The 72,089-nt window shown below is 36.4% G+C and overlaps 1 pseudogene across 1 annotated transcript; it reads right to left on the bottom strand.

Annotated features, from left to right (window-relative positions):
• Positions 1-47,480: 47,480 nt before the first annotated feature.
• On the bottom strand, positions 47,481-48,128 carry LOC308258552 (H/ACA ribonucleoprotein complex subunit 1-like; annotated as a pseudogene). The gene has a single exon. The product of its transcript is annotated as an H/ACA ribonucleoprotein complex subunit 1-like (transcript).
• Between the last annotated feature and the right edge of the window lie 23,961 nt (positions 48,129-72,089).

Genomic DNA, 72,089 nt, shown 5'->3' with positions numbered 1-72,089 from the left:
TACTCTTTGGAACAAGCATCCCGTTTAATATTTGCTTTGTTGGGTTTTTGTCTTGCTTCAGTTCTATCTTTTATTTTTATTTTTTTCTATGTCCTGTTCCTCCATTTTGGAATGAGAATGTTTATTCTGTGGCATTCATTGGAAGTGCTGTATTCACTTTTAGCTGAGATATTGCCTTAACTTTCAGAGGAGACTGTGGAAGTAGACTTTAACCAATTGTAAAGCTGAAGTTGAGCCTCTTGGAGATGCACTTAAGGTATTTGGCATTATGAGGTGGACCGGATGTGAAAGGCTATTGTTTGGATCTGGAGCAAGGTTCCTGTGGTGAAGACCTGGTTCCTCATGCAGCTATGTTCAGAGGTGGGGACCAGAGAATGTGATGGGGTCCTGGTGGCTCTGTCCTTATTAATGGGCTAATCCATTGCAGGCAAATGCTGAAAAGTATAGGTGGTGGGACTTGGTTGGAGAAAGTAGGTCCCTGAGGGTGCTCTCTTGGAAGGGTATTTCTGGCCCCTTTTTCTCTCCCTCACTCCCCTCCCTCCCTCTGATTTCTGGTTGCCATGAGTGGAGGGGAGTTCTTCTGCCACACCCTTTCACCATGACGTTCCGCTCTCCCTCAGAAACAAAGCAATGGAGCCAGCAGATATGGCCTGAAACCTGGAGGAAGAATAAATATTTTCTCCTTTTTGTTGTTTCACTCAAGCATTTGTCACAGTGGCAAGAAGCTGACTAACACAGATACACTTATCAAAAAGAGAGAGCAAACAGTGGAATCCCAGTGCCACTTTCTGCAAAACCAAATCCAAATCTTGCTTTAGACATCCCTTCTGCATGGGATGATATTGTACACCTTGGTCCAGAAAACTCAAAAGAACACACTTTTCTGGCACTAATGAAAACCCAGTCTCTCATTATTCAAGAGATTAAAGTGCTTGAAACTAATTCTGCCACTTTTACTCTCTCTTTGGAAGACAAGGAATGGAAATCCAGAGAGGGTTCTTCTGCTCTTTCCTCCAGATTGTCAGGACTTTTGCCCAGGTGCTCTTCTAAGTCTTTCTGGTAGGATATATGGCTCCGATTCTGGGCTACCCCTCAAAAATACAAGCCATTTACTTTTCATTAAAATGTGTCAGAAATACTTTATTTATAATTTATAAATTTAATTATAATTTAATTATAATTATAAATTTATAATTTATTTATTTATTTACTTATTTATTTATTTTGGTGGTAGTACTGGGGGGTGAAACCCAGGGGCTTTCTACCTCAGGGCTATACTCCCAGACCTATTTTTATATTTTATTTGAACATAGGGCCTCACTAAGTAGCTGAGGCTGGCTTCAAACCTGTGTGATACTCCTGTCTCAGCCTCCCACACTTGGGGATTACAAGCGTGCACCACCATGACCGGTTGTGTTTATCTTTTTTTAATCAAAGATCACTCATCAATTTTGTTTCCAAAAAGAGATAATTGCAAAAATTTATAATAAATTGATGTCACCTACAATTTCCATGCTTTCAAATATACATAGGAGTGGTTCTTATATATTTAGAAATATAATATTGGAATTTAACCACTGCTGAAACCACATGTATATTATAAAATGAAATAATTTAAACTTGATGGAGGAAAAAAAGCCTTACACAAGATGGTTAGTCAATCAGAATAAGAAAAATAATTTTTGATTAAAAATATTTTTAAACCTCATTTTATCTTTAAAAATAGACAAAGACACTTCATGAGTGCAAATTGCACTTAAAAATTGTTTTTCGCCGGGCGTGGTGGCGCACGCTTGTAATTCCTGCGCTTGGGAGGCAGAGGCAGGAGGATCGAGGCCAACCGCTCTGGTTTAAGAGACCCTGTTTCAAAAATACAGAAAATAGGACTGGGAGTGTAGCCCAGAGGTAGAAGGGCTTCCAGGAACCCCAGTACCACCAAAAAAAAAAAAATTGTTTTTCATAAAAAATTAAGTTATCTGCTTTCTATAAGGTTGTCAATACCTATTATCTATCATTATGAACCTTTTAAAAAACTTTATAAACATGACCACACAGCTATTACTACATTCAATGTATTTTATCTCATTCTACTGAAAAGAAAACCTTCCTATATATTTAAGTAAATTTATTTTCACTTTAAACTCCAGAAAAAAAGTAAAATGAAAAGTTCCAAAATTTCACATTCAAAAACGTGTATGTGGTTGACTCTTAAGACAAATGTATGTCATAAACATTTAATTATCAAAATTTGCATTTCCATTTGTATTCCCTTAGGGTTCAAACAAGTGAGTATAACCTTTAGATTCCCTATGGATCCTGTAGTTAAAGGGGGGAAAACACTTTTGAGAAGTTTTATTTCCTTCTTGCTAAAAGAATGATGCCTCACTTTTATAATAAGTTCCTAAACAGAATCAGTAAGGAAAAAGGACCGTCAGGTTCGAGGACAGAAAGATATTCTTTACTGAGATCTTTACAGCAGATGTGAAGGACCTTCTAGTGCTAAAAAGAAAACATTTATATACACGTTGAATTCAGTAGCAAAGCCAAATACTGGAGTTTGTACCATACCGGTCTATGTAATAAGCCTTTCCCTCTAATGTTGGAAACTATGTTTTTATATGATGACAGTGACATTTTATATATTTAGCCCACAGTTTTAACAGCTCCTAAATATTCATAATGCTAATTTTAAGTCACAGCATGATTTGTTAATTCTTATAACTCTGCCAAACCTTGATAAATTGGGCTAAATTTGAACCAGATTTTCTAAGCCTTGCAGAAACATATTAATTCAATATTATTACTGTCAAGCATAAAATATGCTCAGAAGCTCCCAGCCTCACATCACACCACTGCACAGCTGAGCTGGCACTTCATTCCCCAAACCCAGTGACTTATCTGCTGTTGAAATAACCAATAATGTTATCTATTGTTCTAGCATTTAAGGGCATTCATTCTTTTAACCAAAACTGTAGCGCAGGGAAAGGAAATAAGGAGAACTCTTTTGAGAAAAAGAATAGCTTAGGTAGTTAATAAATATGAACTACCATCTTTCACAGAATTTAAAACTGTCAAAAATGAAAAAGATGCTAATTTTTGTTGGTCTACCAAATGCTAAATATGGTAAATGGCTCTAAATGAGCACAATATAGACAGGTCTGTTCTTTCCTTGGGGGCATTTTAAAGGAAATAAACATAGTTTATTGGCTTTATGTCGCTTACAGTGCATTAGAAATAGGCTATTATCTGCTCATATTATCCAAGAAAATCTTATTTTCTGGATATGAAGCCACACACTTGTGATACTGTCCCATGATAACAGCAAACCTGAGCTTGATTTTTATTTTTACTTTGACTTTGGAAAAGGAACAGCTATGCTGCTTATTTTATCTGATTCTGGGCAACCTCTAGTATCCATAGATTTTAAAAATATAACAAAATAGTCTTGTGTGTTAATCACTTAAAATACAAATGGCACTGCTACTCCTCCAGTCAAGTTTTCTCCTGTATTTATCACTGCCTGTTTACTACTCCCATAAAGGACGACTTTATCTCTCTATATAAACTTCTTTCTACAAACTGAGGCTCCCATGGCCATGCTTCTGGATCTGATCCTCCTTCATTTGATTCAAGGCCTTTTGCTTTGGAAATTGTATTTGATCTTTTGTACGTTTAATTTTCCCTCTCTTTCTAGTCTTGCTTTAAAAGATGTTATCTTCGAACAAAGAGAAGAAAAAGAAAAAAGTTTTTATTGACCCCACTTCTCCCGCTGTCACCCTTTTATTTTATGTTCCTCTTTAAAGCAAATTTTCTTGAGGGTGTCTATTGGTCTGTCTCCTTCCTGGAACCTCCCTTTTGGGAAGTAATATCATGTGCATCTATGTGTGGATCACTGAGAATGTATCATGCACAAAGAGAGAGGATAAGGGGATGAACACAGATCCAAAAATGATATGTGCATATATGAATGTATAACTATGATTCTTACTTACTACCAGGTACAAATGAAATGGATCAATAAAAATCATTACAAAAATATTTATTGTCCAACTACTCAAATTTCTAAACAATATATAACTTTTTCCCTCAAAATGCTATTTTTACAATTTGCTTATGTATTTTTAAAAAAAATATTACTTTTTACACTGGCTGTCTGCTTATAGCAGAATTGAAGAAAATGTACCAAACTCCCATATACTTCTTTCATAAAATCCAAGCTTTCCACACCATAGACACTTCCTCCAGAGTGGTACATCTGTTACAAACAATGAATGGATACATAATTCCTATCCAGTGCCTATATATTTAATTAGGGCTCCTTTTTCCGCATTATAAATTTTGTGTTTTGATCAGTATATAATGTCACATCTTCCCCATCATACTAATATGCAGATTTTCACTGTCCTAAAGATTATCTTTATTCTACCAATTGATCTCTCACTTCCCTGACCCCTGGAAACCACTGATTTTTTTTTTTTTTACAATCTCCATAGTTTTATGTTCAATGCATAGTGTTTACTCAATATAAGGATTATTTTTGTTTGTTTGTTTTTGGTGGTGCTGCTGGGATAAACCCAGATGGGTTCTTCCTATGAGTTACACTTCAAGTCTTTCTTTTGATTCTTTTTTTTTTAAACAAAGTCTCGCTATATTTAAACCTGTTATGGTATTATCTCAGTCTTTCAAGTAATGGGATTATAGGTGTGCAACACCATGCCTTGTTCAATATAAGAGCTTTGAAGCTGACTACTCCATAGTTATTCTTGTGAGAATCACTAATAATTGTGTTAAGTAGCCTACTGTCAATTTTAAAGCTCATTTTAGACCAATATTTCAATATTAATAAGTTAATCATTTCTACGTTCTTGAAAAACACACATATCTTAGCTTCATGATGTCATATGTTTCTGGTTTTATCTACTTACTCCTTGGGCATTTACATTCAGTTTCATTAATTGGCTTTTCCTCTTCTGTTCAGTGTTTTAAATGTTAGACAACCTTGAGCTTGCATTTAATCTTCTAACCCCATTCTAACTACATGAATTCTAATTTATCTTATTCAACTAGAGAAATTCAAATAGCATCTATTGTTAAAATCACCTGTAGCAATACACGGCTTCTATTCTGGGAATAAGACAAAGTATATATTACACAATAAATAATGAAAAAGTGACTGAAAAATGGAGAGAAAAAGGTAGATCTTTTAAGAACCTAGGGATTCATGAAGTTACATAATGTTGACTTCCCTGGGTTTTCTTCTGCCTAATGTATTCCATACTGGCTCTTAAAGAAGATCTAAACCTGGAAATATAGATTAGAACAAATATATAAGGAAATAAATAAATAGCCAGTGGACACTACTCTCCCAGAAAGGGGCATCCTAACAATACAGAAAACATATACATGATGAACAACTGAACCTACCCAAATGTCATGAACAAAATATAGCCCACATCAGCACTGTCCGCAAAGGCCAAATCGAATGCCTGAGCTTTCAACCCTAGCTTTCATAAGGTGCCTCCTTTCCTTCACTGGGGTAGTTACAAAGAAGACAAAGAGAAAGCTGGCGTTTTTCCATCACTATCTGGCAGTAAGAAGCTCTCCCACACACTAAAAGTATCATATGAAAGACCATGCTGAGAGTGGTAAAAAAGCATTCTTTAATAGTACCTAAGGCAGTCTCTGAAGAGGTATGTTGGGATATGAGCTACCATACCACCCAACAATAATGAGGCCATATTGTGTTTTATTGCTGAGATGGTATTGGGAAAAGACTGATAAACAATAGAGAAGATGGAGCTGAGATGGTGTCATATGGCAGTTATCCTAGTGCATGGGAGGCTAAGAAAGTAGGATCACAGGTTCAAAGCCAGCCACAGCAGCTTAGTAAGACCCTGTTTCAAAATAAAAATATAAAATGAATTATTAAGAATAAATTCTCTAACATTTTTGTACTCCATTAATATGTATGACTACAAGGCAAAAGTAAAAAATTAAAAAAAAGAATAAATTCTAGTGAGAATGTGGGGAACTATCAACTCTGTTATGCACTGTTGGTAGGATTGTAAATTAGTACATTCACTATGGAGATTAATATAAACATTCATCAGTGGACTAGAAATGGAGCTGCCATATGACCTAACTATATCATTCTCATTATCTTTTCAAAGAATTAAAGTCAGACTACTATAGTGACACATACATATTTATGCTTACTGCAGCACGATTCAATAGCCAAATCATGGAAACAACCTAGGTATCCTTTGACTGAATAAACAAGCAAAAACAATGCAGTATACATACATAATGGAACTTTACTTGGCCCTAGAGAATAACAAAAGTATGTAATTTGCATAAAAATGAATGGAACTAGACAATATCATGCTGAGATCAACCAGTCTCATCAAGTCAAGAACTGTGTATCTTCTCTCACATGTTGAAGCTGGAAAGCAAAGCAAAAACAAAAGGGGCTTCATATAAATGAAGAGAGAACCCAGGAGAAGAGTGAGCTGGAGGACGGAGAAAGGAGGAGAAAAGAAGTGGTGAAGGAAACAGTTAATAACGCTACATCGTATCTGAAGGTCTCACTACAATTTCACTGACATGCTGAGGGGGGAGTGGGGAAAGATGCAAATGACAACAAAATAAATATTGTGTACATATATGTTGGTATCACTTCAAACCGCAATATGATGTATAATTACAATGCACAATAAAAGTATTGAAATAAATAAATAAACAAAAATAAACTAATAAGAAGGGCTAGGAACGTAGCTCAAAGATAAGACGTACCGACCTTCAATTCCCAGGACAAATAAATAAATAAATAAGCCAGGCGTGGTGACACATGCCTATAATCCTGTACTTAGAAGGCTGAGCCAGCTTCAAGGCTAGGCTAAGCAACTTAATCTGCTAATATCACAGGTCCAAGGCGAGGCTAAGCAACTTTGCAAGACTCAGTTGCAAAATAAATAAATAAAAATGGGTAGGGTTATAGACCACAGGTGGAATGCCTTGAGTTCAATCCCATTTACACACTCAGTACATAAATTCATGAATAAATATGTCCTAAGATGCAATGGCTCATGACATTTATATCTTCAAATCTCCAGGATACATGTTAAACAACTTTATCATATAAAAATAAAGAAATATCTAGCGGGGCGTGGGCACGCTTGTAATCCCCGCGCTTGGGAGGTGGAGACAGGAGGATCGTGCAGGATCAAAGCCAGCCGCGCTGGCTTAGAAGACCCTGTTTCCAAATAAAAATATAAAGATAGGTCTGGGAGTGTAACGCAGAGGTAGAAGGTTTTCCAGGAACCCCAGTACCACCAAAAAAAAAAAAAAAAAGTAAAGAAATGAAGAAATATCTCAAAACAAATTTATTTTATTTATTTACTTTTTTACAGGCCTGGAGATGGAACCCAGGGAAATCGGCCTCCGAGCCTCACCCCAGCCCTACTTTTTATTCTTTGTTTAGAAACAGGGTCTCACTAAGTTGCAGAGGACCTCACTAAGTAGCTAAGGCTGGCCATGAACTGCAGTCCTGCTGTCTCAGCCTCCTGAATGCTGGGATTACAAGCCTGCGCCACCATGCCTGGCTTCAAAATAAATTTAAAAGGACAGTCAATAGATCCCAACACTGTGATGATACAGATGTTAGAATTATTTGACAAGAACTTTAACAAAGCTATCATAAAAATGATTCACTGAGCAATTACAAACATATTTGAAGAAAATAAAAGAAAAGCAAAAGCAAAAAAGTCACACCAAAGGAATAAAGTATCACACACACACATACACACATACACACACACACACCTAAAGAAGAAATAAAATGAAATGTTAGAACTAAAAATGTAGGAACTAAAATGGACATTTGCTATGGATAGGCCCAACACAAGAGTGAATATGGGAGGACATAGTTAACTGGAAGGCAGAAGATAAGAATTGCCCAATCTGAATGGCAGCAAAAAATTAGACTGAAGTCAAATAATCAGAGCCTTATAGAGATGTAGGACTAACCAAATATCTTTTACATTATTCTAGTTTCAGGAGGAGAGGATGAAGAAAGCATGGATAAATCACATTTCAACAATTACTGTGTAAAAAAATTCCAAATTTGGCAGAACCCAGAGTATACAGATCCAAGAGTCTATTCACACAAGGTAAACCCGAATAAACTCATGCCAAGACCCATCATACCAAATTCTGAAAACGGAAGGCAAAGAGAAAGATCTTGAAAGCAGAAGCATCACCTTACCTGGGAAGGCAAACGATATAAATAAATAAATAAATAAATAAATAAATAAATAAATAAATAAATTTATTTCTCACTAGAAACCAAGAAGCCAAAAGAAAGTGGCACTCTATTTCTCAACTGTTGAAGAAGAATTATTCCAGTAACCAAACAAAAATTGACTCATGAAATCATATTATTTATTTTTGTTTATTTATTTTTTATATATTCACTTTTTTGTTACTAGGGATTGAATCCAGGGATACCGATTTCAAGCCCTATTTTTTATTCTTTATTTTGAAACTGGGTCTCACTCAGTCTCACATGGCCTCACTAACTAGCTGAGTCTGGCCAAGAAGCTGGGATCCTCCTGTCTCAGCCTCCCAAGTACTGGAATTACAAGTTTGTGCCACCATGCCTGGCTGAAATTACAGTTTTTAAAATTTTATGGTCCCAATAACTCTCTAGTTTATGCATATTATAGAAAAAACATGACCCTTCACTTTCTGTGATTGACTAATCTCCTTTAATATAATGTTCTCCAGGTCCTTGCAGGAAAAACTTCAATGGAGTCGGGGAGGGAGAGTAGAGGAGGAAGAAGACAGGTTCATTAATGGTAATAATGTCATCAACTATGTGTATACACGTGAATATTCTAGTATCAGTCTGGGTTCTCTGCCTTGGGAGAGAAGAAAATGAAAAGGAAGGGCAGGTCACCAAGTGCTGTGTGGATGTATAACACTGTCAATATAATTTACATTATAATATGAGACTAAAATGTTCCAATAAAAGCATAAAATATAAACTTGATTGTCCTTGTTTGGATTATTTTGTGAATTACAGGCCCAGTCAGCAGGACAAGTCTTGTCCCAATCTTTTAGGTTGCAAAATATATTCATGTGCGCAGAACTACATATTCTAATATGTAGGACCCAGTCTATGTAACATTGTTATTGGGATACAAGGAAGTTCAGGGTAGATGACAAGGCATTATCTTAGGGAACAAAATGTTTGCTCTCAAATCCTTGCTCAACCTTGTATTAACTCTGTGAACAGGGAAAAGGCCTTTTATCTTCAAACTTTAGTTTCTGTACCTGTTCAATGGGGTGATGATATCTATTACATCTCTCACAATGAGGATGAATGAGGATAACACATACATTTCTTTTAGATCACATCTCTTTTCAAAATTATATGATTATATAAGATGTAGCTCATTTATCAAAATTTACTGGGCATAAATTTTTTAGGCATGGGAAGAACAAGGTCTGTCTGTTTCTAAGATAGGCAGCTAGTTGGAAAGACAGACCTATATACATTTTATAAAGGGCAAGGATAAAGACAAAGTATGTTTATTGATACATAAGTAAATGTGGTAGCAGCCAGGACCTTACGATAAAATATGTAGATGTAAGTTTTTTGTTAGTTTTTTTGTGGTATGGGGATCAAGCCCAGGGGCTTTCTACTTCCAGGCTATACTCCCAGATATATTTTGTATTTTATTTGGAAACAGGGTCTCACTAAGTTGCTGAGAGCCTAAGTAGCTGAGGCTGGCTTTGAACCTGTGATCCTCCTGTCTTAGCCGCCCAAGTACCAGAATTTCAAGCATGCGCCACCATGCCCGGCTAGATGTAAGTTCTAATTCTGCCACTTACTATCCATGTATCATTTGAACGAATTATTAATATCTCCAAAATTCAGCATCCTCCAAACTATCTCCAAAATAAAGATAGAAATAAATGCCTCCAATAGAAAGTTGTAAAGTTCAAGCAAAGACAATTTATGTGAAGCATTCAGCCACCAAGTACGTGATGGATATCATTTTTTAATTGATAGGATTATTATTATCCTATTATTAATCAGCCATAAGATTTTTATCAGAAGAAAATTTATGAGGCATGGTAACAACAAGGCTTTCTAAAGGTAATTATGTCATGAGTCACAAGTGTACCTAAGGCATTACCTAAAGCAAAGGGCTATGAATGTATTCAGAAAGTTTCAGGGTAAGCTCAGTATTCCAGCGGAGTAATAGTACAAATACAAATGGCAAGAAGAATACATTGCAAATGTTCTTTCTATCATGTTATTGATAATAATGAGCTACTAAGAGTGCAAGAGAACAGCCAGGCATGATAATCACTGCATTTCTTAATGGTGCTTCTGAGAACAAAGAAAATGGTATATATGAAAGTAGAGAGGTTGGAATCAAGAAAATCAATTATAAAGCTGTAGAATACTGCAGGTAGTGAATGATAAAAATCCAAACAGCAGAGAGGAAATGGGTAAAAATTATGATAGACATGAGAAGCAGGAATAGGAGATCTTCCAGTAACACAAGTGAATGGATTCATCGAAAAGAATCATACAGAGCAGTAATAGAAAACACAACAGGAAAAGGCTTTCTGAACTTGACATTTTGCCATTACAAAACTCTTACCTCAAAAAGCTTCAGAATCACATCCAAACCCAGCTCATGTATCTTAGAGATTCTTTTATTTCACCTTTGTGCCAAACAATCTGCTCCCTCTCAAGGACAAATGTAGCCTATCGACCGGTTGCGAAAGCAAATATCCTGACTGCCTAGTTGCCAAACAACAGACCGACATGTAAGACCTCCATCTTTTCTAATGACTCAGTGGGTGTGACAGTCAGTAATGGAAGTTCATAATTCGTGATTTGGATACACCAAGACCTTTCTCTGCAGCTGAAATTTTGTCTACTGATGTCATGGTCTGCAGGGATCCACTAGATATACTGCATGCAATTTCACCATTGTTTACTGCACATAATTGAATGATACCCTCAGCACTTGTTTTCCAATAAATATTACTCATGGTGACCTTCAGAATACCCTTCTCTTTCAGATGTTCTTTTCCTCTACCTGGTCATCAATCAAAAGAACTAACATAATAATATTGATGCTAATGAGAAAAGTAGCAAAAATAACACAAATAAGATATTTTGGCCAAGATTTTTTTTTCTGACACTGCTGATTGTAGTATATGAAACTTTTTACAGTAACTATAACCCCGTAAATTAACATCTGGATCTAAATGAAGACACATGTTTATACTCAATTATGTTATCTAATATTTATTGAGTGCTGCTAAGGGCTTGGTACTGTTTTTGTGTTTTACATGTGGTATATTATTTAAACCATAAAGGGCAGGTAATATTATTAGCCCCACTTGACACATGAATGAAACGGAGCTAAGAGAATTTAGTGGGACCACTCAAAGCCAGGAATGCATGGTGGGCCCTATGATTTGAATATCCCCTTGAAAATTCATGTTGACATTTAATTGTTATTGCAAAAATGCTGAGAAGTGGGACCTCTGGAGGCTCGCCCAACTGTGGGCATCACCATCTTCATAAAGTTTAGTCCTAGTGGGAGTGAGTTCCAGAAAGTTCAGCTACTCTCTTCCTTCTCTATCTCTTTGTCTCATGCACTCACAAAAGTCCATGCCAGATGATGGGACCATGTTTTGGATTTCCCAGGTTTCAGTATCATGAGCCTAATAAACTTCTATTGTTTATATATAATCAAATGTCAGGTAGTACGTTGCAGTAACAGCACAATGGACCAAAACAGTGATGAATTTAGTGAATCTGATGCAGATACAAAAATCCTATTCTAAGTCCCTATGCTAGGGAAGTGTGTATTTTAACATGTATATGTCTGTATTATTAAAAAAATACATGCAGAGACACATATTCACATGTACACTGGACTACATCTGCTGCGAACATGCATACAATGTACCTCAATCCAGATGTTAACAGGCATGTACCAAAGCCCTATTACAGAGAAATGCCTTGAAACAGGAAATCTACAACTAGAGATTTAATTTGTTACTTCTTTTCCTCTTGGTCCATCTGCTCATAAATCCAAATAAACTGCATGAAAAATTCTACAATTCTACTTTCATCAATAATTACTACCAACACCAATCATATTAAATTTTTAGAAACCTAATAATTTCTAAAAATAGTTGGATTTTAAATTATAGTTTTTCTTTAGCAACAACCTTACAAAATACTTGTAATTAGGGCAGTTCAAATTAACTCAGACAATTGTGAAAGTGTAATTTGCAGGTCACGTGAAATTAAAAAAAAGTATGAGTTACTCTGAACATGAGTCTGAGGTATGACTACACATTAGTAAGAGTGATTAAATAAGTAATTTTAAAAAATCAATCTTATTATTGTATAGCACAGGTCAAAAACTGGCAGGAAACAGGCCAGATTTTGCCCTGAGAAATGTTTTGTTTGGCTCACATAGTTATTGCTTATCCAGAGTTATAAATCTTTTAGAATAATTTCCAGCATTTGAAAATCGAGAAATACACAAAACCCTAGGTTTCTTCTTCTTTTATAAAGGTTAAGTTTTGGTTATCTGGGTGTCCATTCTCTCATGGCCCCTCTCATTTTTACCTGGTCCATCTCAGGCTTCCCATGCTTTTTTTCTTCTCCATCTTGCATTTTGGTTCACTTACAGTATTAGTGCAACTTTTGACATTTTTGAGTCCTGGTGTCCTGTTGGAAAATTATGACTACTATTACAGCTACGATGTGGGCATATCTTCTCAGATATCTAAATTCCACATTTCTCTAATTTGATGAGGTAAAATTTTTTAGGAGATATTTTTTAATTTTTTGGTGCCTTGCAATTATACAATTTGATGCAGTTCCAGTGTTAGAGGCATACACGCACACAGATCTCGGTGAGCACTCCCCCAGTTCCCACCCCATTTCCTTTCCCTCTCCATCCCCACCTTCCCACATTCAGAACTGATTAGATTTGATGAGTTTGTGTTTGTTCATCATGGCAGTTGATGTGTTTGCCTCTTCAAGTGCCCCCCCTTCTATCTCCCTCGATTATTTTTCTTTTCTTCACTCCTTTTTTTAGAGTCTCTCCTCTGTCCCAGTTTCTTCCTAGGTTCTGCATATGAGAAAGAACATTGGGAGTTAGAATTTTAAGATGTCATGCAGCCCCAAATGCAAGGCATCCAGTCGCTGGAGTATGCGCCCGTTTTTCTAGCTACTCACTCCAGCACTAAGCTAGCTGAGCATTGCTATCAAAGGATTTTGCAGATGTAATTATGGTGTCAAATCAGTTGACCTTAACATAGATAATAAAAGGAGGTCTGGTAGAATCATACGAGCTATTTTAAAGGGAGAACTTTCTTCAGCTGTTCCAAATGGACACTGTCAGAGAATGCATTCTAGTAAGTGTGGGAGAGAGCAAAGATTCCTGTTGTAAACTTCCCCAACTGACTCTCTTCCACTTAGGCAGGGAGCAGGACAGCTATAGGTGTGGAAAGAGGCCCCCAGAAGATAGATAGAAGGAGAACAGGAACCTCAATCCTACAACCACAAGAAAATGAGCTCTGCCCCAGATGAGAACAGCGTATTTTAGACCAGTGAGACCCTGAGCAACCCCACCCTGCAGTTGCCACACTACAAACCTACAGATGTTGCAAGAGAATACAGTTTGTTGCCTTAAGCCTCTAAGTGTATGGTAATTTTTAAGATGCCAATAAATCTAACAGTATCCAATCACTCTTCCAGTAATCCTGACGTAAAACCTTAATATCAACATTAACATCTCAGTTTCCAATTAGTTGTCAAGGTGTGCTGGTTCTACATACCCTGTGACTTCACTGACCTACTTTCAGCTCTTATCTTTCAGGGCCTGAAATGAAATTGGCCATTTGCCCAGTTACCACAGCCCTAGTTTTTCCCTTACCCAAATATATGATATGTAATATTTCTACTTTAAACTCCCAGGATCACTTTTCAACATCTTTACTGAATTCCCATTAATTCATTAAAAGGGTAAGACTGCTCTACCTGGCATTTCCAATATTTAATAGCATAAGTCCTGCCTAAATATGATGGTTCAGTGATACTAAATTTTTTTCAAAACTTCCCACATTCCAGCACCCTAAATTTAGGCAATCATCACATTTTATATATGTCTATTATTAGACAGTAAGCTCATTGGGGATGCAATGAGTATCAAAGTGATCATGGTTTGGGGGCATATAGGCCTGTTTCTGTTCATGAATCTTAGGTTTGTCTAGATTATTTAAATATTATGCTTTACATTCTCACTATATTTTACACTATGTTAAAAATAACAGAACTTAGGCCGGGCGTGGTGGCGCACGCTTGTAATCCCCGCGCTTGGGAGGCAGAGACAGGAGGATCGCGCAGGTTCGAAGCCAGCCGCGCTGGCATAAGAGACCCTGTTTCAGATATATAAAATAGGTCTGGGAGTGTAGCCCGGAGGTAGAAAGGCTTCCAGGAACCCCAGTACCACCACCAAAAAAAAATAATAATAATAATAACAGAACTTATATGTACAACCATTTAAAATAGAGGTTAATGATCAAATAGAGACAAAGTCAGTGTCTTTGTTTATGTTTGTATTTATGATCTCAGCATAAAGTTGTGCTACATGGAACTTCTTAAATAGTGACCTCAGGAACAAAGGAGGTTTTAGTATGGAAGTAATGTTTCATACTAAAATTAAAGGTCAACTAACGTCATAGTAAAATATAAATGAAAAATTCAATGCAGCTTAAACAAAAACCAAAGTAAAAAAGACACACACACACACACACACACACACACACACACACACAGAATAGGTTGACAAGTGACCCATTAATGCAAATTCACTATATTTATTTTATGATTAACAATTTAGCTTGGCAAAAACAAAGTGACACGGTATACAACTACATTAAATTTCTTGGTTGGATTTCACTGCCTTTGTCATTGGTTTTATATCTAATTCATAAATTTGCTTTGGATTTACGCTCATTTGTAGACTGGCAGTTTATATACAGTTGTATGTTTGTGAATGTTTTAATAATAGAATACACATAATTTAGGCTGAGGTAGAAATGGGAGCATATCTGTAAATACTCTTTCTATATAAAGAATTCATATGTTAATTAAAAATGAAAACAAGCTCATTTAGAGTTAGTAACAACAGATTTCAAATGTAAAAATGTAGTTGCAAGTGCTATATTTGCCACTTATAATATTTGAGAGGCTAAACATATCATAAGGCATATACATATATGTATGTATATATATATATATATACATATATATTTATATATATGTATATATATATTTATATATATGTATATATATATTTATATATATGTATATATATATGTATATATTCTGAATATATATACATACATTCAGAACAGGAAGTTTTCAATTATATCCTTTTAAGATATCTTTTCATTCCTAAACACTTTCATTCATCGTTTTTTAATTCTTAGTGGCAATAAGTCTAAAACCTGCCCAATTGTTAAAATTACTTTTGAGAATTTTATTTTATAGACTTTATATTTCAGAAAAATTAGATTTACCAAGTTCCTACATACCCCATACTCTGTTTCCCTTGTCATTATTTTACATGAGGTTGGTGGCTTTGCCACATTTAATGAACCCAGGTTGATACATGATTATGACTGAATTCAGTACTTAATTCATATTTCATAATTCTTGTTGTTTTCATTGCTGTTTTTTGTAGATCCCATCCATGATACCATATTATACTGAGACATTACATTATTTGACTGAATTAATAAATTATAGCTACTTCAAATTTATATTTGTGTTGTAAATAAATCATGCCATATTTTTCTGAGCAGAAGGAGCCAGACTTTTTAAAACAAACACATTATAGTATCATGCATCACTAATACTGATGAGGAAGAGAGTGTAGGTAAATTGATACTGGAGTATGAGATTAGGTAAAATTTGTGTCATGAAGATTTTTATAAGTTGACTGCGGCAGTAATTACATGTGTATATGCATTCATCAGAGCTTGCCAAAGTATACCTTGAGATGTAATCATTTGTTGTACTAAATTATACATGGTAAACTTTATTTTTTAAAATAAAGCAAAAATTCATTTTTCAAGGTTTTTTATTAGGCAACATAAAATACTTAAAACTGTGAGCAGAAAAAGAATAACTAGTGTTAAAAATTAAACAAAGTTTAAAAATTAAGGACTATGCCAGAAATTGGTAATTGGCCTTCAAAATCCACTTCCCTTTTATGCCATACAGTAGAGAAATGGTATGTAGCAAGTTGTCTGGCCATATATTTATACACACATTTTCAAGTCTCTGTGAGTGACTGTGTAGCATGTAATTAAGTCCTCAGCCAATGTCTCTGCACAGAACTGATGTGTATGGTTTCTACCTTACTTGCTTTAAAGAAAGTATCATGCATGATTTCCTCTTTATGACAACTACAAGTAGGATGCACCTGTACCTGAGCTTTGACTGTAGATATTAAGATGAAGAGTTCACGTTGGTGAGGTTGGTGCTTTAGAAACTGGAATCACAAACAGGCATGGTGGAGCCCAGCCTCTCAGCCAGGATCCTAGGGAAGGTGCATATCAGTGATGTGATATTCTTCCTTCTTCATTCCAACTCCATTCTCATCCTTTATGAAAGTGTTTGCTCTAAGTGAAACTAGATGTCCCAGAGCATTTCATGTTGAGGTCATAAAGTGAGTAAAGGCATAGACTTGACTGGCAGCGAGCACATCTGACTCACAGTACCAGGTAAAGGACTGGGGAAAAGGATCAGAGACCAGATTAATGGGGGTGACCTGACTGTTGAAGAAATTATACAGTTCAACCATATTTAAAACTATAATAGAAGAAATAAAGATAAATCAGATATATATTTTTTGCATAAAAATAAACTTCTGGGAAAATGAAACTGTAGTAATGATTTAGAAGTGTGCATATATGCCTCTGATCTTGTACTCCATTAAGATGTGTGACTACGATGCACCAATAAAAAAAAATAAATAAAGTTAAAAAAAGAAATAAAGTGACATGTACTAGGACTCAGGGAATTACAAAGGGTAGAATAAATGAAAAAAAATGTACCTTCAAGAAAGAATTGATAGAATGAGGTGGTCGATTCTAGAAAGAAATAAAAAAGAAACTCAAAGGAACAAAACTTCAGATGACACTGATAATTGTCTATAGTCATGAACAGTTCATCTTTTTGTTTCTTTTGTGAAATCAACTACTTGTTGCCATTTTCACAGGAGCTACATTGTGCTGAATTTCCCCCAAAAAATTTGGTAATTCAATCTTCTTAAATGAACTAATTGTCTGTATAAATTACTGTGTAATTATGTATCTGAATAATACTGGGGTGATTTTGGGGGGACATTAAATCAAGACTGCATTTGTTTCCTCTGCTTTCTTTTTCTAGGAAGCACAGAAGTGTATCTAATGGCATAGTGGAGTGGAAACAGGATGCTTTCCCTGAAAGCACAGCTCTGTCGTCTTAATTAATAAGTGAAAGTTGGCAACGGGCATGGAAAGAACGGTGCTATCTGCTGGTCCAAAGAGCTGTTAAATAGGAAAACAAATATGAAGAAACAGGACAAAATTAAGAGACTGCAAATGTTCTGGATAGCCACTACACGAAATGAGGATATTAGGGAAAGTAAACTGGAAAATAGCCCTTTTCTTCTGACCTTTAGGCTAATATCAAGTGTGGCTCCTCATGTATGGTGGCAGCTTCTCATCATCCCTTCCAATCTGTCCCAATCCTAGTCTGCTCTGTAGTGCAGGTTGGAATGAAATTATTCCCCTTCTCACCCCCCTAAGAGTGCCCACTGCCTCCAGCACATGGATGTCAAGGTTCTGGGAGACCAGACTCCGCATTATCATTCACTGCCTGCTTCATCATGCCAGAAGTTATACTCTGTCTCATGCATATAGTCTACTATTGCCTTTCCTCATAATTTTCCCTGAGTTCATTCTTTAGTTTTTGAAAATTCTACTTTTCTCTAAAGGTTCAAACTAAATAACACTTCTTTCTAGGTCTTCTTACAATAGGTTTAATTTTGTTCTACAGCTTCTCACTTTTTTCAGCTATTATATTTAGTTGTGCTTGGCATTTTTTTCTGTGAAGAACTAAGTTGTAGTGCTCTAGTCTGAAACTTTATAAAAGGTTTCTTTGTGTCCCTCCATATGCTTCCTCCCACCCTTTCAAATGAGGCACGCAGTCTTTGTGCTGAGGAAAGAAAATGACACGCACACTTTAACAAATAAGTTTTTATAATTGTTTCAACTCTCTCCATGATAAGCCAGAGATAAAAATAAAAATAACATACACATATTTACCAAATGACATTTCCTTTCTACTTTCTGCAGTAGACATGACAATTTTCTGACAACTTCAAATATCAATTTGTAGGTGGCGATGATAAAAAATGATTCTCTTGCTATTGTCTTGTCTGGCATACCCATAATATAGAGAATGCATATTGTCATTCCCTGAATAGAGTAAAAATTTAATGCAATATTAATAACAATTAATATAAAGAACACTGTGTAGACTTCTTCTAGAAGAAAGTGACAGAAACCACAACCCAACTTATTTAAGTAAAAAAAGAAAAAACAGAAAAGTATTTATAAGAGATGCTTGAGTCAGAACTTGAAAGTCCATCCTGAGATAAACCTCTTTTCAGGATTTATATGATATAAGTTGTCATGTCCTGCTCTTTTCTTCAGTTGGCTGTAATCTCATATGCCACACAGTGACTTCTAGTAATTAAATTCATCACATATCTTTTGAGTGTCTGTAATATGTGTCCTGATTTGGATTTAGAATGTCCCCCAGACCTCATGTGCTAGGCATGGCTGCCATGTTGGAAGCAGGACTTAAGTTTCTGGAGTCCCTGAAGCTATGGTGTTGGGGACTGTGTACATTTCTCATCCTCTCCCTTTGCTCTCTCTACTTCATTCCCTGAAGAAGTGCAGGTGTTGCAGAAGCCAGCCCCAAAATGGACTATAACCTCTGAACTTCTCTATATCTATGAGCAAACAACCTCCTCTAAGTTCTTGATGTGTCAGATCTCAACAGTAAGTTTGCTCAAAAGTCTCAAAAGTACACTAGATAATATTCTTGACACTGACATGGAGCAGAAAAAATAAATTAAATATTTATCCTCCTGGAGTTCACAAATTTACACTCGGGGATTAGAGAAAATATATATGTGTACAGTTGTGCCTGTAGGTACATAGGAATGTGTATGGTATGTATTCAGTGATAAGAAGAAAAATAGCTCATGGTAAAGTGTGAAAGGTAATGGACGTTGAGAAAGGCATTATTGATAGAGTTGCCAGGGAAACTAATTATGAGGAGAAGGTGTTTAAACTGAACCTTTGACCACAGTCAAGGAAGGAGCCGAGGGAAGCACTACCTGAAGAGTCCCCAGAGAGGGAAACCAAAGAAGCATTGTGCTGCTGGAGTGAGCCTGAGGCAGCTGAAGAGGCTGAGGGGTGACAGCTGACTGAACAAAGGGCAGAGTGACAAGAGAGACTCAGCCAGGTAGGTCAGAGGGTGACATCATCTAGAGCCACAGCGATCACAAGAGGAATTCTTGCTCTACTAGAAATGAGAAGTAAATCTGCTACAACTACAGGGTTTTGAGCAAATATGATACATAACTAAGAGATATTTTAAAAGAAACAAGTGTGTGTGTGTGTGTGTTACTGGGGAATTGAACTTAGAGAGGTATATTCTAACTCTGTGATACACCCTAATTCTATTTTTATTTTATTTTATTTTTTAATTTGGTAGCAGTTTCTTGTGATGTTGCCCAGAGTCTCACCGTTATGGTCAGATATACCATATCTCCCAAAGAGCTCAACGTTAATATGGTTAAATCATATGGGGTGTAATTTTGTTAGTAGATAATTCACAATGGCTTTATCTGGGTGGTAACCTAGAATGCTGGGTGTAGCTGGGAAAGGTGAATCTCTGGGGGTGTGGCCTTGGGAACTGTGCTTTTCTCTTTGACTTTTCTTACTTGCCTGACATCTACATCAAGCCTCCATGAAGCTTTGTGCTCTCTTTCTCTGTCTGTTTCCTGCTGTCATATCCTGAATTTCAGATCCCTGGCCTCAGATGGACTGAATCCAGAATCTCAAATAAAAAACAAAACTATGAACAAATCATCCTTCCTCAAAATTGTGTAATCAGTCCTTTTGGATTATATCAGTGAGAATGTTGACTAAGATATGCTCTACATTGCTAAGGCTGGCTTTGAATCTGCAATCCTCTAGTGTGAGCCTCCCAGGTACTGAGATTATAGATGTGTGCCAAAGTAGAAAATATCCTTATCCCAGAGAAGTCATAGGAAATTTCAGGAAGCTATGTTTATTGTCACCAACCATATGATGTACATGTTCTCTTTGATAAGCCAGCTGTTGGGGCAATAAAGTGATAAAAGTCTACTATGCTGATTGGCTTGACCTGGCCAATGGTTCTCCTTCATGTGCAGTCATGGAGACAGTATCACCTGAAATGCATAGAAAAATAACATATCACTAGATTGGCTAGTAAGTGGATGGAGATGACAGAGGAATCTATGAACTTAAAGCCAGATCAATGTAAATTGCCTAAATCAAAGAAGACAAAGATTGAATAAAAATAATCAGGATCTCAGAGACACTATTAGTAACATTAACAGATATGAACTCTGCAAAATTGCAATTCTGAAGCAGAGAAGACAAAAAGAGGTCAGACAAAAGGTCTTTGGAAACAGAATGGCTAAGAACTTTCATCACTGGGTGTCAGATAAAAATATGTAGACATGAGGAAATCACTGAAAACTAAACATAAATGTGAAGAAAACCACAGCTGAGCACAGCATAGCCAAGCTTACCAAATGCAGGAATGAAGAGTGTATCTTCAAAGGAGCCAAAGCAAAATGATGCCATAACTCAGGAGGATGATAATTTGAATGTCTGTGGAATTCTCAAGCTATTAACTTGAGAAAAGAGCAAATCTTTTCTAATGACCCAAAATGTAGTGTATCTGGATGAGAAAACAATGTGCACTTGAAAAGAATATTCTCTCTGCAACTGTTGATTTTAGTGTTCTATACATATCAATTAAGTTTATATTTTATTATTTTACTAGATATTTTATCAATTGATTAGAGAGGAGTTTTAAAATCTGTAATGATTGTGGAACTATAAATTCTACCCACTAACTTTATCAGTTTTTGTTTCACAAGTTCTTGGACTTTCTTTGTTAGTAGACAAAACTTAGTTACAAAGTTATATTTCCTATATGAGTTGAATGTTTTCTTATTATGTAAAACTCCTCTTTTAAATGCTGAAATGAAATGAACTATAACCTAGAATTCTGACCAGTGAAAAAATATTCCTCAAGAATGAAAGCAAGCCAGGAGTGATGACACATGTCTGTAATCTCAGGTTCAAGGAAAGCCTCAGAAATAGAGAAACTCTCAGTAACCTAGTGTGACTGTTTCAAAACAAAATAAAATGAAATACAAATGGCTTGAAGTATCACTCAGAGGTAGAATGCCCCCGAGTTCAATCTTCAGAAACTCCTCTCCCCTCCACACACATATGCTCACAGAATGAAAGCAAGCACTGAGAAATGCAAATAAAGGAAAATTAAGATCATTTTCTACCAGCAGGCTCACACTTTAAAATTGAAGGTGGTTGTTTAGGCTGACAGGAAGCCATCCAGAGGGAAATCTTCAGAAAGGAATGAAAAGTATCAGAAATGGTGAATAAATAGGCAAATCTAAAATACATTTTTCTATACTTGTAACTTTCTAAAGCAAAAATTACAACATTTTCAATGTGTCCTGGTATACTACTGAAGGACTAAATGATGGTGGAGTGGTCAATGCACTTTCATGTTTGCGCTCTGCTGAATACATCTACGAGTCAATACTGTGGAAGACAACCTTTTGTATAGTCTCGTCTCTAGCAGAATCGTTAAAAATATATAAAGCATATAGAAAAAAGTGAGGAGACAAGTGAAAATTCATTTCTAAAAGTTATTCGAATACTTCAAAAGAAGGCAATACAGAAAACACAGGACAAAATACAGAAAAAAACAAGCAGAAAATAACAAAGTAATAGATCTAAATGCAATGATTAGCACAATTATGTTAAATCTTAATGGACTAAATAATTACATTAAAAACAGCAAATATTACAGTTGATCATTTTGTAAGGTATACAACTATACAGTATCATGAGGTACATTTTGTTTTTATGGTACTGGGGTTCCTGGAAGCCCTTTTACCTCTGGGCTATACTCCCAGACGTATTTATTTTATATTTTTATTTGGAAACAGGGGCATTTTAAATACAATTTTAACAATCACTTAAAAGTAAATGGATGAGCGGGAGTGGTGGTGCACACCTGTAATACTAGTCACTGGGAGGCTGAGACAGGAGGATTGAGGTTTGTGACCATCCTCAGAAATATAGAGATGCCCTCTGCAATTTAGTAAGATCCTGTTTCAAATTTAAAGAAATAAAATAAAATAAAGCTGGGGGTGTGACTCAGAGGAATAAAGGCCCTAATTTCAATCCCTAGTACCACAAAAGAAAGTAAAAGTGATTTACAAACCAATAAATATAAGAAGTCTTGTGTTCTGGCCACAATATCAGATTAATTAAACATTAACACAAAAAGGTAATGACAACTGGTTTACAATCTTAGAAGACTTGATTCATCCTGAAAACAAAACAGCCATAAATGTAGATTTTTCTACCAAAAAAATCATTAAAATATGAACAAAATTAATAAAATTCGAGTCCCCAATCATATTAGAAAATAATAATAGCTCTATCAATAGATACAATATCTGAAAAATATAATTAAAATATTGATGGCCAAATAAATATTTATAGACTCTAGGAGTCTACAGAAAAAAATATTTTCAAGTGTACAGTGTTACAGTATGCAACATTTATATAAGGTCACTCTGGTCCAGATGTGTTTCTAAGAACTTTAAATGTATTAACTCATAAATAAGGAGTGTTTCATTATGTGTGATAAATAAAAAATTCTCTAGTTTTAATGCATTCAAAGCATTAAAGAAGCTAGTATATGAAATTTTCAGTAAAAATAATAATCTTGTAAGACTTGCATACCTACCATATTGTAGCACTGATATATAATAATGGGTGAAACACTATATTGCCCTTTTACAAATTTAAATTTGTGGGTGCAATGTCTTGACAATAATACATTAAAACATCCAGGGGTAATTAATTTTTATTTATTCAATAATCTACACACTGTTATCTGATAACTAAAGCTACTATAATGCTCATCATTCTATGAAACCTTTATCTCATACTCTGTATAATAATAGAATTTGGAATTTCCTTTCAAAGAATGTCAGCAGTCACAATTACTTAGAAATATATTCTTACATGGAACTGTTTAAAGATATAGATGTACATGTTGTGTGGTAAGTTTAAAAAGTTAAGCTGGACATTAAAGACTATTTCATGAGATTTTTTTTTTTTTTCGTGTCTGGGGATGGAACCCAGGGCATTTGACCTCCGAGCTACACCCCCTGCCCTATTTTTTTTTTTTAAATTCTTACTTTGAAACAGGGTCTCACTGAGTTGCAGAGGGCCTCACTAAGTAGCTGAGGCTGTCCACGAACCGCGATCCTCCAGGTCTCAGCCTCCTGAATGCTGGGATGACAACTGTGTGCCACCACACTCGGCTTTCATGAGACTTTAAACCAGGAATGAACTGTAGGTCTTAGCACATTGTCAAGAGAAACACACAGGGATGTCCTGAGCATCGGTGAATGTATCACTTTGAATATCCCTAGGTGGATTCTATAAAATTATATAAAAAGAATTGCTGTATTCTACATTATTATTTAAAACTTTAGAATGTTGTAAATAAGTGTCAAAAGTCTTATTTCTTTGAGCTTATTATACCTATTTGCAACTAATTCTGGAAGATTTGATGAATGAAGAGAAATTAGGATATTAAGAGTGTATGTTTGCAGTGCCACAAACAAACAAGTCTTAGGTTCTGTGCACTTTTCAAAGGAATAATTTAAGATAATAAATAAATTTGCTGTAGTGTATCCTGGAGAAAAAACCTTCCAGTGATCGTCTATTGCTTTTATTTCTCTACGGTCTCTTTTCTTCATCTTTAGTGTTTAAAAGACAATAACTTAGCCAGGCGTGGTGGCACATGCTTGTAATCCCCATGCTTGGGAGGCTGACAGGAGGATCACGTAGGTTCGAAGCCAGCCAAATAAAATATAAAATAGGTCTGGTAGTGTAGCCCGGAGTTAGAAGGCCCCTGGGTTCCATCCCCAGTACCATCAAAAAATAAAAATCAAGTAAGAGACAATAACTTTATTATATATGTATAATACATAAAATAATGATAATGAACTTTATTATTAGTTTTCCCATATTAAATTTTTTCACATGAGGTTGAACTAAGAATTATGCATATAGTACTTAAATATAAATTATAATACCTGTTCCTTTATTTATTATCAAGGTTTAGTTTAAATCAAGATGATCTTCATGAACCGTAGACACTTTAAGCATTAGGGAGGGTGGTGTTTTTTGTTTGTTCATTTCTTTGGTTGTTTTTGTTTATGTGTTTTTGTTAATGTATCCCATCTTTAATTATGATCCCATGTTTCTTGTTGAAGGAAAAGCAATGGTCTATAACTAGACTGAAGAAATTACTGTGGAGATCCGAGAAGGAAGAGTGATGTTGGGTCGATTTTACAACCTGGTTTGTGGAGCTGTCAGCAAACAGAGTCAAAAAAGTCAAGCACTGGGGTATACAGTTCAACAAGAAATTACTTACTGACTGCGATCAGAGGCCTGTGGTCAAATACATCTGCCACTGAGCCGGCTGGTGGATAGGATGATTTAGCACTGCCTGCAAATCAATGGCCTCTGTGTGGGTGCCCAGGCCGAGGAGGCCAGGAAGGAGAGGAATGCCAGACACCTAGTGTCCCTTCTTCATTTACATCACATTGGGATTCCAATGGTGGCTGAGAACCCGAAAAGTAAATTTATTGTTGCGAGCAAGTCAATAATTTACAATAACTCTAGGCAGTGATTTAAAAGGCCATTTTGTGCACGCCATTTACTTCTTCATACACACATGCATTGCTATTCATTGCCATGGATGCCGGGGAGCAGAGTGATTCCATGAGTTCACTGCATTTGATACAGCAGGTCTCTACAAAGCAAAGACTCATTAGGGGAAGCGGAGTTACTAGAAACAAAGTTCTCTGAATTTCAGAAGAGGCTACAAACATCATTTGTCCCATATTTTCTCAATGATGATTGCATTTTTTTAGTTAGAACACTGAGAGATTTATAAAGCCACGGAAATGTACAATTAAATATATACAAGTTTAAGTTTGTATACTTAAATTCATGATCACAGCGATCACATTTTTAATGAAATTACCCTATTGGTAATTTTCTTCCTTAAGGTGATGTGCTTATATACTGCCATGAAAACAATCACATAATGCAATGCAAACTCGACTTTCTAAAGTAATATATACCCTAACTGAGGGAGCAGTATATTCCTGTGTCTCAATAGAGCTAATCTTTCTGAACTTCTTTTTCCTTGACTACTTATAAAGAGATGCATAACTGATAGCAACATACTTTTTTATTGAACTAACATTAAATAAAATATATTAATATGTTTTTATATACCTGCCTCTTATGGTAAAGCATACATAAAAATAAACTAAATGATATGTTTTTCATAATTTTCTGAGACAAGTTTTCAATAATAAGATAAATGAATAGAAAAATGAGTTATCTTGATGCTGTAATTTACATTATAAAGTTACTTTCATTTTTTTCTTTTTTGTGGGACAGGAAAAAGATCAAAATGCACATTTACTGACATTTGCTTCATTTTTCTGTTTGTGCCAGAGTAGATTCTCCTTCTATTTATTTTTATCATTAACAAAAGCGACTTTGTTGAAACATGCTGTCAGCTCTGAGACTGACTCTAAAGAGAATGTTATCAAGGGGATTGGGGGCTTAATAGACTATTTTCCAATCTTTTCCATCATTGCAAAGTACATAAACATCCATAGTATATCCACATATGTACAGCACTGCCCATTGGGATTTGAGAAAGAATTTATAGTGGAGATTTTAAATATCTTTTCTGCTTTGCAGTTGAGAATGGCATTATGCAGTAAGTAAGAAAAAAAAGTAAGTTAATCTCACAATAGAAATTTAATTAGACCATTGGCAACAGCAGTAACGTTTTCCTAAATTTATTAAACTATGAGCTTCATGACCCAGAATTGTAGTGCATGAAGTCCTAATAAAGAACAATGAGGCTGAAATGGGATCTGAAGGGCTGCAACATGCAGCCCCAAGGAGTTTCATAGACCAAGTAAATAGCGCAACTTTTCTGTCTGCCAAAGAAATATGCCATTTACATTATTTGTTCAAAAAATTCTAGTATTCGTGTGTGAGAGCCAAGAATGGCACATGCATTGTGTGGTGATTTAGAAACTAAGACCTCTACCAGGAGCAGAAACATAGGTCCAGTCTGCAAAAATCCAGGAATGGATCCCTGACTGCCCAGACCTCAACAACTTCTGCCTTGTTATTTACATACATCTCCACCTGCTCCAGTTCTAGTTTTGTGTCTCTGGTGAATGAGCTTCTCCAAGATCTGTCACTTACTGTCTAGTCTATGACAGTCTACTTGCTTCCACCTGGCCACTCGGTCTGTTTTTATGCTTGTATTTATTTATTTATTTATTTATTTATTTATTTAGAAACAGAGTCTCACTAAGTTTTTGAGGTTCTAAATTGCTGAATCTGACCTTGAACTTTAAATATTCCTGTTAAATAGCCTTTCAAGTACTAGGATTACAGTCATGTGTGACAGCACCCAGCTTGGTACTTATTTTAAACACGATTTCTGGAAACGGACTTGTGTGGTTTAGCTTCCAGACACTCTTCTGAGAGCACCTGGAAAACTCATTCTGAATGGTGGAGGATCTTGTGGTTCAATCTCTTCTCTGGTTTGGACATAGATGAAATAATATGTTTTTTTCAATTCTGCCTGAAAGAAGAAACACTTTCTTCTGTTTGAAATTATTTTTCAGCTGCTCGTGAAATTTTTAAATTTATTACTCAAAAATTTAGCCCCGTGAGTATTTTGTGTTTGTGTAATCAACAATGAAGTAGAAGATGCTCAGCCTGATGAGCAATTTCTTAAAAGTTGACTTGCTGAAAATATAGATTGTTTTGAAATCTTTTATCTCTCTGAATCATCTTTTAATTTCACAAAAAAGCTTTTACTGATATTGAAGTACCAAAATAAATTCCCATAACTATAATTCATCTTTAAATAATGACAGTTTATTTATATTTAAATAATGTATTTATTTATTATATTTGCTGCTCATCATGTGGGAGCCTAGTTAAAAATTAGATTTAAGTTGGTTAAATTAAAACAAATTTTAAGTAGAGAAGTAAATACTTATAAAATTCTATACATTGTCACCATCAAATATGAATCTATTATTTAAAAGCTATCCCCTTTGAATCTGTGCCATTAGTGTCTGATTAAGTGGATAATAAGCAGGGCTTACATTGGGTTCATCTTTTTAATAAAAATTCATGCAGTCTGAAATCGGTTCATGACGAATGGCAGAAATTGGATGGAAAATTAATTTTCAGGTTCTTCTGGATAAAATTGCTAGAGCTTGTGTAAATGTGAATGTCAGTAATAATATTTGTTAAGCAAAATGGATAATACCGGGAAGTCTTAGAAAGGGAAAGCATGTGAGAGGTGATGCTCTCAGAGTTAATAGCACCAGGAGCTGTTAAGACAAACTAAGGACATAAAGTACCAGGACAGATTAGATAAATCCGTACATATTTTCATCCATCACCCCTTTGAGAGATGGAGCACATGTAAACAAGAGGAAAAATTGGTAATCACAGAAGCAAATTCTTGCACTGCTCTGCTCTGCTCATATCAAAGTGTGTTCATCTGTCGATCAACATGCTGCATCTATAAAAAAGGTTAAGTGACACACGTCTATGAGGTGAGCACTAGAAGCACAAATAAAAGTGGTTGAAAAATCTAAGGGCTTTAATTCGAATTGACAAGCTATGGTTTGTATAAAGAAATGAAAATGAGAAAAGTACAAAAACATGAAAAAGTACTATTGATACTGAAAATGCACTGCTGTACCCCATGAATGAGCCTCAGAGACACGATGCTAAGTGAAAAAAGATTAAAAAGTGCATGTTGCACACTTCTAATATATGATTAAAGTTGTATAATCTGTCAAAAAAATCAAAAGAGATGGAAACCAAATCAATACTCACACTGTTAGAAAACTTGACAACTGGTGGGTCATTTGCCAAAAATTCTTGAAACATATACTTAAGATATGTGGACTTGATTGGATGTAAATATGCCTTTATTAAAATATGCAAGGGACAATTCTTTACAACTCAATTGAAAACCTTTTAAACACCAAGGACTGAAGCATTTCTCTGAAATGTAAAAGTTAAAAATTAATCTAACAATATTTACCTCATAAGTGACAGAAACTATGTGGGCACTTATACTGCATCAATGACTTTATTCAAAACTGATCTCTGCTTACATTTCATCTAAAAGAGAAAAAATAAAAAGCATAATAAGTAACTTTTATAGTGTAGAGAAAGTGCCAAGTAAGACAAATAGAGAGCGCTAGTTAGGGAAGCAGAGAGACAAATTAAAATTTTAGTAAAAAATACATATAACATAATATCAAGGTGAAAATATTTTTGTTGTCTTCAAATAAAACCAAGAATGTATTAATTGTTGGAATGTAAATATAGTCATCTAAAATATAGGTGATTAAGCCAGGGGTGGTAGGACGCACATGTAATTCCAGCACTTGGGAGGCTGACAGGAGGATCACAGGTTCAAAGCCATCCTCGGCTACTTAGTGAGGCTCTCAGTAACTTAGTGAGACCCTGTTTACAAATAAAATATAAAAGTAAAACTAAAATAAATAACATATAAAAATAAAAATAGGTCTGGAGAGTAGCACTGAGGTAGAAAGCCCCTGGGTTTCATCCCCAGTACCACAAAAAATAATAATAATATAGGTATTACACTTATAATTTTTATAATTTTTATCAGAAAATTTCAAAATTATAAGATACAATGGATTACATGAAAGTGAAAATTCAGATCTGTCAGAAAGATGGTTCTGAAGAGACATGTATTGAAATAAACCAACTACCAATTTTTATCCTTTTTACTGCAGTAAGTCATAAACCAGTTTTCATAATTGTGGACAAGTCTTCATGAGTCATTTCTTCCCAACATTTTCTTCTGGTGATTCCCAGGAAGACACAGTTAGAGACCACATGAATGTTCTAAGTCAAAGGAGTTTCCATTCTCCATATCCAAGTTAATGAAGGAAAGAAATGAGCCTCACTAACAGATTATGATTCTAAGCACTTACCTACATAGCAAGAAGCCCTTATCTGGGGGTGCAGGCACCATTAGGCTCACACTGTGTGTTAGCATAGATGGGGATTCAAGACACAGAGCCCACACATATGCTCCATAAATATCTTTGTTTTTCTTGGAACTCAGTAATTTGAACACTTTGAAAGTAGAAATTCTGGGAGCACCTTGATGCAGGGACACCTTTGTCTGGAGATACCATGAGAATTACCATGACCATTAGAGGTTACATGTGTAATCTGAACCATGAACAGGAACAGGTATTGATGGTTCAGCCTCAGCCAGGCTCTGGATGAAAAGAGGATACTTTTGGGGTCCACTTTACTTTCTGGATTCTAAGTGTGATTTTACCAATAAGGATGCCAGAGGAGGGGGGAGGTTAAAAAATAAAGTGACTCATTAACTACTCTCTTCAAATTTGGACCCCATTAGGTGTTCTGTGATATCTCATCCAGTAAATTAAAAATGTAGTGGAAACATGGACCATCTGGTTTTTATTACCCATCCTGTCATGAGCACAATTAAATCTGTGAACCAAGTTTAGAATCAAAGGTAGAAAGGGGCATTGCTCAATGGCTGAACAAAATGGTATTGCGTCACCTCAGTTGTTGTTAGCCTCATGGAAACTAAGAATAGGCTCCCCCTTCAGAGCTAAAGTAGAGAACAGAGAAAGAGATTTATAAATGCTACTCATTCAGAGGCCAAACACTTTCTGAGAGTACATAGGGAATCAATGAAGGGTGTGACAGCCTAGGAAGGATTTGGGGGAGTTACACATGAGTCAAGTATATATATTTTTTAATTTTGAAGTTATTTATTTGTTTATTTTTAATTTTTTTGTTGGTACATTGTAATCATACATCTTAGTGACTACAAGATGGTATAGGCATACATGCACACATCACCCAGTCAGCCCTTACCCAATTTCCAGCCCATTTTTCTCCCCTTTCCCTCCCTCTCATGTTTGGCTTAGTGATTGACTTTAATATGTTTGTTAAGGTCAAGTGTATTTCATATGAAGAAAAGGTATGCTTGTAAGAGCAGAGGGGGAAATGCTAGAGCACACTTTGCGTGTGTGAATGCAGGTGATCACTCATACATGAGGAGATGACACCCCAATAATACCCCTATATTAGAAAACACCATAATTTGAGGATGCATTTAACACTTAACCTACCAAACATCCTAGCTTCGACCAGCCTACCTTAAAGCATGTGTGGTATACTTATAATAGGCTACGATTTGGCCAAATTACCTAACACAGTCTATTTTATGATGAGATATTGAATGTCTAATGAAATCTATTGAATATCTGTATCCAGGAAATGATGGCAGCACAGTTCACTGCAGTGTCAGGTGTTTTTCTTCATGACTCTGTGACTCACCAGGACCACCAGCTTCCTGCTTCTGCTCAACACTGAGAGACAGTATTGGCCACATGCAGTTACCCTGGGAAAGATCAAAATTCCAAGTATAAAGGATGGTTTCCACTGAATGAATATTGCTTTTTCAACATCAAGAAGTCAAATAAGACTGTTGGATGATCTTATATCTTCTGTGATGCAGTTTGGTTAAGAAATTCAGATCAGCTTGCAGAGAAGACTGGAGGGAGACACACCTAGAAATTCACAGGGAGCACCGAACTTCAAACTCCACTCTTGATTCATTCCTTTTTCAATTTGCAATAGATGCTTCTTGGAAAAGTTATAAAGAGAATAGTGACACAAGCATATTTGAGCCTTAAAAGGATTCAGCATGGGACAAAAGAGGAAATAATCTAAGAATATTTTGCAATCTACCAGGAGAAACATAACTCATATCAAGCTCAGAGGACTAGCAAAAGGATAAGGGAAGGAAGAGACACACAGAATGCATCCTGTATTTTGATGGATGATAAACACAGGGCATGTGGACCACAAGGATCTGGAGATGGCTTGAGGCTATAAAATTACAAGACAAGAAGCACTGTAACATCATTACCTAGCAGAAATAGGGAAATGAGAATTAGGGTAGTTGTCTGGAGAATATGATGAGACATTATATAATAACTCCCAGTGATAGTAAAAAGGATAAAGAAGGAGCTTTCTCTTTTTTATTGCTTTCCTAGGGATTGAACCTAGGGGCAGTCTACCTCTTAGCCATACCCCAAGAGCTATTTTTCATTCTTTATTTTGAAACAGGGGCTCAATAAACCACAGAGGGCCTTACAAAATAGCTGAGGCTGGCCTTGTACCTGTGATCCTTGAACCTGGGATCTTAGCCTCCAAGTACTGGGATTACAAACATGAGCCACCATGCCTGGCAAAAGGAGCTTTCTTAAATAGCACAATGGTTAAAGGGCCACTGGTTCCTTCTAGAGACAAACTGCCTGACTTCGAAGTGAGATCCAGGATTTCCCAGAAATATAACTCTAGGCATCTGAGTTGGCTTCTCTATGTCTCAACTGCCTCTTTAAGACAGAGGAAAGCAATAGTAACTGTCTTTGTGATTCTTTTTATTATTGCCTGATTTTGAGTCTTAATATATAATAAGTACTTTGAATAATATCCAGTTTAGAAAAGACCATCAATATGTGCCAGTTGTTATAGTCCTTATTTTATTAACTGGCATGTAATCATCTTTTTTCCTTTAACATACTCTATCTCATATCTAAATTAATTTTTTTCTTACTGCACCAGCACTAGATATCCTCATGAAAATCGAAAATAGTTGTTCATATTGCTCTGTAATGCAAACATGAATATAAATCAGCTTACTCCCTATCACTCCTGTGATATTTCCACCTTTTAATAACTGTAATTTTCTCCTCTTACACAAAACTAATCAATAGAATGTGTTTTTCTCTAAGCTATCCACATAACAACCGAATGCTTATCTTTCCAAAATATTATCTCAAAGCTATTGTAATAGACTTTATTATTTACCATAAATAAATAATGTCATTTCTATAAAAACCAACCTAAAGTCTGGTTAAACCTGAGATTTTTTTTCTAGAAACTGATGATTCAAAGTAGCCCAGCTGACTCAAACATACACCCTAATTGTATTAGAAAACAAGAACAGTGATTCATTTTCCACAGTCCTGAAGATGTCTGTGTGTCCCTGTGAAATTTATACTCTGGATACAATTTATACTCTGTTTTATGTATATATGGATCCCTTTTCTTAATCAATGAGATGTCACGTCTTGGTATCACAGAGTTAACCCAGCTCTAGTATTGCCTTTTTCCAATAAATTGGTCCCCTTCCCTCGCCACTCTTGATCCCCACACAGAAGGCCCATTGATGTTGCTAGAAGATGTGTGCATGAATCAAACCTACTAAATGGCACATAATAACTAAGAGACGGGAGTGCTCCAGGGAGTCGTAATAGGCCCCTGACCTACAGGTCAACAACTTGAAGCCACACTTGGTTAATAGTGGCTAAAAATTACTACAGTCTGCTGTGCAACTGACAGCCCGTGAGAGGGGACCTACCCTCTGCAAAATTCCAAGGTAACAGGTGTCCAAAGCACAAAATTGGGGTGGGGGAATAGAAAAGGCCAAGTTAAAAAATTAAATTGATATGGAAATCCAGCTTCCTTCTGAGGAGAGCAGGTCACCTCTGTCTGTCCTACTCACCAACATTCTGTCAATGTGAGATCTCTCTCTTCCCTCTCTCACACATGTAAGACTTTTAGTTTCTGTGACAGTGCCAGCAGCTCACCAAATCTTAGAAAATCAAATTGCATATGTGTCAAGAAGTGTTTGCCTCTGGCTTTATATAAATTTGATTTCAAAAACCACTCCTGTAAGAAGAATCCATTGTTATTATATGATTTATATTGATACACAAAAATAAAAGCTATTTCTTGACACATAAAACAAGAAAATTACCCAAAGATTCTTCAAAGATTAAAATGTTATGAATCCTAAGTCTGTTATTTAATGAGTAAATTCACTGTTTCTATGTTTTCCTATTGATAGTATTATTAGGGCTTCCTTCACTGGTGTGTCTTACCTTGTATCTCTTAAGAAATATCAGTGCTGCTGTTTCCAGAATATGATAATCATATGCACAAAGTTGTGGACTATTTGCTATGTCACATATAGAATGATTACTTTAAGTGTTCATTGATAGTTCTTCATAGCCAAGTGCTGATAGAGTACCATCAAATCAAATTTCTAGTAATAACCAAGAGAGATGAGCTGGTATCACTTATCTATGAAATTAAGGATATTTATACATTAAATATAGAAATCTTAGTGCGACCTTGACTTTTAATAAATGTGGATGCACTTTATAGAGATTTGGAGCAAATTCAAGGCAAGATTATGCATTGAAACAGTACTCAACTTCAATTGTAGAGTACTTTCAAACTGTTAGATTATAAAATGATAGTATGTATCATGAGATATCTAGGAACATTCCTTTTTTACTTTTTGTTTCTTGTACACGTCTATAATTAACTTTCAAGAGAGATTTGAAAATCTTTATACAATTTTCTAATTCTGCTTGGAACTGTAAATCTATAAGCTACTTTATTTGGCCTCTACCTTTTCCTCATAGAATGTTTTTCTTTAAAAAATGGTAGAAATTCCCATTTTAAAATGATCCATATATAAAGACAATATCCAACTAAAATTTCATCGTATATCTGAAAGTACTCTAAATGACCAGTGTTATGACAATATTTGGTCTGATGAAACATTTCTGCATCATGTGATAAAAGGACAAAATTTAGATATAAAGCATTTGAAAGTTTAAGTTCAGCAATATTTCTGATACTACCCTTTTGTTTACTTCTCTAATCACATTAAAAATGACCCACTTAATTTTTTCCTAGTGCTCTAAATCATCCTTTCATTGCTGACATAAAAACTCTTTGTTTCCACGACTCTTAATAAGATGGCTTATTTATAGAAAGACCAGTAGATAAGCACACAGATGCTATTGCCCTGTGTTCTCTAAGTGGTTTGCAAAAGGGCAGATGTCATTGACCTTTTAAATGACTGGCATAGCTGATCTCTCAAAGAGGCCACTTTACTCTTGCTGATTAAATCTGAGATTGCCTTTATCAACTAAAACAATACAAATGGATGGTTAATGTATCCAGTAACCTATTTAAAACTCACCAAATTTAAAATTTTTAGCTCTGGTATTATTTTTCTCTGGTCACTAGATGATACTTTCCACTAGAGATGAGTAGTTTGCAAATGCACATAAATTCTTTGCTTCTATTTTAAAGCATCTGGGTTCAATCGTAGTATCTGATGCTTAATTATTTTAACTTTCTATTTTATTCATTCTCTTTCTGTTGGCTTCTTTATTTAACCTATACTCTGCCTCATTTCAAAAAGGCCTTAAGGTGACTTTTATAAACACAGATGGAGTAAGACAAATAGCACAAATCCAAAACACAGATAAAAAATGACATCCAGATAGTGAAATAAAGCCAACAGGGGTGAGAAATTTACATGAGTGTCAAATTAAAAAGACTTTGTGTATATATTACATATACACACATATACATATATATATATATATATGCACTTATATATGTGTGTGCACACATTAATTCAAGTATGTCTATATATGTATATTCACATGTGCATGTGCATGCACACACACACCCATACTTGTGCACATGAGTATATACATGCACACCTATATGAACATATGTTCTAGATATACATATGCACACATACCACTGACTCAGGGGAGAAAAGGCCCTCCCAACTTTCAGCTCCAGGACACACTAATCCTCTGGGCTCATTCTAATGGGATAATAAGTAATGAAATTGGTGTCATTCACAACACTATCACAATACAGGAAAGTCAATAACAATATTAGAAAACCATTCTTCTCTATGTCCTTGAACTCAGGATTGAAGAATACTTAGCTTCGTTTGCTAAAAGCAATTTTGTGGGAGATGATAAGAATTAAGTCTCAGTTTATAAATTGTTGATGATCAGCTAGTCGAAAGGTTAAAACCTAGGCTGATTATTCTTCAGCTTCAATGTTCTTAGGAGTGAGCTGTAGAGGAGAGTGTGTATACACTGTTGGGACCCAGTGAAGAAGTTCTGGCTGTGAAAGTGGAGGAAGGATGAAACCTCCATGGGAAACAAGCACCTCTTAAGAAGCTGATGCGGTATTTTGAGGGTCATCTTTAAAAAACTGACTAGACTAAAGAGAGGGATTTTTGCAAAGCTGCTACCCAGTCTTCCAGAATATTGTTTCAAACAAATTACATCTGAGAAACAATAACAAAGAATTTTCAGTCTATAATCTGGGAAATGGTGGGTATACATTAGTGAAAGATAGGGCCATTCAGATCTTCATTAGATTCCTTATATAGGAGAATAATGATCCAAATGAAAGCTTTGATGGTCCCACTTTTTTCTGCTCAGCGACATCTGAAATACTAGTCCACTTTATGTCATGTTTATGGGGGACACTGGTAATTCATTCATCATGAATCACAAATACTGTCTGTCCACACAGGATGGTTTTGGCTTTGTTCTTAGTTCTGGAACTCACAGTGTGACTTTAGGGCAAACAAGAGGGATGAGTATGTGATGATTCTAGAGGCACATATGAAATTTTACATCTTTTGGTCAGAATCATGGCTCTGGGTTCTGTATAGTTGGATTCCAGCCAAAATGTCCTTACAATATGAAACACTTACCCTGCCTCAGTTTCCACATTACTATAAGGAGGACTTCTGTTATTACTGATCTCATTAGATTTATGTAGAGAAACATTATTTAATGTGTTTATAGCTCCAGGCTATATTTTAACATATTATTAGCATTCACTTAAACATATTACCTGTTAAACTTAAATAAAACCATCATTATATTAACAAATTTGTCAAGGTAAAATTATATGTGTACTTCATTTTAGGAACTATTCTAAAATGTTTAATACAAATTTTGCTTCCCAATTTAGAATAAAATTTAGAGAATATAATGCACCAATAATAAAATATATATTAACTGGCTGCCTCTCAGATTAAGGTACATAAATCAGTATACTTACATTTCATCTTTTTTCAGTATTTGCTACTTATCTGGCAATCTATTCTAGGAGTCATACCAATGAAGAAGGGAAATTTTCTGCTATCAATTAGATTTAGCTTATGACTTTGAAGATTAAATTGGAAAATAAATGGAAAGTGTTTCAGCAGTGTTATTTTTGCTATACTAAAAGGTACTACCCAAGATTAAAGAGAAAGAGTAACTTACAGAAGGGCTAGTCCAATGATGTTTAGAGGCTGGGGTTGGAGTGGGTTTGACCAGATTCAGTCATGTGAAAAAATAATCCAAATATAAAATCTAAGGAGTGATTAAAGGAGCCTCTTAAAAATTGAATCAAACCTTCCAAGTCAAAGAACAGATGAAGGAAGATCATGACACCACTGATAATAGCAAGATCAGTGTGTGAAAATCAAGGAACAAAGAAAAATGATGATAAATCTTCATACAAGAGCTTAAATCACATTAAGTATTTTTATTGGAGAGTTGAAGCCATTTATGTTTACTGTGATTATTGAGAGATGATTTTTAATTCCTAACATTAAGATTTTTACTTCTGTTTAAGGTAGTATTTGTTCTTTTTGCTTAGTTGTTTGCTTGATGGATATTCTTATTTCTCTGGTTCTGGCATATATTGCTTATTTCTTCTTTGCAGTTAATCTCTTTGAGTATTTTCTCTAGTGCTGGTTTGGAAGACAAAAATTCTTTTGGCTTCAGTTAGTCATGAATGATTTTTATTTCCCTATCTAATTTGAGAAATAGTTTTGCTGGGTAGAAATGTTTTGGTTGCAAGTTGTTTTCTTCAGAGTTTGGAATATGTTACTCCAGGTCCATCTGGCTGCCATAACTTGGTTTGGGAAGTCTGGAGTTATTCTGATTGGTTTACCTCTAAATATCACTTGCTCTTTTGTTTTTGGTGCCTTAAAGATTCTCTCCTTGGTTTCTACATCAGTCAGTTTGATTATGTGGTGTAGTGAATTTTTTTCTGACATTGTCTAAAGAAAATTCTATAAGTTTCCTATACCCGTGTTTGGAAATTTTTCTAACATTATTACTCTTTGAAAAGATTGTTGATTTCTTTGGTTTCACCTTCTATTCCAATTCTATGCCTATTATTCTTAGGTTAGTTTTTTTAAGATGGGCCAAAATCTCTTCAATGTCCAATTCATGCTGTCAGATTGTTTTTTCTAAATTATATACTATGCATTTATTTTTAGAATGATCATCTTCTAACAGCAAGATTCTATTCTCCATGTGATCTAATCTATTGTTTATAGTTTGAATTGATACCTTCACTTCAACAATTGCATCATTTATTTCTTTAAGACTCTAAATTCTTTTTGGAAATCCTATATAATTTTTACTTTTAAATTTCTGGTTCGTCATTCTCACAATCTCTGCAATTCTGTGTTGTCAGGTTGTTATTTTGGTGTTGTGGGAGCTCAATTCTTTCTTATTATTTCTCCTTCTTATGATTAGAGGACTAATATCTAGAATATACAGAGAACTCAAAAAACTTAGCACTAAAAAAAAAATAACCTAATCAAAAATGGGCAAGTGAACTAAATAGACACTCCATAAAAGAAGAAATTCAAATGGCTAAAAAATGTATGAAAAAATGGTCAACATCATTAGTAATTAGAGAGATGATAATCAAAACTACCCTGAGATTTTTACCTAACTCAAACTAGAATAACAATCATTCAAAACACAAACAACAACAAATGCTTATGAGGATGTGAAGAAGTGAGGACTCTAATACATCATTGGTGGGATTACTTATTAGTGCAACCACTTTGGAAAACAGTATAGAGGCTCCTCAGAAGAATAGGAACAAACTTACCATATGATCTGCAATACCACTTCTGAGTATCTACTCAAAGAATGGAAACTGAACTACCAAACAAATGAATGCACATTTATGTTTATAGCTGCACAATTCACCATTGCCAAATTACAGAACCAGCCAATATGTCCATCAAGAGATGAATGGACAACAAAACTATGGGATATGTATACAATAGAATTTTACTCAGAAATAAAGAAGAGCAAAATTATGTCATTTACAAGGAAATGAATGGAACTGGAGAACATTATGCTACATGAGATTAGTGAGTCACAAAAAAATAAGGAATCTGATGCTCCAATATGCAGAAGCTAGGAAGAAAATGGGTCATAGGAGGAAGGAACTCTAAATAAAGGAGAAACCATAGATGAGCAAATAAGGAAAACTGAGGGGGATGGGAGGGAAGAATAGAGAAATTCCCTCATGTACATGATGTACATTCACAAACATATAAAAGTCAATCACTAAGTCAAACATGAGAAGAAACAAGGGGGGAGGAATGAGGTGGAATTGGGTAAGGGATAACTGGGTGATGTGTGGATGTATGCTTCGACCACCTTATACTCCATGAGTAACTACAATGCATCAATAAAAATTTTTTAAAAAGAGCTCAAATAATGAAGTTTGGATATCTTTCAATAAAGTGTTTTGTTTTGTTTTTGCAGTACTGGTTATTTGGCTACATACCAGGACTATTTTTTTTTTATTCTTTGTTTTTAAAACAGGATTTTGCTAAGTTCTAGAGGACCTCAATAAGTAGCTGAAGCTGGCTAAGAACTGGCTAGTCTCCTGTGTCAGAGTCCCAAGTACTGAGATTACAAGTATTCTATAGCAGACAAGAATTAGACAATGTACTGTATGACCCAGAAAGTCCTGTAGTATACAAAATATGAAAGATTGTCAGTCATAACACCAAAACTAATTAGAAAATCAGTGGACATGAGTACTGAGATCAAATGTGACAATTTGATTCAGACTCTCTTATCTTTAATTTACATAATTTATTTAATTCATTAAAAATTGCTGCTTACTATATGTGAGGCACTGTGCTAGGTTCTGATGTGAGGAAATATTAAGAAGAAAGAGTAGGAGGAGATTGAGAAGCACAGAAAGGGAGGTTGGGCTAAGAGAAAATAAAGCCTCTGATTTTATGGATTTTCCAGTTAAATGGCAAGCACCATCATTAATTCACCAAAATATTACACTAGTTACCCTATCACAATGGACGTGTGTTCTCATAAATAGCAAAGGGATTAATCTAATCTCCCATGAAGATAGAACAATTAAGTAGAACTGAAGGATGACTAAAGGAAAGTTTATCCAGGGTAGCTCTGGCATGACTTTAAGTTAGGAGAGTAACTCAAAACAAATGCAATATTTCTTGATGAATCTGTAAACTTTATTATAAATAAATAGCTGTTCAATTTGTAACCTCCTTACCAATGCATAAAAACATAAAGAAACTATTCATGAAATGAATAACACACAAGAACACATATAAATATGTTCTCCTTACTTTCCATATCTGTTATCACATATATATTGTATACATGTATACATGTGTATATACATATATAGATATGTATATATATGAATATCTACATAAATAGTGTGTTAATATATAGATACACAATGTTTTAGAAGGTCTGGGGATGGAATCCAGGGGCATTTGACCTTCGAGCTACACCCCCTGCCCTATATTTTTTTATTATTCTTTATTTTGAAACAGGGTCTCACTAAGTTGCAGAGGGCCTAAGTAGCTGAGGCTGTTGGCAAACCACAATCCTCCGGTTTCAGCCTCCCGAATGCTGGGATTACAAGTGTGCACCACTATGCCCAGCTTAGATACACAGATTTTTATAATTCATGTTTACTTATTAAGGTTCCCTGCAAAAGGTCACACTAAGAATTTTGTGGACAGCTGTTCATTAGAGAGATAATTCCACAAAGCATACTGAAAAATGGAGAAGCCAGAGATTGCAGGAAGTAAACACGACTGGTTCCCTGAGCATCAGGCCATGGCTGGGGCATCCAACAATCATCCTATCAGCCACCCTGTAAGAGACTTCACAAACCATATTTTTTATATAAGCATAGCTAAGAGTTAAAAAAAAAAGTAGGAATAATTACCACCACCACCCCACACACACCTTCTGTAGCTGGCTGCTACTGGAAGCATTTCCCCTTAGTACTTTGGATTCAGCTAAGTGAAATTCTGTGTTAGAAAGCCCTTAGTCAGAGAGCCATAGTGCTGGAGAAAAGAGGCCAGAACCACATAATAGAAATGTCCAAAAAAGGTTCAAGACACCCAAAGTCCATCTTCTACAGTGTTCATTATCTTAAAAAAAAAAAGTCATGCTTTAAAATTGGTGGCGTATGCTTATAATCCCAGCGCTTGGGAGGCTGAGACAGGAGGGTTGCACGGGTTCACAACCAGCCTCACCTATTTAATGAGGCTCTCAGCAACTTAATAAGACCCTGTTTCCAAATAAAGTATAAAATAGGTCTGAGAGTATAGCCCAGAGGTATAAAAGCTCCTGGGTTCCACCCCCAGTAAATACTACCAAAAAAAAAAAAAAATTGCTAAAAGCGAAGGCAAAGGTCTTTAGTAAGATCAATGATGACCACTGTTACTAAATGTAAATGATAATTAAACTTCCAATCTAAGAGTTGAATTTAAAAATATTACTTTTTAAGATCACTCCATGTTAAGATTTATACATTATTATAACAAGCCTCTTTAATTAAAAAAAGAAAAAAAAGTGATAAGTTAATTTAAGAGACTTTGGTTTGGTTACTATAGTATACTTCTACACATTATACGTACAAAATCAAGTCTACTACTGAAAAAAGGGGGATATTAATTATGCTAGAGATAGAGACAGAGAGCTAGAGATGGAAATACGAAAACAAATGCATTGTTATCCACATAGCAAACATTTTTTAATATTTTTATTCAAAAAAAAAGAAATTAACTTGTTTCTCAGCTAAATATCCTACTAGATAATGATAATATCTATAAATCCAATATCTCATTCACACATAATAGAACATAATTACAAGTCTTCAAGGGGAAAATAACCCATCCTAAGGCCATAAAATGAACTGAAGTTCTCTTAAAATAACTCAGATTCTATTCTTGGAGATTTCCCCCAATTTCTTAATTTGGGATCATTTTCAAATTACCCTACACAGAACTATAACAACAATTCCCAATAACCCTTCATCTAGCACTCTTGTTTGTTAGTATTTCACATAGTTATAATACCATTATAACAACTAACAAAAATAACCTAGGTAAAAATACAAATAAAGTATACATCTCCTTTAGAACACACCAGTTTTTCTTCTAATGTGCTTTTTTTTTTCCTTTTTCAGGATTTAATTGAAACTCTCACATTACATTTACTTTCATGGTTTCTTAGCTCCAATTTGTAACTATCCTTCAAGATTTCATTATCTTCATGACCCAGTTTTACAAAGTATTTCATTATTTGAGTTTGATGTTTCCCCATGATTCGATGAAGCATGTACACTTTGGCTATCATAGCGGTCTCCATCAACATTGTCACCGCTTAATCCTAAAAGCATGATCACACACATCTGATAGGAAAGAAGATTTATTTGCTCACAGTTTTTTGGAGACATCTGCAAATCTCAGAGCATTGCAATGGGAAGTAGAGAGAAGGGAGAGTGAATGGGATCTGCTCCTTACCTCACAGAGGCCAGAAGCAGAGAGAGAGAGAGTAAGAGAGAGGGAAAAGAAAGAAGAGAAACCATATAATTCCCTAACCACAAAATTCCTCTTTAGCAACCAAGCTCTGATTCCAACATTGCTACCTTGTTTCCATGAGAGGTAGGGGAACATTTTAAACCCAAATCATTACAATAGTGCTTCATATCATACCTTGAACACTTGCTTAAGCTTGTTAGTGTCTGATAGTATTATTCTATTAATTACAATTTTTTGCCTTTATAATTACAAAAAATTTAGTATAAGCAAATGTTCTTCTTTTATATTTTCCTGTACTACCTTTCTATATACCTTATTCTTTCTATATTTGTATTATTTGTGTTTCTTCTCTATGAAAATTCTGCCATTTCTCTGTGTTTTCTTAATTAGTTCTATATGTGTATTAGTATGAACTCATGGGTTTGTGTGTGTGTTATAATCCAACAATCCACTATTTATATTTTTGCTAAATTATTACAGGATTGGTTATTGACATCCCCTTTAGATCAGTTCCTGTGAAATCTTCTTGCATTCTTATTGATGTTCTTTTGTATTTCTTTACAATATTTTTGTTTTTTTTGTGTGGGTTCTAAGCCAGCATTTTTACTACTATGATCTTAAACAATTGACCATACATCTTATAAAAAGGAAAATTTATTTGCTCATGGTTTCCTCAGAAATTCTGGGTTCAGTCTATGTCTGGATTTCAGGACATGGCAACAGGAAGTAGAGGGGGTAGAGCTCAATCCTTTGCTCTCACATCATAGAGGCTGAAAACAGAGAGAGTAACAGGTGGAAAAGGAACATTTATAATCCTCTAGACTGCACAACCAGGGACCACCTCTCATGGCCCCACTCAATAGGCCCTAGGCACTATCCAGATGTGTCCAATGCAATGGATGTATCCACTGATGATATTAAAACCCTTATGTCTTAACTGTATCAACCCTGACATCTTTAAGGATCACTCCGTATCTGACCATAAGAGTCATATAAAGAAAATATGCTTCTATTCCTAGTATGAGACATTATTATTATTATTATTATTATTATCATCATCATCATCATGAATAAATGCTAAACTTTGATAAATTCTTTTTATAATCTCCTAACATAATTGTGTGATTTTCTTGGTGAGCTACAATGATTGCTTTCCTCATGTTGAACAAGATTTATTTAACCAGGATAAGACTACATTGTTATAGCAAAATATCCTTTTTCTGTATTTGGGTTCCATTTGTTAATATTTTGCTAAGTATTTTTGCATTTGTGTTCACAGGATATTGTATGAAATGTTTCATACTTGTAGTTCCATCCTCTAATTATGATATCAAAATAATGATAGTAATAAAATGATTTGAAAATGTTTCCTTTGTATTACTTGGTGAGGATTGTGTAGTATTTGTATTTTTTTCCTTAAATGTTTGATAAAATTTACTGGTTGAATCATTTTTGAGTAAGGTGTTTAAATACTACAAATATTTTAAATACAAAATCAATTGCTGTAGTAAATATTGGTCTGTTCTGGTCATTTAATATGTTTTGGTAGGTCATGTCTTTTAAGAAATTGTTCCATTTCAACAAACTGGCCTTTGGTTTTTAGAACTTCAATCACTTTTTATGTTTCAACTATAATTAATTTCTTCTCATGATTATTTCTTTTTTCATAATGCTTTGGAATTAATTGATTATTCTTTTCTTTTTATCTTAGAATTGATTGTGAAGTTGTTGATTTGATACTTTTTTTATTGGTGCATTGTAGTCATACATCTTAGTGGAGTTCGAGATGGTGGAGGCATACGTGCACACATCACTCATTTAGCCCTTCCCCAATTCCCATACCATAACTTTCTTATTTTCTAACAGAGATGAAGACTACTCTCAGTTTTCCTCACTGTACTAATTTTTCTCTCATCACTCTTGGTGGCATCCTGAAAATGCTGGTAAAGTTTTACTTCACTTAATTCAAGAATTAATTTAAGATTTCTTCTTTAGTCCATGGTTGTTTATAGATGTTTTATGTTAACTTCAAAATATTTTCTTATTGATTTCTAATTGAATTCAATAAACAGTTTTTCATGTATTTTTTGATGGTGCAGTACATTTATTTGCTTTTCATGTGTTCAAAAGAAATTGCATATTTGAGAACCTATTTCATATAACACTTCCTATTTAATTTACTGAGTTTTTTATGACTCAATGTGGTGAATCTTAGTAAATATTTAGTTTGTATATGAAAGTATGTGTATTTTGCTATTGTTGAGTGAATATAATCATAAATATAAAATCTGTCTAATTGTTTTTTGTATTTGTTTGGGTTACCTGAACCTTAAAGTCTTTCTGTGTATATTAGGAATAAATTACTGAAGATTGTGGAGGACTCCAACAATATTACAAATTTGTGTGTATTTTGCTTAAAATCCATTATTTTTGCATCATATAATTTCCTTCTTATTAGCTATACACTACTTAATGTTTTCAAGAGATTTAAATGTTATCATTTATCCTTAATTATCACTTATGTTTTGGTTCTGAAGCTTGCTTTATCTGATATTAAAAAGGCATTCAAACTCTCTTTTAGCTAATGTAACTTTTAATTTTAATCCTTGCATGTGTTTATATTTGCAGTAGGTTTTATATGGAAGAATATAACAGAGTCTTGCATATTTAAAATATGATAATTTTTTTCCTGGAAGGTCCATTGTCATCATGTATGAGTAATAATATGATTAGAATTAGAACTATAATTTACCATTTGAAGATAATTTTTGAATTGCATTTCACATAATATCCTCAAAGTTTGTTCATGATGTATAATTTGCCAAATTGTTCTTTCTTTTTAAGTCTAAATAACTGTAATCCTGGTACTTAGTAGGCTGAGACAAAAGGATCAAGGGCAGAGTCAGTACCATACTGAGATTCTTCACAACCTGCATGACTCTGCTTCTCACCAAAATGAAATAAATTAAAATTAAATAAATAAATAAATAAATAGGGTCTCTTTGAGGCCCTGACTGCTTTTAATTATTTTAGCATATACCAAAAATAAAATAGTTGAATTATATAGTAATTCTGTTTAAATTTTCTGGAACCAACATACCATTTTTTTTTTTTTGGTGGTACTGGGGTTCTTGGAAACCTTCCTACCACCAGGCTATACTCCAAGACCTATTTTTCTATTTTTATTTGGAAACAAGGTCTTTTAAGCCAGTGAGGCTGGCTTCGAACCTGTGCGATCCTCCTGTCTCCACCTCCCAAGCCAGGGATTACAAGCATGTGCCACCACACTGGCCAACATACCATTTTTATAAAAGTTGCATGATTTTTCATTCCCATCAAAGGTGTACAAGACTTGCATACTTGTCAATAATTGTTGTTTTCTGGGCATTTTAGTTGATTTTGGTATTGCTTTTTAAAAATAGTACTTATTATAGTGGCTACAAGGTAATACTTTGTTGTGATTTTGATTTATATTTGGGGCTTGGGATAGGATTACATTGTATCTTCTTAACTTATAATTTCTACCATTTTAATATCATTTTTACCATTTTCACTATCATTTCTACCATTTTCACTAGGTTTTAAAATAGTTATGTTTAATTAATCAACATTTCCATATCATTTTATGTATAATGTAAGATCTTTCTGAAAGCATAGTGTATTTCTAACATCCAAACTATGTGGTATTGTTGATGGTTATTTAAGTTTTACATATAATATAAATACAGTCTACATTTTGGCCATGAAACAAAATAAGGGCAAAGGACTTAATTTTTTCCTTTATGTATTATGTTTCTTTTGAGTTCTCTTCCTTATCATCCAATTTGTTTTGATAATTATTTTTCTGCCTACATGTTCCATGTATGTCAGAACAAATGCTAAGCATTGATCTGAGAAGAAATTATTTCTTCTTTTATTTCCTTTTACTTTTAAAAGATATTTTCACTGATTATGAAAATTAGCAGTGGAAATTTTCTAAAGTTTTTAGCACTTTATAGATACTTTTCCATTGTCTTCTGACTTTCTTGGTTTTAGTGAAAAGTCTGCATATTTCCCCATTTCCTTATCTCTATGCAGTGTTTTCTCTTGTTGTCTTCAAGATTTTCTCTCTGTGATTTATGTTCATAGCTGCACAATTCACCATTGCCAAACTATGGAACCAGCCAAGATGTCCATCAACAGATGAATGGATTACAAACTGGGGTATGTACACAATGGAATTTTATCCAGCCATAAAGAAAAACACAATTATATCATTTGTAGGGAAATGGAGGGAACTGGAGGATATTATGCTAATTGAGTTTAGTCAGTCACAAAAAAATATACAAAAGTTAGGGAGAAATGGATAACAAAAGGAACTCTTGATAAAGAAAGAAATTATATAGAGGAGAAAATAAGGAGACCTAACTAAGGGATGGGGGGGGGGAGGGAAACTCTCAAAAGCACATGATATACTTAAACAAATCAAAGTCAATCACTAAGCCGAGCATGGGTAGGAGGGAGGGGGAGGGAATTAAGTGGGAATTGGGTAAAGGCTAATTGGGAGTTGTGTGCATGTATGTCTCCACCATCGTTTATCCCATTTAGATGTATGACCACAATGCACCAATAGACAATTAAAAATAAAATAAAAAATTATGTTAGGAGTTAGAATATGGTATGGTATACCTGCATGCATGTGTATGTAATGTATATTGCTGCTTGTCTCTGGATTGTTGGACATCTTGTTTCCTTTCTGTTACTCATTTATAAAAGTTAGGATTTATTCAAATACATATTTTGAAATATATTTCTTCTATTTTTCTGTATTTTCATTCTTACATCTCACTTATGTCTATGTTAAAATATTTGACATTATCTTACACATCTTAGATGACGTTTTTGTAGCTTTTATTTTTTTCTTTTCTAATCTGGGAAATTTCCTTATGACCTATCTTCAAGTACACAGCTTCTTTTCTCAGCCATATTAATTTATTTTATAGGAATAAAACATTTTATTTAAAACATTCAAATATGCTTTAAATAAAAATGTCTATCCATTTATTAAGTACACACAGAGTACCGGGCACTGTACAAAATATTAAGATTTGTTCATGTTAATTTTGAGCAAAACTGACCATTATGCTGCATTCATTTTTGCACGACACTAATATTTCAATTCAATTATCATAGAATGACCACATCTTCAAGACAATCCAAGGATCAGTTTCCAATATACAGTAGAAGCAGTGCAGTTAAAGCAGAAGCCAACTAGTGAAGCCTGTCAACTGTTACATTTAAAGTCCTCTTCCTCAAACATCACCACCCCCTCTTCCTCCTCTGAACCCCCCACCTCCACCTCTAAATCCCCCTCCTCTTCCTCTACCTCTGCATCTGGCTCCTCCTCCTCCTCCTCCTCCTCCTACTCCTCCTCCTTCCCCTCCCCCTCCTCCTCCTCCACTGCCTCTTGGAGATCATTTCTCACCCAGAGGTGGAGGTAAAAACCTCTACAATGACAGCAGCTCAAATGCATCTGTATAAAACGTCTGTAGTGTTTGAAAGGAAGCTGCCTTCATGTTTTCTGACAATTTAACTGAAAAAATAAAAATCTCTAAGCTGTCCAAATATTTCATCCACTTTCCAAAGTGTTCTTTGTTGCCTAAATAAATAAGGGCATTGAAATAAGGCACCTTATTTTCATCAGTGGTTCATTTACGGACTGTGCCACCTTCACAGGGATGTGTAAATTCCCTTAATAAGACTACAGGTTTTGTTGACTTTAGTTTTGGCCTTTGTTAAAGATTTTGTGATGACAAATCCTTCCCTGCTCCCACTGCTGCCTCTGAAGTGCTTGTTGCATTTACCACCGTGACTGGAAGCCACTTCCACCTCCTTGATTAAAGCCTCCACGACCACTGCCTAGAAAAGACATAACCTCCCCTATCTAACCTCAAGCCCTCATTTATGACAGTCACGCCTAAGACATCCTGCCCAGCACGGAAGTGACATTTCGGCTTTATTAATGTCATGAGTCAGCCATGTCCATTTTAATGATGAGCACAAGGAAGGCCTTCTTTATCCATTGACATATCTATCTATCTATCTATCTACCTATATATATATATATATCGATATATCCATATATATGGATATCGATAGAGATAAAGATAGATATAGATATATAATTTTGAAACAGGATCTCACTGAGTTGCGGAGGGCCTCACTAAGTAGCTGAGGCTGTCATCGAACCGCCATCCTCTGGTCTCAGCCTCCCAAATGCTGGAATTACAAGCATGTGCCACCACGTCCAGCTCAATTGCCATATATTTTATTTCTCTCATTTGATTCTTTCTGATAGTTTCGATTTGCTAAAATTACCCATCTGAATTTGAACATTATCTACTTTTTATGTTAAGGCTCCTACAAAGTAATAAAACATTTTAAATTTGTCGAGAATTGTGATTCATATCTGTTTGTGGTTATTATTCTATCTCTTGTGAGTGTGCTTTTTTGATTATTCCTATGTCATTATTATTATTATTATTATTATTGTTATTATTATATCATTATCATCATCATCATTATTGTTATTATTAGAAGTAAAGCATATTGTGTAGGACCATGGAGGATGTTTGGCTGAGTAGTATGCTTGGAAACTTTTACTCCTTTCCTAGATGTAGACCTGTTGTGAAAGTTTTTTGTGTTAATCTATTTAGTCATTGAACTGTTTGTGACTTATTGTTGCTATGTTGTTCTTGGGGCTGCGCAGGCTTCAGATTACAGGAGATGTTTCTCATGTGTGTGGTGGGAAACAGCAGATCAATTTCATTTTGCTTCTGAATTTTAAGACTTTTCTCAGCTCTGCCACAAAGCGAGTCACTCTTTAAGCGCTTATTTCCTATCCCTCTCCCAGACAGATTCGACCACTACTTGCTATTTACAGTTATTTAGCTAGTGGATGAGTATAAGAGTATGTGACCTTTGTTGTTCTGATTAAGGTTCTGCTCTTGGCATGAGCTGTGTCTCCGGCTTGGGACTGGGGCTTTCACTATTCTCTTCTCTAGACTGTCCTCATTAGCCCATCTCTTGCCTTTGTTCTTCTCCTTCCCCAGCATGAACATGTCTAGGACATGTTCACCAGGGTTGAATTTTTAGCAGTTTTTCCCTCCTCAAGCCATACACACACAAATTAATGCTTCGGTCCATAATGAATTTACAAAAAGGCAAAACTGTGAGGGCTTCTAGAGGGTGCACTTTCTTAATCTTCTGACATGATTTCACTTCCCCTTGCCTAACTCTGCAGCACAATGGACTCATATTTCTTTTTTTTTTCCACTGACAAGTAGAGTTGCACAGTTTGAGGATATGAATGGCCTGAATTTCTCTGTCACCAGGAATTCTGTACCATTCCACCAGTCACACTCAGCCTTTGCCCATTTGACAGCTGTTTTATCCAAACTCTTGTCCCTGGTGCTTGTTTGCATCTACAATAGGTGATGAAAGTTCTGAGGCTCTCCTCCCTTTGTAGGCATTTTGCCTCAGAATTTTTCAGTCCTTGCCTCTATAATCTCAGACCTTTTGAAAGATTTAAAAACGTCATGAATTTGTTCTACCTTTTCACATCCCAAAGCAGAAACCAGAAATCCTAAACCCCATTTTCATTATATTTTAATTTCTGAGATATTGCCAACTGAAAAATTCCCCAGTGCCTTCCCACATATAATAGTACTAATATACATTGTAAAAATGGCTTAATGTGAAATGAACGTAACATACGGATTGGAGTAATTACTAACACGTGCATTGTATCAACTAATTATTTTGTGAATTAGTCCTACAATCATATTTTAAGGTTATTTCACCATAACAGTTCTTCTAGGTTATAAAATTTTAGTTGCATTTTTAAAGCATTATGAATGCCCTCTTCTAGTTCAATCTATTTTATTTCTGTACAATTTGTCAAGAAGCTAAGATGATCATCACCATCTACTTGCAGATATCAATATACCAATTTACTGTACAAATAGATTCTCAGGAAACTGGTAGTAGAAAGAAATATTAAGTTTCTTATTCACATAAGTTTTATAAGAGCACTGTCATTGTACATTAATGTTGAAAACCTGAAATGTGCTTTTTATTTCAGCACTAACACACTTTACTTGTATGTCCTGGTCTTGGCATTTACCAATATACCACTGTTTATATAATTAATATATAAATGTAGCATTTCCCTCCATTTAGAGTTCTGGTGCCTCTCAAAATATGTTTGACCTTTCTAAATACATGCACAGGCATGTTGGATCTCTTATTTTATTAATACAGTGTGATGGCAGTAATATATGAGATGGCAAGTATTTTTGCATGAGAGGGGCAAAACACCTCAAATAGATTTTTTCTGATACAAGCATAAGATAATTGAACAAATTCTACAACATAATTTAGCCAAAGTCCCTCTTATATTCTTATAGTCAATGGCAGGAGTTTATTAAGAGCAATAATACTAAAAGACATGGTTAATATTGTTGTTATCAAAATAAAAATGTAAATTTCTCTTACTAAGAATCTATATGTTCACATAATAATCACTATTTTAAAGTTTAATATCATATTAGTAATTTACTATCATTTGCTGATTCCCTAAAAATCTCATGAGTTTCTAATTAAATTATTGTTAATATCAATTTTATTTTTAAATTTTTTATTGGTGCATTGTAGTCATACAGATTAGTGGGGTAAAAGATGGTAGAGGCATACATACACACATGCCCATTTAGCCCTTATCCAACTCCCTCCCCAACCCCTCCCTCTCTCTTCCTTCTCATTTTTGTCTTAGTAAATGACATTGATATGTTTGTGAAAGTACATCATGTATATTAAGCAATTTTCCTCTTTCTCCTTCCCTTTCCCTCAGTTAGGTCACCTTATTTGCTCATCTATAGTTTCTCCTTCTTAGTCTAGATTTCTTCCTATAACCCATTTTCTCCCTAGCTTCCAGATATTGGGAAGAGCATCTGATTTCTTACTTTTTGTTACCAATTAATCTCACTTAACATAATGTTCTCCACTTCCATCCATTTCCCTGTAAATGATGTAATTTTGTTCTTCTTTATGGCTGAGTAAAATTTCATTGCATACGTAGCCCATAGTTTTATAATCCATTTATTTGTTGATGGACATCTTGGCTGGTTTCATAGTTTGGCAATTGTGAACTAAAACTGTACAGCTATGAACACAGGTATGCATGCATTAAGAATATTATGTATTTGCTCTTACCAAGAAAGAAATTCTGCTATAAATTTGAAAGTAGCTATTTCTTTGACATATTGATTTCTATTTTACATATATCCAGATGTGGGATTGTTGGATCATATGGGAGTTCTGTCTTAAATTTCATAAGGAATATCTCCATAATAAGAGAGAATCTGAAGGACATTGCACTAAGTTTAAAAATCCAGGCACAAAAAGACAAACACTGCATGATTTCACACATATATGGAATCTAAAAACAATATATCATTGAACTAGAGAGACTAAAAGTGTTTACCAGGAGCTAGAGTGGTAGATGGAGAAAGATTGGGAAAATATTTGTCAAAGGACATCAAATGTCAGTTAGATAGAAGAAATTAGTATTTCTCAAAGCTACATACAACACAGACACTACAGTTAGTATATTGAATTCTTTAAAAATGCTGAGAGAATGTGTGTTAAGTGCTCTCATCAAAAAAAGGATAATTATGTGAGAAAATTTATATCTTAATAATCTAGATTAAGAGCTGGGTGTAGTAGTGCATGCTTGTATCCCAGCATTCAGGACACTGAGACAGGAGGCTGGTTGTTCACAGACAGCCTCAGCTACTTAGTGAGGCTCTTTGCAACTCAGTGAGGCCCTGATTCAAAATAAAGAATAAAAAATAGGACTGGGGTGTAGTTCAGAGGTAGACTCCTCCCCTGCACCCCATTCCATCTCCAGTACCACAAAAATTCAATTAATTAAATTGCACCAAAGTATTAACTGATAAAATAACAATTAAATTTCAAATTAAGAATTTTAACAATTAATATTGTACCTTTTAAAAATATTGATTTTGACCCCGTGGTCTGGGCCCCTGCGCCCCCAACCCTGGGCGGGTGGGCAGGCGCTGGCAGGGCACCCCTAGGCGAACCCCTCTCCAGCCGGAAGGATCTTGTAAGAAAGGAAAAGAAAAAGAAAAAAGGAAAATATCGGAGAGGGGTCAAGGAGGTGGCGGATGCCAGGATACTGGAGATGCAGACAAAACTCATCCAAATGAACTGGAATTATTGTAAAAATTCCCCGTTAAGGAGGACTGCTTCTTCTCTACATTGTTAAGAATCTTGGACATCACCTGTAAGGAGAGAGACTTTAGCGGAGACCAAGGAGAAGGGCGGTACTGAAAGCGGTCTCCGCATTTGCGGTGGAGAATTGTATTCAGGAGAAGCAGAAATCAGAGCCTACCAACCTTATGGTTTTTTTTTTTTTTTTTTTTTGAGAAATTACACCAAAGGTTCAAAGGTTGAATGCTACCGTCATGCATGCTTAGGAAGACTGGACAATATTCAGAGTGGAAAAAGAGCTTGGGAAAGATTTGAAATGGTGGAGGCAGTGGCAATGGCAGTGGCCAGTACTCAGGGGAGGCAAAGATCTGATAAATTACACCTGGAACCTTTGAAGTAATGATCCCAGAGGCAGAATGCTACCACCAACACACACCCTCAAGAACGTGTGACAGTGTGACAAATAGTTGGGCGAAGAGTGTGCTCGGATTAGAGCCTGCCGAGGGTTTAGGCCGGTGCCGTGGCCAGCGAGTCCGGGAACGGAGCCTGCTGTGAGGAAGGCCGGTGCTGGGGCCTCCGAGGCTGGGATTGGAGCCTGCCGAGGGGTTTGGCCGGTGCTGGGGCCAACGGCCAGCATCGGAGCCTTCCGTGAGGCAAGGCCGTTATTGAGGCCTCCGAGGCTGGGATCAGAGCCTGCCAAGGGGTTAGGCCAGTGCTGGGGCCAGCGAGGCTGGGATCGAAGCCTGCCGCAAGGCAAGGCCGGTGCTGGAGCCTCTGAGGCCAGGATCAGAGCCTGCTGAGGGGTTAGGCTGGAACCAGGGCCACTGGCCAGCATCAGAGCCTTCTGTGAGGCAAGGCCGCTATTGAGGCCTCCGAGGCCGGGATCAAAGCCTGCCGAGGGGTTAGGCCAGTGCTGGGGCCAGCGAGGCCAGGATCATAGCCTGCCACGAGGCAAGGCTGATGCCGGGGCCTCCAAGGCCGGGATCAGAGCCTGCTGAGGGGTTAGGCCGGTGCCAGGCCCACTGGCCGGCATCGGAGCCTTTCGTGATGCAAAGCCGCTATTGAGGCCTCTGAGGCTGGGATTGGAACCTGCCGAGGGGTTAGGCCGGTGCTGGGGCCAGCAAGGCCAGGATCAGACCCTTCCGTGAGGCAAGGCCGGTGCTGGGGCCTCCGAGGCTGGGATTGGAGCCTGCCGAGGGGTTAGGCCGGTGCTGGGGCCAACGGCCGGCATCGGAGCCTTCCGTGAGGCAAGGTCATTATTGAGGCCTCCGAGGCCAGGATCAGAGCCTGCCGAGGGGTTAGGCCGGTGCTGGGGTCAGTGAGGCCGGAATCGGAGCCTGCCGCAAGGCAAGGCCGGTCCTGGAGCCTCCGAGGCCGGGATCAGAGCCTGCTGAGGGGTTCGGCCGGTGCCGGGGCCACTAGCCATCATTGGAGCCTTCCGTGAGGCAAGGCCGCTATCGAGGACTCTGAGGCCGGGATCGGAGCCTGCCGAGGGGTTAGGCAGGTGCTGGGGCCAGCGAGGCTGGGATCAGAGCCTGCTGTGAGGCAAGGCCAGTGCTGGGACCTCTGAGGCCGGGATCAGATCCTGCTGAGGGGTGAGGCCAGTGCCACGGCCACTGGCCGGCATCGGAGCCTTCTGTGAGGCAAGGCCACTATTGAAGCCTCTGAGGCCGGGATCAGAGCCTTTCGAGGGGTTAGGCCGGTGCCAGGGCCAGCGTGGCCTGGATCGAAGCCTGCCATGAGGCAAGGCCGGTGCTGGGGCCTCCGAGGCCAGGATCAGAGCCTGCCGAGGGGTTAGGCCGGTGCTGGGACCAACGGCCGGCATCGGAGCCTTCCGTGAGGCAAGGCAGTTATTGAGGCCTCCGAGGCCAGGATCGGAGCCTGCTGAGGGGTTAGGCCGGTGCCGGGGCCACTGGCCGGCATCGGAGCTTTCCGTGAAGCAAGGCCGCTACTGAGGCCTCCGAGGCCTGGATCGGAGCCTGCCGTGAGGAAGGCTGGTGCTGGGGCCTCCAAGGCCGGGATCGGAGCCAGCTGAGGGGTTAGGCCAGTGTCGGGGCCAACGAGGCCAGAACCAGGGCTTTCCGTGAGGCAAGGCCGCTGCTTGAGCCGGCGAAGTATGGATCATTCCACCGGGTAGCCAGGCCACAACTGGGGCCGTTAAGAGTGGGATCAGTATTCGCAACGTGGCATGCACAGAGAAATATCGCAGAAAATTAAAATCAGATGCTTCCCCTAATTAGCAATAACTAGGAGGAAACAGGCAACAGGAAGTGGTCGAGCTGTAGAAAGGGCCCTATTATGAAGCAATTAAGGTGACCAATCAGAGGGTATGGAATAGGGGAGGATGGAGCCTCTTTAAAAAGCAGGAGGTACATAAACACATGCATCAAAGTTAATCACCAAACAAGCATGGGATCGAGGGAGGGGGAGGGAATGGGATGGGGACTGGATGAGGGCTAATCGGATGATGTGTGCTTGTATATCCTCTCAAGTCTTGTATTCCAATGTGATGTATGATTACAATGCACCAATAAAAATAAATTTAAAAAAATAAAATTAAAAATATTGATTTTCCTCAAAACCTTGTAAAAAATAAGAAAATATTGAGATTTCTTTCCAGTTGAGAAGTATAATTTTCTTCAGTAAATCTGAAGGAAATTCACCTTCATTCCAAATTAAGAATCACAATTAAATGGAGATTCTAAAAACTATTCAATCCATAATACTTGTCTTAGCTTTATGTAAGTTATATAATTTTGGCAAGTGAAGTTGGTAGGAAGCATTTTCCAGGAAGAGCAAACAAATTGATAAGTGGGAAAAACAAAAAAGTTAAAAAATATAGGTCCAGATATTAGTGGAGTGTGGTTGGAGCAAACAATAATAGGAATTGGATTAATGCGTAATAAAGTGATTAAGAATAATGTCATTATCACTAACAGAATCAGCCAATTAGCATCTTTAGCTTGGAGCATTACAACATGCCCTAATTTCTCTCTTCCCACCCTCCTTAACACTTTCACTAAAAGAATAATTACGGCTTAAAAACATAGCCATGTCCTTGATTGCTCCTTAGTTGATCTACACTCCCTTTGACTAGGTCTACTAGGAAAATGCAGTTAGCAAGAGCTATCATAATTCATTAATTTGAAACTTGCCTGAACTCAAGATTATTGTGTCCAAACAGAAAGCTACTCTATTGAGAAAAATAGACTCATTTTGGAGGGAATAAACAATATTTGATATCTTGGGAGTTCAAAGTTAGAGATCCCTATTTTCAGATCTATAGAAGTGTCAATTTTCAAGAAACAATCTTAGCTCATGTTTGTACTGAACAGGTGGTTATCCAGATTTGAATTACTGCTAATGGTCTGCTGATCACTGAACCAGAGGAAAGCGAGTCACCTAGATACCTGCTAGTGCATGTGTGAAGTCCATGTTTGACATGGAAATCAATACTGAGCAAGGAAGATCATTTCTGTGTGTTTTACTCTTTTTGATGAACTGGTATGAGTACTAATGTATTGAGAGAACACTTTCAGAGAGATGCATGGCTGTGTGAGTTGATTATTATTCTTGTGAGTTACATTAAATAATTTAATGGCTTAAAGTTACCCAGATGTATTATCATGAAGTTCTGAGGTACAGGAGACCAGCATCAGTGTATTGGTGTCACTGGGCAGAGTCAAGGAGTCTACTGGGCTGATTTCTTCTGAAGACTCCAGGGGAAAATCTTTTCAGCTTTTGAGGGCTGCTTGCAAGCATGACCCCTTCCTCACAAGGCTCCAGCTTCTCCTGGCCCTGTGTTAACCAGCACATCTTCTACTAACTCTAACCATCCTTTCTTCCTCTTTTTTTTTTTTTTTTTACTGCCGAGCTACATATGCTTTATTTTTTTTTTAATTGGTGCATTATATTCATACAACTTATTGGGGTAAAAAACTTGTGTGTACAAACATGTACTCATTGCTGATTTAACCCCTACCCAGATCCCACCCCATTCCCTCCCCGTCCCTCCCTCCCTTGCTTGGCTTAGTGATTGACTTCGATATGTTTAAGTACATTGTGAGCTTTAGAGATTTTCCTCTTCCCCCCTCATTTCTCCTCCTTTAGGTTGACTTGTTTGCTCCTCTTTTCTCCCTAACTCTCACATATTAGGGAAAGCATCTGATTTCTTATTTTTTGTGCCTGACTAATCTCACTTAGCATAATGTCCTCCAGTTCCATCCATTTCCCTGAAAATGATGTAATTGAGTTTTTTTTTGATGGCTGAGTAAAATTCCATTGTGTACATATCCCACAGTTTTGTAATCCATTCATCTGTTGATGGACATCTTGGCTGGTTCCATAGTTTGGCTATGGTGAATTGTGCAGCTATGAACATAGATACACATGCATTAGTTTGGTAGTTTGGTTTCTTTTCTTTTGGGTAGATACCCAACAGTGGTATTGCTGGATCAAATGGTAGATTTGTTCCCATTCTTCTGAGGATTCTCCATACTGTTTTCCAAAGTGGTTGCACTAATTTGCAATCCCACCAACAATGTCTTAGAGTTCCCACTTCTCCACATCCTCACCAGCATCTGTTGTTGTTTGTGTTTTGAATGATGGCCATTCTAGTTGGAGTTAGGTGAAATCTCAGGGTAGTTTTGATTTGCATCTCTCTGATTGCCAGTGATGTTGAGCATTTTTTCATGCATTTATTGGCCATTTGAATTTCTTCTTTTGTGAAGTGTCTATTTAGTTCATTTGCCCATTTTGTTATTGGATGCTTTGTTTTCTTAGTGTTGAGTTTCTTGAGTTCTCTGTATATTCTAGATATTAGTCCTCTATCAGTGGTGTAGGTGGCAAAAATCTTCTCCCATTCTGTTGGCTCTCGATTGAGATTCTTGATAGTTTCCTTTGCTGAACAGAAGCTCTTCAGTTTCATGCAATCCCATGTATTGATTCTCCTTTTAATTTGTTGTGCCTTTGGGGTCTTGTTGAGGAAATGTTTGTCTGTGCCTATGTGTTGTAGTGTTGGACCTATGCCCTCTTCAAGGAGCTTCAAAGTCTCTGGTTTAATTTCCAAGTCTTTGATCCATCGTGAGTTGACTTTTGTACAGGGTGAAAAAGTGGGATTAACATCCAATTTTCTTCATATGGTTAACCAGTTTTGCCAACACCATTTGTTGAAGAGGCTATCTTTTTTCCAGTGTATGTTTTTGGCCTCTTTGTCAAAAATCAATTGGCTGAAAGTGTGTGGACTTGTTTCTGGGTCTTCTATTCTGCTCCATTGGTCTATATATCTGTTCTTTTGCCAGTACCATGCTGTTTTTATTACAATGGCTTTGTAGTATAGTTTAAAGTCAGGTATTGTGATTCCTCCTGCGTGGTTTTTGTTGCTGAGAACTACCTTGGCTATTCTGGGCTTTTTGTTATTCCAGATAAATTTAAGGACTGATTTTTCTATGTCTGTGAGGAATGATCTTGGTAGTTTAATGGGCATTGCATTAAATCTGTAGATCACTTTTGGGAGGATGGCCATTTTAATGATATTTATTCTGCCAATCCATGAACATGGAAGGTCTTTCCATCTTCTAAGATCTTCTTCGATTTCTTTTTTCAGTGTTTTATAATTTTCTTTGTAGAGATCTTTTACCTCCTTGGTCAAGTTTATTCCTAGGTATTTTATTTTTTGGTGGGAGATCCTGAGTGGAAGTGTTTTCTGAATTTCTTTTTCAGTGGATTTATGGTTGGTGTACAGGAAAGCTTCTGATTTTTTAAGATTGATTTTGTATCCAGATACCTTGCTGAATTTGTTGATCAGTTCTATAAGCCTTTTGGTTGAGTTTGTTGGGTTTTCTAAATATAGTATCATGTCATCTGCAAATAGTGAAAGCTTAAGTTCTTCTTTTCCTATTTGTACTCCTTTGATTTCCTTTTCTTGCCTTATTGCTCTGGCTAGAGTCTCTAGTACTATATTGAAGAGAAGTGGTGATAGTGAACATCCTTGTCTCGTTCCAATTTTTAGGGGAAATTCTTGAAGTTTTTCCCCATTTAGTATGATGTTGGCAGTGGGTTTATTGTAGATTGCCTTAATAATGTTGAAATATGTTCCTTCTATTCCAATTCTCTGCAGTGTTTTTATCATAAATGGATGTTGAATTTTATCAAATGCTTTTTCAGCATCTATTGAGATGATCATGTGGTTTTTGTCTTTGATTCTGTTTATATGATGAATTACATGGATTGTTTTTCATATATTGAACCAGCCTTGCATCCCTGGGATGAACCCTACCTGGTCATGGTGAATGATTTTCTTGATATGGTTTTGAATGTGTGTTGCTAGTATTTTGTTTAATAGTTTTGCATCCAAGTTCATCAGAGATATAGGCCTGTAGTTTTCCTTCCTTGAACTGTCTTTATTCGGTTTGGGTATTAGTGTGATGTTGGCTTCATAGAATGTATTTGGGAGAGTCCCGGTTTTTTCTATTTCCCGAAATAGTTTGAGTAGTATTGGGATTAGTTCTCCTATAAAGGTTTTATAGAATTCACTTGGGAAACCATCTGGTCCTGGGCTTTTCTTTGATGGTAAGCTCTTTATTGCTATTTCAATCTCTTTGATTGTTATTGGTTGGTTTAAGTGTTCTATATCTTCTTGACTCAGTTTAGGAAGGTTGTATTTATCTAGGAAGTTGTCGATTTCCTCCAGATTTTCCATTTTGTTGGAGTATAGTTTTTCAAAGTAGTTTCTGATAATCCTCTAGATTTATACGCTGTCAGTAGTAATGTCTCCTTTTTCATCCCTTATCTTCATAATTTGGGTTGATTCTCTCTTTTTTTTAGTTAGGTTGGCTAGTGGTTTATCAATCTTGTTAATTTTTTCAAGAAACCAGGTTTTGGTTTTGTTGATTTTCTGTATTGTTTTTTTATTCTCTATTTCGTTAATTTCTGCTCTAATTTTAATGATTTCCCGTCTTCTGCTGGCTTTGGAGTTCAATTGTTCCTGCTTTTCAAGGGCTTTGAGGTGTGTCATAAGGCTATTTATTTGAAGATTTTCTGTTTTTCTTATGTGAGCACTCAGTGCTATAAATTTTCCTCTTAATACTGCCTTCAAAGTGTCCCAGAGGTTTTGATATGTTGTTTCTTTATTTTCATTTGTTTCTAGAAATTTCTTGATTTCACCTCTTACATCTTCTATGACCCATTCTTCATTCAAAAGTGTGATGTTCAGTCTCCACATGTTTATGTTGTTTCTCTGGGTCTTCTTATAGTTGATTTCTAGTTTCATTCCATTATGGTCTGAAATGACACAGGGAAGTATGTAACATTTTTTAAATTTGCTAGTGCTCATTTTGTGTCCCAGGATGTGATCTATTTTGGAGAAGGTTCCATGAGCAGCTGAGAAAAATGTAAACTCTGCTGTAGTTGGGTGAAATATTCTATATGTGTCCAACAGGTCCATTTGGTTAATGGTGTTCTTTAGTTCTGAGACATTTTTACTGACCCTTTGTCTGGAAGATCGGTCTAGTATTGTGAGAGGTGTGTTGAAGTCTCCCAGTATTATTGTGTTGGGATTTATGTGTGACTTCATATCACAAAGAGTTTGATTTATGAAAGTAGCTGCCCCTATGTTTGGGGCATAGATGTTGATTATTGTTATTTCCTCTTGCTGGACTATTCCTTTTACCAGTAAAATGTCACCTACTTTGTCTCTTCTAATAAGTTTGGGTTTGAAGTCTAACTTGTCTGATATCATAGTTGCTACTCCTGCTTGTCTTCGAGTACCATTAGCATGGCTCACCTTGCTCCAGCCCTTTACCTTGAGTTTGTTCCTATCTTTACTTGTAAGGTGTGTTTCTTGTAAGCAGCAGATGGATGGATTCTGGCTTTTAATCCATTTTTCCACTTTATGTCTTTTTATTGGGGAGTTGAGGCCGTTTACATTCAGTGTGATTATAGAGAGATAATTTTTAATTCCCAACATGTTAAGATCTTATTTCTGTTTGAGATACTGTTTATTCTTCTTTGCTTAGTTGTCTGCTGGATGGGAATTCTTGTTTCTTTGGTTCTGGCGTGTATTACCCATTTCCTCTTTGCAGTTAATCTCCTTGAGTATTTTCTCTAGCGCTGGTTTTGAAGACATAAATTCCTTCAGTTGCTGTTTGTCATGGAAGCTTCTTATTTCCCCATCTAATTTAATGGATAGTTTTGCTGGGTAGGAAATTTTTGGCTGGAAGTTGTTTTCTTTCAAAGTTTGGAATATGTTACTCCAAGCCCTTCTGGCTTTCATAACTTGGTTTGGGAAGTCTGGAGTGATTCTAATTGGTTTGCCTCTGAATGTCACGTGGCCTTTTGTTTTTATTTCTTTTAAGATTCTCTCCTTGGCTTCCACATTGGTCATTTTGACAATTATGTGGTGTGGGGATCCTCTTCTATGATCCTATCTAAAGGGAGTTCTATAAGTTTCCTGGACCTGTGTATCAACCTCTTGTTCTATGTTTGGAAAATTTTCTGCTATTACTTCCTTGAAGAGATTGTTGATCCCTTTGGTTTCACCTTCTTTTCCCTCCTCTATTCCAATTATTCTTAGGTTAGCTCTCTTGAAATGGGCCCATATTTCTTCAATGTCAGATTCCTGCTGTCGGTTTTTTTTTTTTCTAAATTAGAAACTATGCGTTCATTTTTAGAATGATCATCCTCAAGAAGCGAGATTCTATTCTCCATGTGGTCTAATCTGTTGTTTATACTTTGATTTGAAGCCTTTACTTCATTAATTGCATCCTTTATCTCTTTTTGACTCTCTCTAAATTCTTTTCGAAAGTCCTCTATTATTTCTAAAGTTATTTTCCTAATTTGATCTTCTAGAGATCTTTGGATTTCTGTGTTATCAGATTCTGATGTTGTGGGGTTGTTGGCATTCACTGCTCCATTGTTATTTCTCTTTCCCATGATTTTGGAAGTTTGTGCCTTCTCTGGGTTCTTCCCTGAGTCACTACGAGTTTACTTAAGTTGCTCTGGATCTCGTGTCTGTGGTATCTCAGTCACCACTACTCCTTTACTGGGTTGTATCACAAAGTCTCAGACCCAGGGAGTCAATCAAGGCTGCTTAGACCGTGGGGGGTGCCAAGTTGGGTGTTCTCCAGTGGGGAGTTGTGACTATGGTATGATAACTCTGCCACTGCCACTCCCCCACTGGGCTACACTGCTAAATATCTGACCCAGGGAGACTATCTGTGCAAGTCCCTGGGAGTGCAGTACTGGGATTTCTCCCCTAGGGGCCGCAATTTGACTCACGGTTGTTTAGTGTGCTGATGGAGCTGTAGTGAACTTGGTGGATTTGCTGCTGCCACCACTGGCAATATGGCACCACTGCCACGCCCTCGGCCGTGATGCGGTGTATTTCTTCTGTGGTTTTGAACTCCGCTCTGAATCCTTGCCAGTTGTGCTGTGCCCGACCCTTGGGAGCTTTAGATGTTCACTGCACCAACAAAACTGCTGACTGCTGCCTGGCTGTTCAGCACCTGCTCACCTCGGCTCACTGTCCACCCCTCCTCTCAGGCGCCTGGTGGCTGGTTGAGTGGCTTGGTCTAGGGCTGTCCGGTGAACTCACCGCTGCCGCCAGCAGTAAGACGCTGCTTCTGCATCCTAGGCCGCGAGGCCAGAGTACCTCCTCTCTGGATTTGATCTCTGTTTTGAGTCTCCCTCCTCTCTGGAGCCTGGTGCTGCTAGGGGAGATGTAGGCCGCGCCACTCTGGCCGCTCTGCGCTGCGGCTCTGGCTGCTCCACACCACGGCTCTGGCCGCTCCGGCTGCTCCGGCCGCTCTGCACCGCGGCTCTGGCTGCTCTGCACCGCGGGTCTGGCCACTCCGGCTGTTCCGCGACGCGGCTCTGGCTGCTCCGGCTGCTCTGGCTGCTCTGCTTGGCTGCTCTGGCTGCTCCGCTCAGCTGTTCTGGCCGCTCCGCTCTGGTTGCTCCAGCCGCTCCACTCCGCGGCTCCGGCCACTCCGTGCCACCGCTCCAGCCAATCCGCGCTGCGGCTGTGGCTGCTCCGGCTCTTCTGGCCACTCCGCTTGGCTGCTCTGGCCGCTCTGCTCAGCTGCTCTGAACCGCGGGTCTGGCCACTCCGGCCGCTCAGGCGGTTCCCCGACGCGGCTCTGGCTGCTCCGGCTGCTCAGGCCGCTACGCTCCGCGCTCCCCACAATCTGCGCTGTGGCTCTGGACGCTCCGGCTGCTCTGGCCACTCAGCTCCGCTGCTCCCCCAAATCTGCGCTGTGGCTCGCCGCGCGGGCGCGGCACTTCGGGCTGGTTTTTCTTCCGGTGTCTTGATTTTTTCAGCCCTTTTTCTCTGTCCCTTGTATTTACCGTTTTTATTTCTTTGCTGGTGGTGTTTTCTGGCTCTGAAAGGCGCTGGTTTTGTGGTAGTAGAGTTGGATTGTTAGCGGGACTTGTAAGTGCCGCTTTCCTCCGTCGCCATCTTCCCGGAAGTCCCCTTTCTTCCTCTTATAAGGACCCTTGAACTTACATCAAGCTCACTTGGACAATCTAGTGTATTATACTCTATTTTAAAATCCTCATGTCTGAGAAGTCCCTGTGACCACCAAGGTCAAGTTCCTGGATATTACTACCTGGATGTCATTAGAGGTCATTCAGATGACTTCAGTAATTTTTTATATTTCACCAAGGTATTGGTTGATTTATATATTTTAGGGGATTTTCAATGGCTTTTATGCCAGCAAAAGATTCTTCAAGTCCACTGCATATTTAAACATCTCTCTTCCTTTTTGCATATAATTAGTTTACAAAAACTACTACGGTGTCCAATATTGCATTAACAAGTACAAAAGAGTTTCATGTGTGTTTTATTGTTTAACTGTCCCAGTGAGGTATGAGTTACAGCCTCAGTGTACTTTTGTTGGGCTGTTCAACTTCAGATAACCACAACTGCTAAACAGTAGCAGGATATAACTATAATCCACCCAATGCTTTCTCGAAAACCTAGCCCTCCTCAGAAATAATCCCACCTGAAACAACATGTTTGATAAAAATCAGTGAAGGATGAATTTCATTGTTTCTTTCCAAATCAAATGCAGGAAATCAAGCATTTGAAAAGCATATTCCTCTCTCCTTTTCTGAATATAGATTAAGAAATGTTTATAGAAATAATTATGTAGAGAATGAACAGAGATTTTCAGATTAATTAAATATAATCACACAGGCTTTTTGCTAACATACGTAGACAGGAAGAAGATAATTTGAATAGATTAATGCATGATATTTGGAAAACTCTAAAGAGATTTCCTTCAAGATTGATTAGCACTTACTTGTAAAATAGAGAAAAATATTCAGATTTAAATTTTCAATCGCTTCCATGTTCTAAATAAGTACACAGGAAAAGTATTTCTCCTGCAGACTAGTAATTATTAGACACTATTTATTAAAGGTAGAAATTTAATAATTTTTATTTTAAGATGGTAATTTATTACATAACAGATTATCTCATCTGTGTGAAATCTAATCTGAGTCAATGTATAAATTCTTGAAATGTAAACTACTACAAAAGTCCTGTATGATATAAAATATACTCTTCAAAGAATATGGAAATGAAGAGCTGTCACTGAATGCGTAATCAGTGGCTTCCTGCACGAACAGGTGATTGTCTGAGCAGGTGATCATAAACATTTCCTCCGCTAAAATATTCAAATGAATTGTTTAATTGAACAAATCTGCTGTATGTTGTTTTCTCCAAACTGGAATATATAAAAATTTTGTTGGAAGCATATTTTTATTCCAGAGAGAATAAAGATTCAAAAAATTTAGTTCAAAATAAAGAATATGTATGGGAATAACCTATTTCTAAGAGTATTATAAATTTCATTTTTCCTAAAAAAGGTGAATTTTTTCATTTTTAAGATGTTCTATGAAATAATGGACACCAAAGAAGTTCTAAAAATATATTCACAAATGTTTGTGTGCTTTTGTAGTTTCATGGTGTAAAATACATCTGTGAATATCTAGTTTCCCTACAGAAAGTCACGCTGTGAAAATTCGGAGAATGAATTGTATGAAGAATGATATTACGATGGAAGCAAATGACAATGGAATTTAACATCTACAATTCACATAAAAAAATATGGTTGAAGAGATTAGAAGCTGTGAAACTTCCCAGAGACTTTATTTTAGACATTCATCAGGGAATAAAGAGATTCAAAATATTCTGAAAATAACTTGCCAATGAAAATCAAGTGAATTTAAAAAACAAATCTGTACAAGAACACGGCTAAAAAAAAGTGTTTTTACGTGGATAGCTCAAGTTTACTGATAGAAAAAGAATTACATTAAAGCACTAAAAAGAATAGAATAAGTAGGCCATAAAAATTCATAACATTTCTCTCAGTTAATGCCTTAAGGGAAAATGTAATCCATATTGCAAAAATCAGAGCAAAGTTTTCAGTAAAACTGGAAAAAATGTTCATGTGTGTTATAGGAAGAGATGAAAGAAATCTTACATATTTTAAAGTACTGGTTTATATTCTAAAATGCATCTATATATCAAGGCATTTCCACAGTGCCCAAGGATCTCTGGGGGGGGGGCAGACATGCGCTCACTTTGAACAGAGGATTCTATTTAAACAAAGAGTAGCTAATGAGTGTGTCCACCATAGATGTGTGTAAGATCAGGTAGCCAAGGAGCTCACCATAATTATCATCATTTTATTCTTGTGTAAGTTTGGGTGCCATTCTGTTTTTCTTCTCCCTTCTTTTCCAATCAATAAAAACTACAGTATTCTTTAATTGCATTTATCTATTATATACTCCGTGCACAAGCAGTTATGGTAAATAAGGGACAGGACATGAATCTCATTAACTTAGAAAACAGTTGTTAGGGTTCTTCTAGAGGTAAGGTATTGTGCTGAGTATTATTGGTAAAGAAAATATGCACCAGACACTTCCTTTATGTATGAAGACATCATGGTTCAGAAAATAAAATAGGAAAATAGAATAAATCTATGCATATCTCTCTGTGTGTAGTTTTGTTTATTATATTAAATTATATCAATGCCATAAAAGTCAGGCATGGCGTGCATGCCTGCAATCTCAATACCTGGGAGATTGAGACAAAAGGATTATAGGTTTGAGGGCAATTCCAGCAATTTAGCAACTCTCCCAATTTAGCAGAACATTGTTTAAAAATTAAATAAATAAACAAATAAGAACAAGCATGTAGCTCAAAGGTAGAATGTCCCTTGGTTGAATCTCCAGTATCAAAATAATGATAATGATAATAATAATAATGCAATTATCTAAAATGGTTATTTCTACTAGACTAGTATATATTGATAGAAATGGAAGAGATTAAATAGTAATGTTCTTTGCCATGAATATCATGTCACAAAACAGAAAAGAGGAATGAGATGCACATATTTTAAATAATTATTCACAAATTTAGTTTAATAAAATCAGCATGAGGACTCACATCTCTGGGTTTTTGATATGTGATATTTCTCTAGCACACATTTAGAGACATGAATATATATAACTAATTTAAAAACTTTTGTTGAGAATGAAGGTACCTCAGAGACTTGAAGAGAGGTAGAAAATACTTGCAAAAAGAATTCTACTTCAGCTTTCTATCCATTTCAGGAATGTTTCTGCTGAACACTACATTACTGATTGATATTTCTAAGACTCTATTTGAAGTGTTCCTATGCTAATATTCTCAGGGCCTCACAAAAGAACCCATTCAATCTAGGAGCTATAGTATTTACTAGAAGTTTTATTTGTATGTGTGTTGAGCCCTACCTCAATATAATTTGCATCCTTTGATTTTGAATACTTTTTGAGAGGTATGGAATATATCTAATCAAGGGCATGTGTTATCAGTTTGATATCTAAAAGGAGCTAATCATTTTTTCCATTTATTTTCACTTCTCTGTCCTCTATCCCCAGAATTTTCTTTTCAGACCTTTTCACAAAACTCACGCTGCTGAAACGCCCCATGGGGCTTCTAGGAATGAAAACTAGAAAGATGATCTAAACTTTGCCCAGAGCTTTTTACCCCCTGAAGACTCTCCAGCTCCTGAGATCACCTCAGGCTTTTCAATAGATAGGCCCTCAAAACTTAAAAATTTCCACAAAACCTTCCACACTCTGGGTCCACTCCAGAACTGCCTCTAAAATAGACAAATCCTCCTCTAAATCCTCCCAAATGTGGTTACCTGGTGGTTAAAACTTCTGTTTCTAAGAAGTAGAACTTCTTCTTTTCATAACTTAGAGGAATATCGTGGACACACTTGATCAGAAGGAACCAGGCCAACCTAGAGCGACCCTGACCTAAGTCCAGTGCTTTGACCACATCAGTAGCACCATTTGTCTCCACTTGGGTGGTCTTCCCTTGAATGGCTACAGATAAGCACATGTGCAATGGCTGAAATAGATAAGCCCCTCTGCCACCCAGCCCATCAATCAAGTGACTTCAGTATCCTTCAAAGAATCAGAAATTAAAAACAAATATAAATCTATGCCAGCACCTCTTCTCAGAATCCCTGGCCACTTGGGCAAGACACTTACTCTTATTCTCCTTTTAGGGCATATTGTTGCTTTCAATAAATCCTCTTACTTGCACAATGTGTTGATCTTGTATCTTGTATCTTGTCTGAACTCTTTTTTTTTTTTTCCTTTCTTTTGAGCATACTAGAAACAGGAACTGATCTCTGCTCACGGACCCTCACTCACACTGGTAACATCAATGTACTGTTTACACTATTTTCTCACTTGAAAAGCTCCTTATCTACATTATCTGTGTTCTTCTCAGGATCTGGTGCCCCCTTCTACAAAGATGACCCCTTCCTACCCACCCACCTGGGCGCTAGTGACTTCCCAGACCTGATTGTCCCCACAGGCCAGCCGCATTCCTGTGTTTGCTGCCAGATCCTTGAAATCAGAGATGTTCTTTATTTCTGTGTTCCTGATGCCAAATCCTTAGGAGTGTAGGTCTGACAAACACCTAGAAGGCTGAACGCATCCAATAAACACTCATCTGATTTGCAATAGTACTTAGTTTCATTGGCAATATAACAAATTATTGAAAGCTTGGTGTTTTAGAACCATACAAATATATTCAGAAAATTAAGACAAGTCGACCTTATCGCTTTATTTCAGGAGGCTGTAGGAGGGAATCTATTTCCTGGCCTTTTTCAGCTTTGAGAGGCCATCTACACTCTGCCTCCTGGCCCCTTCCTCTCTCTCTTCAAAGCCAGCAGTATACATCTCCTGTTCTCTCTGACCTCTGCATCCACCTTCCAATTTGTTCTCTATCATCCAGCTCTCCCAACCCCTCTTTATAAGGAGTCTGGTGATTATAACACAGGATATTTTCTCCATTCAAAGATCCTTAAATTATTACAGCTGTAAAGTTCCTTTTTCATGTATGGAGGCATGCTTACAGCTTCTGACCTGGGTATCTGCTATCATCTGAACGTGTGTGTCCTCCACCAGAAATCATACACTGAAACATTATCCCTTGTGGTGATGGTATTTTGAAGTGGAGCCTTTGGAAGTCATCAAAGAGGAGCTCTCCCTAGTAGTGTTAGTGCTCTTATAAAAGTGGTCCAAGAGGACCACTTTCTCCTCCCACCATGTGAAGTCCCAGCAAGAAGACAACATCTCTGAAAGAGGAAGCAGAGCCACCCTCATGGGACACTGAATCAGATGACACCTGGTTATTACACTTCCTAAGGATCTCTGCTGTGTCCTTGAAGACAACTTTTGGCTAAAAGCCAAAGAACAAGATAAGAAAATAAAGCTTTCTTTGTGTACCCCATTCCTCAAAGCAGTGTCTCTCCTGACAGCTAATACCACAAGGTAAGGAAGCTAAGTCCAGTAAGATGGCACCACCCAGAAGGAGTCCAAGATGGCACCATCTAATCCCAATCACAAGGAGGCTAATACATAACATCTAGCTCAGGAAGTGGGTATGAAACCTAAAATAAGCCCTGTACTAGCACGCCTACCTGTTATTGATCCAGTCAAAACCTGTCTCACTGTGGCTCTGTAATCTGTATGACAATGCCATTCAAGGCTCAGACCCAGACCTTTGTTTATTGAGTCTCACTGGTAAATAAAGAAACCTGCTGTCCCACTCTGGTCTCTGTTTCTTGTTCTCCTTGGACCTAGCTCCCTACAACACCAGGGCTGTGATAAATATTTGTCCATCGTTTCTAATCTTTCCAGTTCATGGTGTTTTGTTACACAATGAGTTTTCTTATATGATATCATATTATTTAGAGTTGTTTCTTTCTTAGATATTCATTAAAATTATAAATAAAACTAACTCCTATGTGTATCACTTGATATTTTAATAATTGAGCTTTTTACCTTTTATCCAAATTAAAATTAAAAATTTTGGCTAAAAGAATGAATGCAGGGATTGGTGGCATCTCCCTAATGTAGCTGGGCTTCTATTTGTTTAGTTTCCAACAAGAAATAATTTAATTTGACTCAACTGCTACTAAATACACACTTTCCCCACTTATTTGTGTGGAAATTATGAAATCCCTGTGCATCTGTTGTCAAAGATGGTATATAAGAGCACTACTCAAAACTGCCATAAAGATTTTAGTTTATGTTGACTTATTTCATGACTTCTGCTCTATTAATAAAATATTTAGTAAATTCCAGCCTATAAAAATTTTGTGTACTAGAAATATTAAAATGTAGCAGTCACATTTGTCTTTATTTTTTAAATATTATTTTCTTACTTTGTGTAAATCAAAACATGTTTCCACATACAAACTTTTGACATCTCCCTAATTCCTTATTATTAATATACTTAAAACCGAAGTTCTGTTAAAAATTATGATATTCCTAAGTGTAAATAATGTACATTCACAAACATATCAAAGCCGAACATGAGAAGGAGGGAGGGGGCAGGGAATGGGGTGGAAATTGCTGAAGGGCTAAATGAGTGATCTATGTATGTGTGCCTCTATCATCTTGTACCTCATTAATATGTGTGACTATAATGTACCAATAAAAAAACTTAAAAAAGAAAATCCATAATTTAGTTAAAAGGTTTTATAACTTTTAAATTTATTAGATGTATTATTTGCATATTCCCAAATAAAAATGCCAGTCATAAAATGTACATATATTTATATATACAATATATAAAATATATATTTAATATATTTTATGTCCTAGAAATAAATTATACTTACAAATAGGTATTAAATATACAATAAAGAAAATGTGGCATACAGACAAAATAAAATTTTACTCAACCATAAAGAATATTAAGTTATGTTATTTGTAGGAAAATGAATGGGAACTAGAGAATGTTATGCTAAATGGGTTACCCAGTATCAGAAAGACATGGCTGTATGTTTTCTTGCATATGTGGATGCTAGGGAGAAAGTAAAAAACAAATGCAACTTCAGATAAATGAGGAGAGAAACCAGCAGGTAGTGGAAGGTGCTTGCGGAGGGAGGTAGAGAGGTAGGAAGGGAAATAAGAATTGATGAAGAATATGGTTCAAATAATGTTACATTCATAAATGAAGTTATCTCTATCAATTTCACTAACATGTTCAGAAAGGGAGGAGGAGCGATGGAGTTGGGAGTAGAGTGAAGTACACCAAGAAATGTAGGCATGTATGTTTATAGTACAGCTTCAAATGCTATAAATACTATCAAATATCAAACCACATGAGAGACCTGAAAATTTAATATTGACTTGGAGAAAGATTTGGGAAGGCTATTTGAAGAAGTTAGTTAACTAAGACCTGAAGAGTATAAATATTTACTACCTTAAGCCTCAGTATTGTATAAATTGTTCTAAGTTTGAACAAAGGCAAAAATATCATTGGACATGGTACAAGGGCACTGATTTTGGAGGAATTAGAGTATTTCTAAATAAAACAACCAAAAAATTAAAATTTTTTATTCACAAAAATTTTATGAGATAAATACTAAAATTAGATTTGTGTTGAACATGAGAGAAGTGAGACTCCACAAGTTTAAGCAACTTCAATGGTTATAAATTTATGATAGGAGAATATTAGAAGTAGTCACTGAATTTATTTCTGGATAAAGCTAGCATCTACATCCTACCCTCTGACATAGTACTGAGAATTGAAACTCGAAATATCCAGTATTCACAGAAGAAGCAAAAAATAGACATTTCCTTAACATTAAATTAAATGTTTTGAATCATCACAATAACAAGACTCAGAAAAAAAACAGATGAAATGGATGAAAAAGTCATTTGTGGCTGTATCCCACTGTTTTGTTAAAATTTTTAAAATACAATAAACCTCTCTTCTCTACTGAAGAGAATTGGCAAGTGGAGAAAAAATGGCAAGTGACCTACTGGGTTGGAATTATCGGATGGGGAAGGTGTCACTATCTGAGTCAAAAGATGTAGAAAGACAGTGAGCTGATGCCTCCACAGATGAAAACCCACGAGTGCTAATTCAACTTTATTGTCACCTAATATCTAAACAAGGTACTTTTGAATGAGTACTCAGGAAAAATCATGAGATGCCTTCTTCTCCTGCTCCTCTCTTGTATGTCCCACATTCGCCTTTAATTTTGAATGTCTCACAGAAATGATGAGAGTGGGATCCTAAGTGAATGTCACCTTTTCTCCATGTCCTTTCTCTCATCTTTAAAACTCTAATATTTGGTGTCAGGAGTTTCCTGTTTATCTGAACGCACTTTGAGGAGTATGGACAAAATTCTGTGTCTGAGATTGCTGCAAATAGATCCAGGCATTTATATGCATATTCTATTGAGTGAGGTTAAAAATATCAAGGTGCACTGTCCTGACACACAGCTCAGAACACCACTAATATCTAATCCCAATTATATTCCCTGTTCCTGGCTTCCTACAATGCTTCTTTTTTGGGATGAGCCAGGGATAAAAGGTGCTCTTTCCTCATCAAATCCTTCCCTTTATTGTAGAGTCTATGTTCTGAGCCTTCATCTGAGTATCATCTGGCTCTTATTCTTGTTGACATATAAAAGAAAAGATCAAACTAGTCTTTTTTCACTCTCACCCATGTGCCTGAGATTCGAAACTGGAAGCCAGTGGTTTCAATACTATTACATTTGGTGAGGAATTTGAAGTTCTATTTTGAAATTCCTGCTGAGCATGTACACTGTGGACTGCCTGCAGCTTCCATTTCCTAATAAATATATATCACTAAAGACTTAGGTTAAAAGGTACAAAGGTAACAATGTTTTTCATAACAAAATTATTGAAATATGTAAAATGGTTAAATTTAACTGAATAAATTTTAATATATCTAGTATATAGCATATCAAAAATATGTTTCAAATAGCATACACCAAAACTCTGAGTAGAATATGTAAGAGAAAAAATGTGAATGACTATTTAATAAACAGTGGAATCATTATAACATCACCAGTAGTAATAAAAAAGAATGAAAATTACAAGCATTGAAAAGCCAATATTAAGCTGGTGGAATAGCTGAGCATAATTAGGTGTATACACACATTCACTCACAAATGTATACCCATAAACATTTGGCGTCTTAGCAATTAAGATGCATATTCATCTCTTGCTTCTGATAGGCTGCTCACTGTAACCAGGACAAGGC

Source organism: Muscardinus avellanarius, assembly GCF_963383645.1.
Source record: "Muscardinus avellanarius genome assembly, chromosome: 2".
NCBI lineage: Eukaryota > Metazoa > Chordata > Mammalia > Rodentia > Gliridae > Muscardinus > Muscardinus avellanarius.
This window is presented reverse-complemented; position numbering and strand designations above follow the sequence as displayed.